At 58.6% G+C, this 69,551-nt stretch overlaps 2 protein-coding genes across 5 annotated transcripts; one reads left to right on the forward strand and one right to left on the reverse strand.

The window, feature by feature from the left end:
- The first annotated feature begins 21,658 nt into the window (after nucleotides 1-21,658).
- On the forward strand, nucleotides 21,659-31,707 carry C21H14orf180 (chromosome 21 C14orf180 homolog). Of its 4 annotated transcripts, XM_027521264.1 has the most exons (6): nucleotides 21,686-22,087; nucleotides 23,328-23,608; nucleotides 27,358-27,484; nucleotides 27,785-27,911; nucleotides 29,442-29,477; nucleotides 29,864-31,707. In XM_027521264.1, exons 3-6 carry the CDS (start codon nucleotides 27,374-27,376, stop codon nucleotides 30,067-30,069), a joined length of 480 nt encoding a protein of 159 aa, XP_027377065.1. In that variant the 5' UTR covers nucleotides 21,686-22,087; nucleotides 23,328-23,608; nucleotides 27,358-27,373; the 3' UTR covers nucleotides 30,070-31,707. The 4 variants fall into 4 exon arrangements, with proteins under 4 accessions (XP_027377062.1, XP_027377065.1, XP_027377063.1 ...); XM_027521262.1 differs by lacking the exon at nucleotides 23,328-23,608 and having other exon boundaries at nucleotides 21,690-22,087; XM_027521265.1 differs by lacking the exons at nucleotides 21,686-22,087; nucleotides 23,328-23,608 and adding an exon at nucleotides 27,144-27,235.
- Nucleotides 31,634-43,361, reverse strand: TMEM179 (transmembrane protein 179). Its single transcript, XM_027521260.1, has 4 exons — nucleotides 42,928-43,361; nucleotides 36,916-37,053; nucleotides 35,235-35,313; nucleotides 31,634-33,856 (listed from the first exon to the last, which is right to left on the reverse strand). Exons 1-4 carry the CDS (start codon nucleotides 43,230-43,232, stop codon nucleotides 33,680-33,682), a joined length of 699 nt encoding a protein of 232 aa, XP_027377061.1. The 5' UTR covers nucleotides 43,233-43,361; the 3' UTR covers nucleotides 31,634-33,679.
- Nucleotides 43,362-69,551: the final 26,190 nt, after the last annotated feature.

Raw genomic sequence — 69,551 nt, forward strand, 5'->3', positions numbered from 1 at the left:
GGGTGTGGCCTGGAGGCTGACATGGGCCGTGTAAACCCCACCTCGCTGAGCCCTCGGCAGCCACTGCTCCAGACCCGCGTCCTGACAAGCCCCTGGTACCTGGCGGGCAGGCTCCCAGCCCCACAGAGCCGGGGCGTCGGTGCGTCCACACCACCCCGTCTCTGTGCCGCCATCTGGCCCACGGAAGCCGTGGCGGCGTCACCGTAACCCAGACGAGGGGCGCAGGTCGTGGGCGCCTTGCCTGCGGAGGCGGGGACATGCGGACCCGACGACCTAGGACTGGCAGGGTGCCCCTTTTTGTCCTGGATGCTAAAGAGGAGGCACGGGGCTCGAGCACCTCTGTGGGGGTGAGGGACAGGCTCCCAAGTGGAGTTCCCCCAGCTCCGAGCAGGGTTGAAGTAAGAGCAAACTGTACCCGTCCCTAAGGACCAGGGGGCTGCCCGTGCCCACAGGGGGCAGGGAGGAATTCCCTGCATGTTGCCTATAGGAGCCCCGGTGTGTGTGCAGGAGGTGGGGACAGGGTGGGTAGAATCCATCGGAGGACCCTGGGCAGTAAGCGGGTAACCGTGTTCACTTTGACAAACAGCTCCTGGCTTGGGCCAGGTGGGCGGCAGACACCGGAGTGGGACCCCAGGCCGCCCAGCGTGAGTGGACGTGGTCGGACCGCCGTGCCACAGGCTGGGCGAAGCCCACGCTGTCCCATCGCCAGGTGGGCGTGGTGTGTCTCCTCGGGGTCAGCACGGCACCTGTGGCTTCACCCCCTGGCTCCCGAGCTGGCTGGGGCAGGGGCCACCAGTGGGCAGAGGCTCTGACACCCCCAGGGCCCTGACTACCCAGGGGAGTAGTCAGGGGAGGCGCTACCCGGGGTTTTTCCCATCGTGGGGGGACAGTCGTTCTGTCTCCAGCCCCTCCCCCATCGTGGACTTTCCAAACGTCGTGTTGCCCATCAGGGTCTCTGCAGTGGCTGAGTTCAGTGCCGACTTGCCTGGCCTGGGGAGGCGGGCACGCCTGGTCAGACATTCCTCCGGGTGTGGGAGGCGGTTGTCAGTTGGCTGAGCCCATGAATCCGATGGCGGCTGAGGTGCAGGCAGCCTTGTCCTGGAGGCCTGCGTGGGGCCCAAGCAGAGGGGGCGGTTCCCCCACCGCCACCTCACTGCAGGGCTGTGGCCTCCTGCCCGCAGGCCTCCTGTTCTCTGGCCTTCAGACCCTGAAACTGGAATTGAAAGTCACTCAGTCGTGTCTGACTCTTTGTGACCCCATGGACTGTACAGTCCATGGAATTCTCCAGGCCAGAACACTGGAGTGGGCAGCCGTTCCCTTCTCCAGGGGATCTTCCCAACTCAGGGATCGAACCCAGGTCTCCGGCATTGCAGGTGGATTCTTTAGCAGCTGAGCCACCAGGGAGGCCCAGACTGGGGTTTAAGGCCAGGTCTGCAGCTCTCAGAGCTCAGGACTTCTACCCTACTCCCCGGCTCCTGGTCCCCAGCCTGCAGACAGCCAAGGCAGGGGCCTCTCCGCCTGCACACCACAGGAGCCCACCCCTCACAGTGAACCTCTTCCTAGAAAGTCACCCCCGGTGGGCCGTTCCCCTGAAGAACCCTGACCAACCACGTCCCACACACACCGCTCCTGACCCGCACTCACTCCGAAAGGAAAGCTGGTGTCTTATCCTGAATGCATCCCACCACAGGCCCCAGTCGGAGACAAAGTTGTGGAGATGCCGAAAGGGTCCCAGCGTTCCTCACCCACCACGTGGCAGTCCCACCCCACACTCACAGTCGTGGACACTGAGGGCCCCAGCCCCGCCCCTCAGCACCGGCCTCCCCCCAGCAGGGCTGGCTCCCCGAGTCCTGCTCCCTGGTGGGGACCCAGGCCGGTTGCATTTCCCCAAGAGCCCTGAGGGGTCCACCCCAGGCTCAGACCCCCTGCCCATCTGTTTCTGGTCAGCCCCTCCCACACCTCGTGTATCCTCCTGGACTTGGGGCCCTAAGAGGCTCCGAGGCACCAGGTGACACTGTCAGATGCCCTCTTAAAGTGCACGGTGATCACTTCCAGAGGGTTGCATAGTCCCCCAGGAGTCGGCTCGCCACGCCCCGCCGTCCAGGAAGGCCGTATTTCACCACCAAGGACATGACCCTGGGTATTTACAGACAGTAATGAGACTGTCCACTGCGCGGCGTCACCATAAATAAGCAGCAAAAACTGCTGAGTTTCATGCAATTCCCCCGATTGCCTGCAAGGCGTCATTATTTTAATAAAAAAACTAATCAGCCAGACTCGCCAGCACCTCAGGCTCGGTGTTAATTACACAGAGGCTGGCGGAAGGGGGCCGACTGTCTTGGGGCAGGGTGGGGTGGGGGGTTCTTTACGTCAAAAGGAGTGAATTAAAAGCAAGAGCAGGACTTCCGTCACCGTTCAGCTAGAGATGATATGCAGTGTATTCTTCTGATCCAAGGGGCAGATGCTAAAGCTCACCTTCCCTTCATCCGCCCGGCCTTCTGCAGTCACGACCTGCAGCCCCTCTCCCATCCAAGGCAGCAAGGCTCCCTGAGCCTCACAAATGTTCCTCAGCTCCCCTTGTAGCTGGAGAGGGCCGTGTAGCATAGTTTTCACCAATGTAATGTAAGTAGGAACTCTGAGTGGGCTTCTCAGAAAGCAATAATACAAAAGGGAGAACATGCAGTCACCAGGTTCTTTCCTTTTTCACTCTCTTTTGTCGTCTGTCCTGTCCCCTCTTCCCGCCTGGAAGCCAGATGTGATGCTGGAGGTGGAGCAGCCATCTTGTGACCATGAGGCTATTAGCAGGACAAAATCTACGTTAAACGTGGCTGAACAGAAAGAGCTAAGTCCCTGCCAGCACCATGATGCGTGCGTACTAAGTCGCTTCAGTCGCATCCTGTTCTTTGCTACCCTGTGGACTGTAGCCCTCCAGGCTCTTCTGTCCATGTGATTCCCCAGGCAAGCATACTGGAGTGGCTTGCCATTTCCTTCTCCAGGGGATCTTCCTGACCCACGGATAGAACGTCTCATGTCTCCTGCATCGGCAGGCAGGTTCTTCACCTCTAGCATCATCTGGGAAGCACTGTGGAGACCCCAAATCAGACTCTAGAATCTGTCTGCTTTAGGGGCTGGTCAAGGCTCAGTCACCCATCCTGCTTTGCAGGTGTCAAGGCCTAGGGTCCTCAGCCTCTCACCTGGGAGGCTGCCTCCCAAGGCCATGGAGGATTATAGGGGCTGGCATCAGGAGAGCAGGGGGCTTCACTCCAGGCTACAGCTGGTCTCTCTCAGTCAGGATCAGGGTCAAAATTACAGCCATCCATTCACAATGAGAATAAAAATCCATCCCACTGTCCCTTCCTCCTCAGGAGAACTCATCACACCCTTGCCTTTCCCAATCAGTAGGGAGTCCAGCAGGGGCTCCCACGGGTTCCCATTCAGGGGTCAGGAAGGTCCGCCCATCTGATGGGAAACACCTCTCAGCCCAGGCAGAATCCCCCAGACAAGTCTGCAGGTGGGTGACTCGGAGCCACAGGCTGGCACACGGCTCTGCTTCCCTCCAAGGCACACAAGGCCAAGCCCCTTTCCCAGTTACACCAGGGTCTCTGCCCGCAGCAGGCTCTTTGAAGCCACACGGGGGCCACTCCATGGGGACAGCACTGAATGGCCGTCAAGGGTCCTCAGGCCCCGCAGAGCCCCGAGGTCATCCAGGCTGGCCCCAGCCCAGAGGAGGGCGCACGGCGCCTCCCTGCGAGGTCAGTGCCCTCGGCCTGTCCTGGCGGGTGTCACTAGGCCTGTCACTGCCCAGCGGGTCAGGGTGGGGAGAGGGGCCCTTGAGTCACTGGGCCAGGCACGAGGGCAGACCCCCCATCCCCTGCAATTAGCAGGCCCGGCAGTGACAAGCAGGGCCCTGCCGGAGCCAAGTGGAGCCTTCAGGGGGTCGGCTGATGGAACTTCAGTGAGAAATCTACTTTGTAATAAAACCACTCATAAAGTGAAATGTCGGTTAAAGTCTGTGTCTGCGGGGCAGCAGTTTTTATGGCGTCGCGTGTCTTGGAGAAGCGGGGACCTCTCCGCTTGCTACCCGGGTGGGCTCAGCAGAGTGGGTGGGGCCCCAGGGGCTTCGTGGAGACAGTGGGTCCCACGAAGCTGCAGTTTAGACGGACCCCAAATGGGAGCCATGAGGACCACCCACAGTGGGGCACCAGCAGGATGGGGCCAAGAGCAGGCTGGGACAGGAGGCCGGGGGTGCAGAGGGGCAGAGGGGGCTCCCCCCAATACCCCCCACTCAGCCCAGGCCAGACCCAGGCTGCTCCGTCCGAAGTCGTGCAGAGAGGCAAACGCCGGCATCCGCTTTCCAGAGGCCTCCACAAAGCCACTGGCTGTGGGGTCAGGTGGCCATGTTAGCGGAGAAGCAGGCCTGTGGCCATCTCCTGAGTCGGGAGCTGGATTCGAAGAGGGGCCCAAGGTGCCAGGCGTGCGAAGCGCCCCGGCCCTGCGAGAGGAGGTCCTGGCCCGATCACACAGGGTCTCCTGTGCAGCTGTGTCGACGGTGTCCGAGGCCACCGCCCTGTGGGGCCAGGGCTCTGGTGTGGCTGCCTGTTTGTCACAGCTTGGCAGCCGGGTTCCCAGTGAGTGAGCTGGCTGAAACTCCACGCCTGTACTGCCGAGCCTGGCAAGTCACACAAGGCCACGTCCCCCTGGCTGTTCACCTGGGGCCACCCAGGAAGGTCAGCCCCGGTCCAGGGAGTGGGACGGGCTTGCCGCTCGACGGGGCGGGGCGGGGTGGGCGTGAGCGCCTGGACAGGACTCAGGGAGACAGAGAGGCGCCCCTAGCCGCCAGGGACCCCCAGTTATTAGAGTCCCTGTGGTCGCCGCCCTTGGGTCGCCCTGGACGAAGTCTCAGGCTTCCAGTGACTAGGAGAGAGAGGAGCTGCCACTTCCAAGACTAGGCGATGCCAAGTCTGGCGTCTGGCACTGGGCCTCCTGCCCTCCTGCCTCCTGCAGGTCCCCTGCAGGGGCCAGCAGCCCCGACGCAGGGCTGGACCTTCTGGGGACTCCCAACCCAGCCCACCCCGAAGGCCAAGGCCCCTCAGCCCTGGGACCTGGTTCCCTCACTGCTGTGACTGTGAGTGGCAGCGAGGTGACACAGCTCCGAGCCTGTCACCCCGGCCCCCAGGCCTCTCCAGTCCCTAAACAACAGTCTCGGCAGGACTCCCGCTGAGAATCCTCTGCCCCAGGGCAGGTGGTGTCAGTGGGCAGTGTCCCTGCTGCGGGACAAGATGTGACTGTGGGTGGCGCCTCCCGGGGAGGGGACGCAGAAAGGTGGCCACTGCCTTTCAAGGGGAGGGAGGGCACGACCTGGAGCCACGAGTGGTGGGCGGTGGCAGAGCAGGGTCCCGCCGCAGCTCTGCATCTGCTCGCCCCGCCCCCAGCCCCTGGCTTGCACTGCACCCCTCAGTCCAGGTCAGCACGCCTGGGGGGCCAGACTCAGCTTCTGTCTAAAACGGGGACTGGGGGGTAGCAGGCAGAAGCCTCAGGCCTGACCCACGCCCCACGCACCACCCCAAGAGCTGGGTTCCCTGCTACCCAGCTCTTTCCTCAAAGGGGAAAAGTCTCTGCAAGGAGGTGGCCCAGCACAGGCACCTGTGGGCAGGTGAGCCAGGGGCTGACACGTCCCGGGACCCTGGCCCGCCGCAGCCCACCTGAGTCTCTGGGGCCGGGGTTCCCACAGTGGACAGAGAACCAGACCCTCTCGGGCTGCCATGTGCCACCCGGCCCGTCTCCCTCTCAGGACGCTTTCCTGCCTGGCTCATCCATCCCAGGGCTCCCGGACCTCACTCCGATTCCCCAGGCAGCCGGAGCACAGGGTATTTTTAACAAGAATTAGGTCCAAGCGGATACAGGGGATTAATGGCCGCAAGATGATTTTATAGTCCTCCGTACACAGCGGCTTGCGGAGACAATCAGAGCAGAGTCATTTCAGGCAGATAAAATGGGGCATTTATTTTTAATGGAGAGAGAATTTCAGGACTCGCCCAGCCGTGGAGCAGACGCTGAGGCCTCGCTGTGGGAAGAAGAGGAGGAAAAGGCATGCCGGCCTCGGCCCAGCAACCCCCTCAGGGTGTGGGAGAGACCCCAGGCTTGAGAGACCCAGGGCTTGCCAGGGCTGGGACAGTGAGGGGGTGGGGTGGGGACGGGGGAGGGGCGTCACCAGGTGAGGACTCCCCCGAGCCGCAATTTCCCACCTGAACAGGTGTGTGGATGAGTTCTTGGGAACCGCAGATGCGCCCAAGGCCCAGGGACCGACATCACCAAGTGTGGCCCCCGTGGCCTCTGCCCCTTTGCATGGGGGCAACGTTAATTGAGCACCTACTTTGTCCCCTGAAATCACAGCTGTGCCTTCAGTTCAACCCAAGCCCCACTGGCAGCACGGTCCTGGGCCGGCCTCGGCCAGGTGGGTCTGGCCCACGCTCGGGCCTGGGGGTGGGGGGCCCGCCCTCGCAGCCCCACCCTCACACCCCCACCCCTACCTCCAGGACCATCAGGCTGCTTCAAACCAGCTCAGAGCTGGGAAAATGCACCAGCAGGGGAGCGGGAACCCAGGGCCACAGCAGCTGAGAGCCCGGGGCAGCTGAGAGCCCTGGGCAGCTGCAGGGTGGGAGAGGGCCTGCGGGGAGGATGGGGCACGGCTCTGGAGACGTCCGGGGCCCTGGGCGACGGGAGGGTGAGGCGACACCCCATGCGCACCAGGTCCACGCTGAGCTCTGGCCCCAGAGCTCCAGGGGGCCACCCACCCTGCCCAAGCTGCAGCCCGATGCAAGGAGATGAGGAGATGGCGGACACACTGGCCTTCCTGGCCCCAAGGCCTCCACCCAACGACCCTCTCTACCCACCGCCTGGCTGTCCACACAGCTCTGCTGAGCGAGGACCTCCTGTCCACCCAATGGGGGCACGAACGCACGGGCCGAGCCTGACCCCAACCCCGCAGCTGCCGCCTGAGGGGCCCGTGACCCGGACTCCACGGGGCTCAGTGCCAGCAGGGTGGCCCCACGGATCCCCCGGAACTCACAGGGGTCCCAAGACCCAGGGCTGGAAACGGGGGGCTCCTCCTGTGGGGACCCGAGGGACCCCTAAGTCACGGCTCACCGTGAGGCGTCTAGTCCTTAAATCACAGGTGGTCAGCCAACCTCAGAGTTCAGCCAAGGACAGTGCCAGGGACGGTCCCACGTCTCCAGGCCTCCCAGACAGGCTTGCCTGCCATCAGCCCCAGAGGGTGCTGTTAGGACCACCTCTGAGGACATGGGTGCCACTCAGCCTCCAAACCAGTGAGGTCACATCACCCTCCTCACCTGGGAACAGGGGCCTCTGGGTCCTGTGCACCGGATCCCAGCGGCCACAGGGGCTCTGTGAACAAACACGCTGATCAACTGATCGATTTTGATCAATCGACAAACACACAACACACCTCGGAGCCCGCGCCGAGCCAGAACCAAGAGACGGCTGTGAAGTTCCCACTTTCTAAATCACACAAATTAATTTAGAAATCAGACCGGCTCCCGCAGCTAGTCTGCAGATTTCAAAACAGCTTAACAAATTACCAAACCCCCTTTAAGAAGACAAATTATTCCGGCTTCTCCGTGCCTGCCTGGTTAATTATGCATGCGCTTTTGTTAGGCCTTGTTAAATATTCACAAGCTGCGGGTGTGCACTTGTGACCCGCAGCCGCACTCCGCCCGGCACCCCTGCAGTTGCGCCCCCGCCATCCAGGCCACTGGGCACCTCGGGCCTCAGGACCACCCTGCAAGTTCCTGCCTCAGCACCCAGCAGGCGCCCCACCAGACTGGCCGTGGGCCCGTCACGTCCAGCCTCTCCCTCAGGGTCCCCGAGTGTCCCCACGACACATTGGGCACTCCTGCCTGGGCAGAGGGGCAGACACCTCCCAGCAGCCCTCGTTTGGATCTGGGAGGGTGTTGTGCAAACCAAGAGAAGCATCTCCCCTTCCTGCCCCAGACTCGGAAGCCGGGGGGGTTGGTGTGCGCATGACAGAGAGCACAGGCCACCCCCGAGGCCCACCTTGGCCGCCCCTTTCCCTCCTGACCGCCCAGTGCCCACTGATTCCTTCTTTTTGCATGCTGACCACGCACCCACCTCACCAGACCCCATTCAGGGCTCACATCGCTCAGCCCCTGAGCCCAGGCATCCACCCCAGAGGGGACACTCGGCCCGTGCAGTGCCAGGCTAGCATGGCTGGTGTCCATGAAGCAGATGACGCCAAGCGACCAGGCACAGGGAGGCCCGGCCAGCCGGGGCCCTGGCAGCCAGGCAGCTCAGAAGGATGGCCCTTCTCTGCTGGGGTGGGGCCTCAGGTCCAGCGCCCCCTTCCTGAGAATCTCGGAATCATGGAACCTCAGAGCCAGAGCAGCTCTCAGCTGCCACCAGACCAGCCCGCCCTTGATGGAAGGGGAGAAGGGGAGCCCCAAGGACCCACCAGGTGCCAGGGCACAGGGCCACCTGCTGCAGCCCCAGGCAGCCCCCAGCCCAGCCCCACCAGCACCCGCTCTGCCTCCCCCATCCTGCCACAGGGGCTCCCCTGGTTTCGGCAGGGCTGGAGGTCAAACGAAGGTCTGTCACAGACGTGCCGCCCGGTTTAGTCCACACTGGAAGGACCGAAGCACAGGGCAGCTGCTGTGAACCGCTGGGCCCTACACGTCCCCGCTGGACTGGGGAGACGCGCCAGAGGGCCCGGCGTGTACGTGCCCGCACACCTGTGTGCACACACCCCCTACACCTGCAGAAGCGCCACGTACACAGGCACACTCACGACACGCATGTGCACAGGGCCACACGGAAGCCTGCGTACACAGGCACACTCACGACACGCATGTGCACAGGGCCACACGGAAGCCCTGGAAGCTGCTGGCAGGGACGCCTCCTGGGGTGGGGGCGGGAACCTGACTGGTGGGGTCCACCCCTCAGGGAGGAGCCCAGGGCCTCACACTGGACTCGCAGCCCTCCCCTCCCCTCAGCTATCTGTCCTTGCCCGAGTCCTCGGCCGCGCTCGGAGGCAGGCCGAGAAAACCTCACCCGAGCCTCCCTCCCCATCCCACCGCCCTGGCCCTTCAGCCTGCGGGGAACCGTGGAGTCGCACCCTGCTCCCAACCCCTCCTGGGGCCTCCACAGCCCACCCTACGCAGGCCACATGCCTCCGAGGCCCCCCAGCCCCTCCCAGAGCAGCCTGCGGTCAGACAGGGCGCCCTGGGCTCTCCCCGCGAGGGTGTTCCTGGAGGAGGCGCTGGGCCGCGTGGGGGCTCCAGGAGGACGCGGAGAAGTCACCCCTCCGAGCAGAGCCGCCCGCCTGTGCCTTTGTGCTCACTTTGGAAACTGTCAGTTCAGCAGTCTGGCTAACTACCTGCTCGGCGGTGGCCTTAAAACTGTCCACACTCATAAATCACCCTGGGATTTAAATAAGCGCAGGTGGCAGGTAATTTTTCAGCACTCCCCCACACTCGCGCAGGGAGCGTGGTCATGTAGGACCACGGGTGGGGTGCGGAGAAAACGAATGGAGACAGGCTTGGGGGCCGGCCCCCCATCACCCGGGCAGGCTGATGGAGGGGTGGGCCGCCGAGCATGGCCAGCCAGCCAGCCAGGGGCAGGGGCTCCCAGGGTAGCGGAGAGACCGCATCTCCTGAGACCCCACCCACCGACGCCCACCGCACAGAGCCGCTCTTGTGGGGTTTGGACCTGCAGTGAGGAGGTCTCCTCCCTCTGGGTCTGCCTGACCACCAGGGCAGGCGTCCCGCAGGGAAGCGAGTGTGTCCGCAGAGTCAGGCCCGAGCAAAGAAGGGCCACAGGAAGCTGGGTCAGGGCCCCCCAGAGGGCGTCTCCTTGTCCCACACGGGCCACGGGACATCTGCCGACGAGCACAGCTGGGAAGAGCGGGAGACCATGAAAGGCCACCTCAGGACATTTTCCAAAACCTCTCCCACCCCGGCCAGAGGCAACATGGCCCCCCGGGGCCTGCCCACTGCCCACACACACAGGCACCCAGATCCCTGTCCAGGGAGAGATCAGGGCCCCGCCCACTCCCCCAGCCCTGAGCCTGTTCTCAGAGCGGCCCCCGGGACACTCCCCACCTCCCTGTTTCTCCTGTTCAGGCAGGAACCCCCGTCACTGCTCACGCTGACTAGGGGCCCCATTGTGGTCTGTGACCCCATGACCCAGCTCCCACCATGCGGCCCAGCCACTCCCAGGACACCGTGTGGCTCCCACACGGCAAGGAGAGGGGGCGTGGGTGTGCCCCCCGAGTGCCGGTGGCCAGGCCCCTGAAGGCTGGGAACCCTTCCCCTGAGCCCGCATGCAGCTCATCCCTCCGGGCACAGCGTGAGCAGGGGGCTCCTGCAGTCCACAGAGTGGGCCCACCAATGGGCGGGCTGTCCTGAGAGGATGTGCCCCCCTCCCAGGCTATGACTCCCCGGGGTGCCCGAGACCCGGGCACACTGTCGGGGCCTGTGAATGTGGGGCGCCCTCACCCGACCAGAAGCTGCACCGCCGGCCAGGCCTGCCCTTGGGAAGCCCTCTGCCCTCGACGCCCCGGCCGGGGCGGGGTGAAGGGGCCCAGGCCTGAGAACCTGATCTCACCCCACCCTTGGCCCGGGCGGCCTGGCCTCCCAGCGGGTCCTCCCCCGCCACCTGCTGGCCCGTCGGCCCAGCCCAGGGCCACGGCCCGCCCGCACCTGCCCTGCCTCACCTGCCGGAGGCTGGCCTCCTGGGCTTACTGGGCCGGACGACACGTCCAGGCATCTCCAGCCCCAGTCCTGGCTGGGGAGAGATACCCTCCATCTTGAAAAGGAGTCTGGCTCATCGGAAGGAGCTCCTTGGTCCCCCCAGGGAAAGACAATAAAAAGAACATAAATGCATGAAATTAGAGCCGCCCCAGGCGGAGAGGAGAGCCCAGCCTGATTGCTAATCAAATTCCCATTCCCGAGGATCTTTAAAACCCTTCCTGTGCCATGTTATTGTCTCGAAAGAGCTGTTATTACTCACGTAAAAAATAACTTGTAAAAAAATTCTAATCAGCTTGGGTCTTAGACCTCGGCGCCTGGCGCCCAGCACCGCAGCCACAGGAGGGCCGTTTACGAGCCGTTTCACGCCTGCCAGCCTCCCCTCAGCCTCCCTGCTTCCGTCACCCATCAACATGATAAAGGTGGGGTTTTGTGACTCCAAAGTTATTTATTAGCGCCTGGTACTTCCCGCACAGCCCCTGGGGCGGCAAAGGCGGGCGCCGTGGGCCTTGGGAAGCCCATCGTCCGAGTGTACGGCTGCGCCCAGGCCAGACCGGCCCCCACGGCCCCCACGCTGCCATTTCCTCCCGCTTCACCCGGGTAGCACACGGCTGCACCTGCCCGGCCAGCTCAGGGGCCCTTCGCAGGCCCGGCTCTGTGGCTCCAAGCAGCTGGCTTCAGGCCCTCCGGCAGGCCCCTCGCAAAGAAGCCAGACAGCCACCATGCCCCCTCCCCCGCCAGGCAGGGCCCCACCCCTCAGGCCAGGACCACAGCGAGCGTGCCGAGCTTGAGACCTGGGGCAGTGTCACCCCATGAGAGCTGCAGTCACACTGTCTCAAGGCTCAGGTCCCACGTCGGGGGCCCTGGAATTGTCAGGGGACTGGGCCAGGGGACACAGGCCAGCCCTGCACCCGAGTGTGACCTGAGTGTTTGCCCAGGGCCCTGGGCTCCCCAGGCAGCGCTCGTGGTCAAGAACCCGCCTGTCAATTCAGGAGATGTAAGAGATGCAGGATCTATCCCTGGATCAGGAAGATCCCCAGAGAAGGGAATGGCAACTCACTCTGGTATTCTTCCTGGAACATCCCATGGACGGAGGAGCCTGGCAGGCTTCAGCCTAAGGGTTCACAGAGCCCGACACGACTTAGCACACTCCTGTACCCAAAGCTGAAGCTGCAAGAGCTGGGCAGGGGGCAGCCCTCTGTGGGGCACCCAAGTCATCGCAGCTGCCTAGTCACAGCTTCCCACGCTGGGGGTTCCCCTGGTGGGGGCCACCTCGCGCCCCACGTGTCAGGAGAATCCTGTCCCCAGGAGGTGCCAGTCAGCTTGCGCAGAGAGAGGAGGGGTTGTCATCACACAATGCAGGGCATAGGGGACCCGGCCCTCTGTGCCTCTCCCAGCTGGAGTCCTGGGACACGCAGAAGACACCTGTGTCCCAGGGGGCGCTTGCCTTTCTGCACCCCACCACTCAGGCCTCAGGCTCTGCCTGGGGTCCACATGATGTCCCTGACCAGCTTCCCCGAGGGCAGAGGCAAGCGTGACGGCCCCGCAGGGCGCCCCTCAGGGCCAGCAGGCGCTAGCAGAAGCACCACCATCTCCTCCCCGAGACGGCAAAGACGCTCTTCTATGTTGATCCTACAGGTGAGGTGGGTGGGGAGGCCAGGCAGGCAGGACCCCCAGACACACAGCCCGACCACGCCGGCCCCTGGCTGACTCACGGCACTGACTTTGCAGCCCTGCCTCCCTCCCCGGCCCGGGGCCCCCGCCCTCAGAGGGATCCGTGTGACAGTGAATGTGGCGCCTGCAACAGGCGTCCCGGCTGGTGTGGGGAGTGTGAGAGCACGTGTGCACAGGTGGGCGTCGCCCGCGGCCCTAGGGGTTCCCGCAGGGGCACCCACATTCTCGCCCTCTGGGTCATCTGTGAACCCCCAGCCTGGGCAGAAGGACCCTGTCCACATGGCCATCTCTGGGAGCCCACCCGTCCACCTAGGATCCCTGAGCAGGCCCGCCCTTCAGTGTGGGCTGGAGGCAGGTCTGGGAGCCGGCGAGCTTCCTGAGTCCGAGGCAGCGATGAGCCAGGGCGACCCTGGGCCCCCTTTTTTGACTGGGGGCCTGCTCGCCTTCTCGTGTTTGCTGGGGTGTGGGGGCGGCCCTCGGAAGCGGGGCCAGGCAGCAGGGAGAAACCTGGGGCTAACTGAGCAGCGGGCCTGCCCTCCTCCGCTGCCTTCTCCTCAGCTCGGGCCGCGGCTCCCGCGCTTGTCCACCCGGCCCGACAGCAGCCCACACGCACGCAGACCTCCTCGGAGCCGCAGGGCGGGGGCGCAGACACAGGCGGAGGGCCTTGAGCCCTGGAGACCCGCCAAGCAAGCTCCTAAGAGGGGCCAGAGCCCCCCAGGGGTCCCACCCAGGCCCTTGGGGCCAGAGCTGGGGGTGGGGGCGCTGAGCCGGGAGTTAGAAGCGGGAAAGGCTGGAAGGTAGGCTTCAGAGTGAGCAGCCGGGGCACCAGGCCATGGTGCTGGGGAGGGCCCCCCACCTACCCTGAGGATGCAGGGCACGGAGGGGCCTCGGGGGCTGAGGAGGGAACGGGGTGGGCAGTGCCCCCGAGTCCAGGGAGGGGCACGAGGCCTCGCTGCCCACCCCAGCTGTCTCCAGCATGCTCCCCAAGTCGCATGGGGTCCAAATATTCCCACTTTTAGGGCTCCTCCCGGCCAGCCGGACGGCAGGGGTGCAGGACAGGGGGCTGAGGGAAACCCCTTGGATGAGGCCCACGGGCTTACAGACACCGTCTGGGAGATCCATCACGCCGGCTCCTAAATCCTCTGCCCAGATTAAAACCACCATCCTTTGATTTGGGGCTGGGGGGCAGTGTGGCCAGTCCCCCTCGGAGCAGAAAAGTAACCACAACTCAGCCGGCAGACTGCAGGTCTCCCCAGATAAACACCAAGAAGCATCGGAGTGCCGACACCCTGGAACAGCGAGAGAGAGGGTTCTGGAGTCCCCCTGGACCCCAGGTTGGGCCCTGGGCCCTAACAGGCACTCAGGTCCTGTGGGTGGGGCCCTGCCTCACTGTGTCCAGGGGCCTCACTGTGTCCAGGGGCCTCACTGTGTCCAGGGGCCTCACTGTGTCCAGGGGCCTTTACAGCTTCAGGAGGAGGGGCCGGCCAGAGTCAGGGCTCGTCAAGCTCCACACTCCGGGGATGGATAGGACCGCAGGACCCCAACCCCAGGAACCCCAGGGCCGTGGCAGTGGGGCTGGGGGATGGAGCGCTGTAGCCCGCAGGCCCCGCGTAGCAGCCCCAGCGGTCAGCGGCTTGACCAGCGGTCTGGCCGGAGAGTCCACCTGGCCCAGCAGCACCAGCATCACCGCAAACATCCCGGAAATGCGGACCTGGGCCTGCCTAGATGGTAGGAATCGGAACTCTGTTCCCCGAGATTTCCAGCCAAATTTCCGGGGCTGCGTGCAGCCACAGGAGCATCTCCTCTGCCTCCAGGCTGGGTCCCCCCGCTTGTGGGATGGGGTCCAATTCCTTGGAAGCTGACAACTGGGCCCCTTCCTGGGGGGGCCCTGGGGCAGGCCTCTGTCATGGCCATGCACACAGCTGCCGCGGTCCACTCCAGAGGTCACAGTCGGGGTGCTGCCGTGGGAGCCCAGGGGACTGTCTGGCAGCCTCTCCCAGGCTGTCACCCCCACCCCGAGTCTCCCCAGCCCTTCCCGCCCTGTGGCTCCCACCCTGGCCCCTCTCAGCACAGGCGGTCCTGATCTCTCACCCCTCCCAGCATTGGCCACCCCCACTTGTGGCCTCTGCCAACCTCAGACGCAGCCCCAGCTCCCCATCACCCCCCACAACCCCCGCCCGGCCGCCACCCCCCCCTACTTTAGCAGGGAGGACCCCTGCCATCTCCCAGCCCCTGTCTCAGCTCCTGGGACCCTGCCTGGGCTCCCTGAGCCGTCCATCCAGGGCCTGGCACAGGGTCAGCACCGGGCACAAAGGTGCCGAGCAGACAGGCAGACAGGCGAGTGCAAAGAGGAGGCCGGGTCCCCGCCCTCAGCTCCCAGCCCTCGGCACGCCGACGCCTCCAGCGGGAAACTGCCTGTGGTCTGGGGGCGCCCCACTCCCTCCCACCCCCACACCCCACTCGGTGAGGGTGGATCGCACCACTGCAGACAGTGAAGCCGTCAACGCGAGCTCCAAACAAGCCCCCTAAAGGACTGCTTTACCACGGAATCAATTCACCTCTAATGCTCTGCAAAGGTATTTGATCGTAACAACTCCATTATTCCACCAGATGGTGGGTAATACCCCACCTCCCAGCTTCGCAGCCTGGCTCTTCCCTGGCGAGTGCAGGGCTCCCGCTGTTTGTAGCCAACCCTGCGTGGCCAGAGCATTCGGGCCTCCTTCAGAGTGACAGTCTGGAAGGGTCCACCGGTCCAGGGAGCAGAGAGGCCAACCCTGAATTAGCCCCACTCCGCGCCTCCGGCTGCCACGGGGTGGCCACGTGTCTGCAGCTCAGACAGAGCACCAGCCGGCTGCCCTCGTCCCCCAGGGACAGAGCACAAGCCTTGCAGAGCCTGGGAGGCAGAGCTCGGGGTCAGCCCGGCTCCTCGCCTCCTGCCGGCCTCGCAGACTCCCTGGCCTCATGCCCTGGGGACAAGAGCACCTCCTTCCCGGGTGCGTTTTGGTAGCACATGGAAGAATCATCTTTGTAATTGCTTTTGGGCTTCCCTGGCGGCTCAGCTGGTAAGGAATCTGCCTGCAATGCGGGAGACCTGGGTTCGACCCCTGGGTTAGGAAGATCCCCTGGAGAAGGGAAAGGCTACCCACTCCAGTATTCTGGCCTGGAGAATTCCACGGACTGTATAGTCCATGGGGTTGTGAAGAGTTGGACACGACTGAGCGACTTTCACTTCACTTGACTTGCATTGAGAAGGTCAAGGGCACGACCCCAGCAGTCCTTTCCAGTCTCACAAGGGCCCCACCCTTCCGCCCAGACCTTAGCTGCGTGGACACCGCCAAGGTCTTTCTCCTTGCGTGACCCTCCCACCTGCTCCTGGATCTGACCCCGTGTCTCCCAGGCTGCTCCTCCAGCATCTACCCGCGTCCCGCCGTACAACCTGGGAGCCTCTGGAAGGGTTGTGGGCCCCTCCAGACAGAAGCTGCCACAGCTCTTGCTGCCCAAGTGCCACCACTGCCCTGCCCCCACCCCGGCCCCAGCCTGCCCCACCCTGCCCCTGCCCTGTGTGGGTCCTGCACGTTCTCCCATGACCCGGTCACCAGTGTCCCCACTTGAGCCTGGCTCCTCCCTGTGATCGTCCACAGGGCAGTCACTTTCTCACCGAAACTTTGTAGCTGGTTTTACTGAGTAAATCAGAAAAGCCCAAGCAGCCCCAGAAGATGTCTTTGAAATGCAGATACCTCCCTGGCGGTCCAGTGGCTGAGACTGTGAGCTCCCAGTGCAGGAGGCCTAGACCGCAGGTGCTACAGCTAAAAGACCCTGCGCGTCGCAACTAAAACAGAACAAAGATTCCGCGTGCGGAAACTAAGACTGCACACAGTCAGATAAACAAACAGCACATGGGAACAGGGTGAGCCAGGAAATGCAGGATGTTGGCCTTCTCAGGGTCTGGGCTCCAGAGTGAGCCAGTGCTGTGGACCCGTCGTGACCAAGCCTGGGACTCCCGGATGTGGGACATGGTCAGTCAGTGCCAGTCTGGTTGCCCCAGGGTCGGGGGCACCTCCCCAAGGGCTCAGCCCGTGCCTGCCCACCCAGCTGGCCCTGCTCTGAGCGAGCTCGGAACCCAGCATCAGAGCAGGAAGAGGGGTGGAGAGGGGGGCAGCTCCCGAGACCACGTAGCCCAGGATGGGGTGGTTCCCCCGAGCCCTGCACTCAATGCGAGGACAGGCCAGGGCTGACGCTGGGAGGCGTCACAGATTCAAAGCCCCCTCCCCATCCCCCGTGACCTGCGTCAGCCCCCCGCCAGCCCACCTCCTCAACTCAGACCCCCACGGAGGGTTCCCACCCCACTGTTCCCCCGAACCCTGGTCCCCAGCCTCCCTCTGCCCCTCCCGGACCCTGACCAGCCCTCCCTGACATTTCCATCATCAGAAAACTCTGGCCACCTCTCCCACCCAAGGGGCATCAGCCCTGGGCACTGGAAGCTTCCCCAGCCCCGTCGTTAACCGCCCCCACCACCGGGGGACAGCAGAATGTCAGCCAGTAGCTTCACCTCACAGTGACGTCCTCAGCCGGCTCCCGGGACCCAGGCTGGAGTTTTCCACCTTCATTAGCGAAGCACAGAGATGTGCCCCCCTCCCCCCCTCCCCTCGAGACCGTCCGTGAGAGTTGAAAAAACAAGGTGTTGGTGTGGACCGGCTGCGCCTCCAGGCCTGGTCAGTGCAACAGGCTGGACATGGCAAAGACAGGGGATTGTCTGCAGACCGGGGGTCCGGGTGGGCTGCATGGGAGCAGGAGAGCGAGACAGTCGGCAGAACCTGGAAGCAAGACCGTGCGTCCTGCTGTCCTGCCCGGGGTGAGACTGTGAGTCCGACAGCAAGCAAGGACGCACCGCCCAAACCAGCAGCTCAGCACCTGCGGAGGAGGGGCCCACGCCAATCCACGGGCACCCCGGGCAGGGCAGCTGGGGCCACACGTGGCTGAGGGGGAGACGGCGGGGCCCCCAGCCCTGTACACCTGGAGTCTTCGGGGACGGCTCTGATAGCTGTCAACCACTTGTGGGGTGTGGAATGACCTTCTTGGGTGGGCAGTTTCAGGAGCGTCCGCTTGCTTCTTTGGCTGGCTGGGTTTGGTCTTTCTTAGCCCTGTGGATTCCCGCACCCCCCAGGTGAGGGGACCCATGAGAGCACTCTGCAGCCGCTGAGGTCACACGGCCCACAGGGCTGGTGTGGGCCGGGCCAAAGTGGAGGGCCTGTCTGCACGTCGCGGGGCCCACTGCGAGGGGCTCAAGCTCCTTCCATCTGCCTCCTGGCCTCTGGGAACCCTCACGCGAATCCTGAGGGGCCTGGGTCCCCGACACCCACGCCCGCCCAGACGCCCTGTCCACCAGCAGGTCTGGCTCTGGCTCCTCCCGGCACAGTGTTTCTCTGGAGGCCTGTGGACGGGCTCCTCCTGCCTCGTCGGGCCAGACGTTCGGGAAGGACCGTCTCCACTGGGGGTGATGAGGACCGTCTGAAGGACCAGCGCTCCCCGTCCTGGGCCCGCGGCTTCGGGCAGAGCCCGGACCAGCACCCCGTGCCCGCAAGTCTGGGCCGTGCAGACCACCCACCTCTGGGCCCACACCACTGTGGACCAGGGCCCTGCGCCTGCCTGCCATCTGCAGAGCGTGGCCCTCGGATCCCCCTGGAACCTAGACCACCCCGTGGGCAGCCTTCCTGTTAGCCGGCGTCCACTGCTCTCAATGGGCAGACTCTGGCCCAGGGTCGTGCAGTCAGGGACAGGGGGGCGGGGGGCCTGCCCACTGAATCCAGCACCAAGTTCTTCCTCCTGTTACCGTGTAGATCCAGACAGCCATGCCAGAGGTGGCAGGACACCCCATGGCCCTGCTTCAAACCCCGGCTCTGAGCTGCCCCCTCGGGGCCCTGTGCGGGGCCCCTCCGCACATCCCCGCGGAGACCATGTCCTGGTTGGGCCAACACTAGGCCTACCCCGGGGGTCCATCCACCAGGGGCCTGAGAGGCTCGGAGCCGTGCCCGGGGCTCACACACGTCCTCGCCCAGCAAACACCCTTCCCTTCACTTTTGAGGACGGAGCACAGGCCTTTGCTTGTGTGTGTGTGTGTGTGTGTGTGTGTGTGTGTGTGTGTGTGTGGAGGTGGGGGTAACGCACAATCCTGGTGTGTGATGGGTGTGTACACTCAACCCTGGGACCAGCTGGAGCCAGGTCCCAGAGACCAAGAAGAGGAGAACGCAGGAGTCGCTCAGTCGTGTCCAACTCTTTGTGATCCTGTAGACTGGAGCCCACCAGGCTCCTCTGTCCACGAGATTCTCCAGGCAAGAACGCTGGAGTGGGTTGCCATTTCCTTCTCCAGGGGTATCTTTCCGACCCAGGGATCGAACCCACGTCTCCCACATTGCGGGCAGATGCTTTACTGACTGAGCCACCAGGGAAGCCCAAGGAAGGAAGTGACGCAAAAGGGGAGACCGCCCCCCACCGATGTCTGACCAGGGGCCCAGGCCGGAGTCACCCGATGGCCCCGTTAAAGCCCAAACGGACCCGCATCGCAGCTCAGGCCACCAGCCCGAGCTCCCCTCTCCCACCACCGCCCCCCACCGCTCCGCCGCCCAGGCCCTGCCAGGAAAAACAGCTGTGACAGGCAGCTTTCCGCGGCCCCTCTGTCGGTTATGGCTTATGTACGGCCCCCCAGGCAGCTGGCCCTTGGGAGGGACGGGCTTTATAAATAAAATTTATCATTGTAATTACGGCTCCTGTAGAGAGCGGAGGACTTTTACGGCCTCCTGGAGGTCATGAATAATTTAGGAGAAGGGAGAAGGGGCCTCTCTGTTAGCGAACAATGGGGCCCAGAGGTTCCCATTACCGCAGCTGCGAGGACGCCAGGACCCGGCCCAGGGACCAGGGCCCGCCAGGCTCCGCAGGGACACCGCCCGGCCACCCCATCTTGTGAATGGCGGTCCTGGCCGGTGAGCAGATGCGGCCCCAACCGCCAGAGGCTGAGGATGACAGGCTGTGGGCTCCCATGAAGGGCGTCGATGGGGCGGGTCCAGGCCGCGACCTCGGGTGGACCCTCAACCTGCACCCACACCAGAAGAGCAGCTCCTCTCCTGGGCGCCCACAGGAGCCAGACCCCAGCCCGCCTGACCTCCAGCTCTCCCTCTCTCTGCACACACGCCCACCGCCCACACTATCCTGGAGAGGCCCCGAAGGCAGGAATCCCCCCTTGCTTGCCTCCAGTCACAGGAGACTCACCACCTTACTGTTGGCTATTCCTTCCTGGTAGAAATTCTCCCTCACCTGCACCTGTGAACCCCACCCCAGGCTCCTCTCCCAGACCCTCCCACACTGTGCATCAGCCCCTCCAACCCAGAGCCCGCATTCCCCTCCTCACTGCCCTGCCCCCCAGTCCTGAGTCCCCCACCCTCAGCCTTCATGCTCACCACCCCCCATGTCCACCTGCGACCTCCTCACAGCCGGCCTGGGGTGAATCTCCGCTCCTCGATCCTCCTGGCCTGGCGGTGGTCCTGAAAGCACCCCCTTTCTTCCTGCCCCCCACCCCACAGGCCCCCCAGCTGCACCTCCCTACCCAGCTTCTGCCCACCATGCCAACCTGACCTCATCACACGGCAGCGCTCAGGGCTTGTGCTCAGAGCCCCCCAGGGTCGTTCCCCCAGCCCCGTGGCTTTCTGTACCACCTCTGAGTTGACTGGTTCATTGGCCGTAGCGGTTATAACAAACTGCCACAAACCCTTCGACTTAAGCAACAGAAACTGATTCTCTCAGGGTTCGGAGGGGTCCTAAATCAAGCTTTTGGCAGGATCACGCGACCTCTGGGGGCTCGAGGGGAAGGCCCCGCCCGCCCCTCTCAGCTTCTGGGTGGCTGTGAGAGTTCTGGGCTCCTGGCCCTCTTCCTCCAAACTCTGCATCTGTGATCACATCACTGCTTCCTTTTCTGTGTTAAATGCCCCCCGTGATGGGGACACATGTGGTGGCCCCAAGTTTGTTGACATTCACAGGCTTCAGACCAGTGATACAGCTGTGTTTTGGGGGACCATTTTTCAAGGTACCAAGAGGGTTACCCTAAATTCACATCTCCTGCTAGAGTCACCTTGAGCCAGACACGTACATCCAACTCTCCCACCCCAGGAAACCTCTACGCATCTCAAATTAACTGGCTCTCATCTCATAATCCCACAGCACCCCCAAAACCTGCACCCCTGCCATCTGCTGAGGGTCAGAATAACGCCCGCAAAGATGTCCACGTGCAAAGCCCCTAAATCTGTCATGTGATAGGTCGCACAGCCAGAGGGAATTAGGCTGAGGACAGAGTTAAAATTGCATGACTTTAAAATGGGGAGATGATCCTGGATTGAGGGGGCGCGGCAATGTAGTCACAGGTCTTTACTGTTGAAAGGGGGTTGGTGGGGGGTTGGAGCGGCTCGAGTGGGGGCTCTGAAGATGGCTGGGGCCACGAACTGGGAAATGTGGGTTGTGTCAAGGCAAGTTGTGTGCAGACATGTGTGTGACAGCAGCCACTAGCCACACCTATACCATCCTCCCAGCAGCTGGGTCCCTCCACGCCTCTGAGACCTCGTTCCGTAGGGGCTGCCACATGAGCTAGCACATCAGGAGCTGGTCTGGATTGGGGGCCGGGGGACGGGGGCACCAAGACTGGGCCAGGCAGGCCCCTCAAGGCTGTGTGACTTCGGGCAAGTCACCTTCCCCCTCTGACCTGCTCTTTCCTCATCCACAGGTCTGGGGCGGCTCAGCCCCTGCCAGGCAATGGGATACAGTAGAGAGCTGAACCCCCAGCTCCCAGCCCAGGACAGACCATGAGAATGCTGGGCCCTCAGCCCCGTGGCCCCTCTACCCCGGGGCAATCCTGGGCCTCAGATGTGGTGCCCTGATCCTGCAGCCTGGGATCTGTGCTCTGTCCTTTCCTCCGGAGACTCCCAAGGCAGGATGTGTGGGGTGCAGGAGCAGGGGGCAGGGCGGGCCCCTGTCCATTCTGGGGCTCCATTCTGGGCCGGGTCAGTCAGCGGCTGGTCACTGTGATCAACCCACCCAGCCCCCACGTCAGGCCCCCATCTCCTCCCTGCAACACTATGCCTCTGACGCTGCCCTTGGGTTTTCCAAGAACTGCTTGTCTCCAGAACCGGCCTGGGAGGTCACACGTAGGCCTGAAGGGCAGTGAGAGGGCACTGACCCCTCGTCTTGTCTGCAGGCCCGGCCTATGCTCTCAGGGCCTGGGAAACGGCCACCCCCTCCCCGCTCTGGGGCCAGCGGCCTGTCCTCGGGGTCGCTGCTATTTCTGCCAAAGAGAAGAGTAATTATAGCTCAGCCTTTGCCAGCTGACCGAGCTCTGCAACCCGGCAGAGGGGCCTGGGGCGGGAACGTAGACTGGCCAGAAATCAGCCCTGCGAGCAGGCAGGCAGCAGCTCCGGACCGGAGCCGTGGGAGGCCAGGCAGGCGTGGCCCCGTTCACCCGAGCAACCCAGCGCCCACCTCCCCGGGGCACAGGAGGGGCACTGCCAGCCGGGCCAAGAGCGTGCTGGACGACCGCTGCTGGGGCCGCCGCGGAGCCGGCCGCACCACCCCTCGCAGAGCCGGGAGGGAGCCAGGTGAGAGCCGCTCCAGGGAGCAGGGGATGCTCATTCCTGTTTAGGAGTGAGGCTCAGGGCGGAGAGGCCCCAGGACGGATGCAGGTGGGGACCCTGCTGCAGGCGGGCGGGCGGGCGGACGGAGCTCACACTGGGGGCCGCCCGTCTCCTTCGCCGGGGCTGGGGGCTTGCAGGGCTCACCTGGGCACCGTCCCAGGCGAGCCAGGCGCTCGTAGTGCCAGGAGCCCCGGCCCCTCTGGACCTCATGCTTGGTCTGCCCAGCGAGGGTGGTGAGTGCCCTCAGTGACGTCCCGGCCCCCGGTGCTCTGAGCGTCTCTCCAGGGGCCAGGCCTGAGCCGAGGGCCCTGCTGGCCCTCCATCCAAGCTCCTGCCCGAGGCCAGGCCATGCATGGGCAAAGCCACCATGCGGGGCCCTCCACACGCCGCCCACACCCTGGCTCAGGCCTTCTGAGGCACAGGACGGCTCCGGGCATTTGGCGGGGACCGCAGCCTGGATTGCAGGGTGGGATCCTGACCCCTGCCAGCCCTCTGGCCTCAGGGGACTTGCGGAGGACCGAGCTCGGAGGGAACAGACACGTTCCTGGGGTCACTGGAGCCCAGGCCACAGCTTTCGGGTGTCCCCAGGGACACGGCTCTTTTCTGAGTTGACTCAATCAGAGGGAATCCCCATCCCTCCCACCATGCGCGTGGGGAGCTCAGGACGCACCACTTATTTGGCACCTGCTGTGTGCAGGCACCCAGGGAGCATTAGCTCTCCAACCTGATGTTAGCACTCTGGAGTGGGCAGAACCCAGGAGTGGAGCTCGGGGTGAGCGTGGTCAGGGTCTGGACCGGGGTCCACAGGCCCCATCACCTGGGGCACTCAAGGCCGAGGTTGGCTGCCCCCTGCTTCGGTCACACAGATGTCACCAGGGCCTGCTGCCACCCCACGTCCTAAATGCACCCCAGAAATGTGCGGGCTGAGCGTCCCAGTGTGGAGGGACCTCGGGGACCCCCGGCCAGCTCCCGCTCCCCGACTCCCCATTCTAGGCAGGGCCAGAGGCAGCGGGCAGCTCCAGCGTGTGAGACCAGCCCATGGGGCTCCCCCGAGTCCTCCCCTGGCTCAGTTCGGAAATGGTGCTATCTGGGGAGCTGCCAGGCTGAGAGCTGCCAGGGCTGCTGGCCGGCCAGCCTCCCTACTCCCACCCGCCCGCAGCGAGCCGGCATGGGGGTGTCCACAGCCTTCTATCTCCTCCCGCAGCTCAGAAAAGGCACAGTCCATGGGGTCAGTGCCCTGAATTCAGCCTGCCACTCTGGGCGGGAGTCAAACGCCACCAGGCCACCAGCCCCACAGCGATGGCCTCCTCCAGCAGGGCCGTCCAGAGGGCCGCTGAAGCCGCCGCCCCGTAGTGTAAGAGAAGCTTCTCGGCCGCCCGCGAGCTGCCCCGGCTCCGGTTCCCTCTTTGCCAGAGGCTCTGATCACCAGTGAACCGCGGGTGCAGGTGGGCAAGCTCGCCTCGGGTGTGGCAGCCAGGAGCCCAGGTGAGCCAGGCAGCAGGCGAGAGTGCGTGCGTGTCAGCGAGTGTGGAGACACGTGTGTGACGTGTGTGTGCTGTGTGCTACGTGTATATGTGTGGTGTACATACATGTGTGTACAAATGGGTATGGTGTGTGTGGTGTGTGTGAGTGTGTGTGAGTGTGTGTGTGTATGTGGTATGTACGGAGTGAGAATGGAGGTGTGTGTGTGTGTGTGTGTGTGGAGTATGTGTGCGTGAGTGTCTAGGTATGTGTGTGTACATGTATGTACATGTGTATGTATATATGTGTGTGGTGTGTACATGTGTGTGGCATATATGAGTGTGTCTGATGTGTGTATGTGTATATAGTGTGTGAGTGTGGAGGTATGTATGTGTACATGTGTGTGGTGTGTGTGAGTTGTGTGGTGTGTACGTGTACACAACGTGTGAGTGTGTAGGTGTGTGTGTGTGTGTGTGTGGACACATGTACGGTGTGTGTGTGAGCTGTGTGGTGTGTGTGTGTGTACATAGTGTGTGGGTGTAGGTGTGTGTGTGTGTGTGGTGTGTACATGTGTGTGGTATGTGTGTGACTGGTGTGGTGTGTATACATGTACAATGTGTGAGTTGGGGGATGCGTGAGCTCAGCCTCCAGGGTGGGGTCCTGGCTGGCTTGGCTCTCCCGCCTCTGCCAGCTGGACGCCTCTGGAGGTGATGTCCCGAGGGACAGGACAGCGGGAAGGCCGGCCGAGTCGCTGCTGGCTTGGGCTCAGGGCCCCTGAGGGCTGCAGGACCTGCCCAGCTTGGCCATCGCCTGAGTCTAGGGCCCTGCAGGCAGCCAGGCACAGGGAGGCTTGGAGGGTGATGGGGCAATGGTGGGGTCAGAGCTGAGGAAGGGCCCCCGATGAGGACAGAGTCCGGCGGGCCAGGGGCAGGGTGGGGGGCGGACACAGGGTGCAGACCGCCTGGCCTGCAGGAGTCAGGAGCCCGGTGGGGCCGGGGCAGACGGCAGAGGGCCGGGGCCCAGGGCTCGGCGTTGTCCAAGGCCTTGAACCAGGAGAGAGCCGGCCGGCCAAGCCCACCCTGCACCCCCGGAGGCCGGGGAACAGGCAGGTCGGGGGACTGCTGTGGATTCCGTCACCGGCTCCCAAAGGTGTCAGGTCACGGAGGGAGGGTGCTAGGCCAGAGCCCACAGGCCATCGGGGGGCGGGGGTCCTGGGGGTGCAGCCCTGGCCAGACCCCTTCTCCTGGGAAGCAAGCAGAACCTTGAGGAGCCCCGCTTGGCCCCCTCAGGGCCCCCAGGACTGGACCAGGAGCTCTGGGGGAGCCCAGAGCAGGTCCCCAGCCCAGGGAAGGACAGGGTCCCCCCCAGGCAGTGGCCTAACAGGCTGTGCCTGCCACGACAGGGGGCGGGGCAGCGGGTGACACTCTGCAGGCCCAGACCTATTTTCCACCCTTATCGCCCATCTGTCACAAGGCGGCCTCGGAGAAGGACACTCATGTTACACGCTGTCCCTGCCGGAGGCCCCAAGGCCTGCCCACCCCCACACAGGGTGTCTACCCCTGGGCAGAGAGGGGCCTGCGGGCAGGTGGGAGGCAGGGCCCAGAGCAGCCTCACTCGCTGGGCAGACCAGAGCCACGCCTTCCTCCAAGTTCCTGGGGGGGAAACTGAGGCCCAGCCCCTTGGCTTGACCGAGGCCACTGAGCCTAAGAAGGGCGGAGCCCAGCACTCAGGCCAGTTCTGGGGGTCAAGAGGCCCCAGTTCCACTGGGGAGGGGCCGGGCGTGCCCTTTAACAGAAGCTGGAGCCTGGGCGAGGCTGTGGGTGCGGCAGAAGGCCGATGGGAACAAGAGAGGCCGGGACTCCTGAGAGACAGTGGGCAGGGGACCCCGCGGGGAGCTCCCCCATGCACATGGGCTCCGTGCTGGGCACGGTCGCTCCCTCTCCCTGAGAGCTGACCCAGGCTGACTGGCTGTGAGCCCAGGCGGGTCCCGGTCACCCCTGAGCCCTGCCAGAAGCTGCCACGCTCACCCCGACCAGAGCTGCGGGGCATTTCCCGCTGAGGAAACAAAGGCTCCGAGAGGTTAAGGGGCTTGCCAAGGTCACACAAGGTCACAGGCGGCGCAGGATGGGGCTGAGTGAGGCTGCCCCCCCCGGAGGCTCGGAGCTGCCAGGGACACTCACCGCTTGCCCGTTCACAGCCAGTCACGGGCGCATGCACGTGCACAGGCACACTCACACACTCACACATGCACACTGGCACACGTGTGCACAGACAGAAGGCATGTACGCTGACACTCATCCTCACACATGCTCCGCATACACGTGTGCACTCGCACACACAGGTAAACACGGTCACGCACAGCTGTGCACACACTCTTGCCCAACATATGCAGGTACACCTGTGCACCCACATACGCACACGTGTGCACACAGCACTTACACATGTGTGCACACGTGTACATCTATGGGCATCCAACGTGCACACTCACCAAAGTGCTCACACGGGTGTGCACACATTCACACGTTGTCCCACCACCCCCTGGCCTGGGGCGGGGCCCTGGGAACCCCAGTAGGGGTTCAACCGCTGAGCCGCTGGCAGAGCTCTGGCCCCCCAGGGCCTCCGCAAGAGCAGGCCTCCCTCCCCACCCCTCCACCCCCGTGACCCTGTTTGCAATAAAAAGCCTGATGCTGAGACAGGAGAAAATTGCTCCTTTTTGAAATAACTGAATGGCCAGGCTGTTATCTCCCAGATGGAGAGAGCCCTCCCCCAAACCAGGCCCCCCCTGGCACTCCTCCCCGACCCGGCAGCTCCCACCTCATTCAGCCCCACCTCCATCCTTGGGGGCGGGGTCTTTGGAGGATGGATGGAAGCCAGGACACCCCTCATAAAGCACAAACATCTGCCCCCATAGAGAGGGAGCAGGAAGGCCCGCCCAGGACCCCAGAGCAGGACCCTGGCAGAGCCTGGGGCTGGGGAGGAGAGGGGAGGAGCGCCCACGCCACCCCGCTCTTGTTGTCCACGCACAGAGGGCCTGGCCACACCCCCGGCGCCCACTTTGCTGCACAGGCTCAAAGCAGGCCTGGGGCTGCCTGGCTTCACCCGCACAGGATGGGGGAGGCCTCAAAAGTCAAGGACCCTTCAATAGACCTGAAAGAAAATTCACACCAGACAGGCCGCACTCAGAGGCTCCCGGAGGGGACAGTACCACCTTACACCTAGTCCACAAGCAATCTAAACACCAGGGGGAGAGAGAGGGAGGAACACGACGACAGAGGGAGAGGCAGAGAGTCTGGGCGGGCCTGGGGGGTGGGCCCAGCAGCTGCAGCCCCCGTGAGCCCCAGAGAAGCCTTTCCCAGCCCCCACAAAGCCCTGCTGAAGCCCAGCCCTGGATGCTGGCTTTCAGCCTGGAGCACCCCCAGGAAGGAGGCAGCAGTGATGTTCACCGCGGTCTTCTCTGCGGCCTCAAAAAATCGCAGGTGGCTACGGCAAAAGGCAAACCTCCCGAGCCTCCCGCTAATGATGGGGCCTTAAGTCGCAGGCCAGCCCCGCGGAGCACACGCGCCATTAAAGCTGACGATTCGGAAGGTGGCAGCAGGGAGGCCGCTGACCACGCCGTTCTCAGCAAGCAGGGTTCCTCCGCGCCGGGAGCAGGTCGAAGGGAGTCTGAGGGGCGGGGGGATGCCAGCTCAGCTTCCTGGAAAGGATCTCTCCCCCTTTTATTTTATTCCTGCGCATGTTCCCTGGGTAATAAATAATGCCTGTGCTTATCTCAGGACCATGTCCCAGTAAATGAAGACTGCGGCGCACGCCTTGAGCCCCGACTCCCGGCCAGAGACTCAACATCAGACCAGGAAGAATGAGGAGGCGGCTCCAGGCTCACCGACGCCCCGGGCGGGGAGGGTACGGCAGGGCCCTGGGCGGGCGCTGGTCTCCGGGGGCCCACGGCCCCGTGCACAGGCCCGAGAGCTGGGCCTCCGCGGGAGGCGGAGAAAGGAAGCAGGGCTGGGTCTCTGCCCCAGGAACCCCAGTGGGAGAGGGCTGGGTTGGGAGACCCAGGAGGCCTAGCCCCCCGCCCGCCTGGGGGTCCCCCTGCCAAAGCCCAGAGGAGGCAGCAGGCGCGCTGACGAGGCTGCCTGTCCTCTCCAGCCTCCGGGAGGCCAGACGGGAGGGACTCACTTGCCTCTACTTCCCACCCCACAGGAGGGCAGAAAGGGCCCCGCCTCAATCCTGAGACGAAGCCCGCAGGAGCGCTGCGGCCGTGGGGACGAGCCACGGAGGACCACGAGACACGTGCGGTTCCGAGAGCCCCTGGAGGTGGCCGTCCACTGTAAGAGAGGAGGCAAGCGGGCCGCGGCCGGGCGGGCGGGGGGCCATCGCCGGGATCTCGTGGAGGGCCGTCTGCAGGGACCGCAGTCACGACCCTGTCCTCACAGCAAAACCCGGGCCCGTGGGGTCGGTCAGGACTGAGTGGCAGTCGGGAAAACAACAACAGACAGGAACCTAGAAGCAGAGCCGCCCGGGCCACCCCGTCTCCTTGAGGAAAGGCCAGAGGGCAGGGCTCCCACGCCTGCCCGCTCTCCCCTCCCGCGCCCTGAAGCTCCTCCCTGCCCCCAGCCTTCACTGCCCGCCTCCCCAGTCCTCCCCACCCCTCCCAGGGCCCCGGGGCCGCCCCAGAGCCCACTCCGTAGCCCTGCCCCCTCCACCCCTGCCCAGCTCACTCCTACTCCAGCCCTGCCCATGGGTCACAGCCCTGTATCAGCTAGCGATGCCTCATGATGAATACCACAGACTTAGCCGTTTCAGCAACCCTCGCTGATTGTCTCAGCGGCCCTGGGGGTTGGGGCCCTGGGCACAGCCACGCCAGCCCTCCCTCGGGGAGGTGGCCATCAGGGAGTCTGCCAGCACCGGGCCTCACCCGGGGCCCAGGGCCCTAGTGCAAGCACACGGGGGTTATTACAGAATTCACGTCCTCCAAGCTGCACCTCCAAGGCCAGCAGCGGAGCCCCTCCCTGACCTCCAGACCCTCTGCCTGGAGAGCTCGTCCGAGACCCCGTCTCTTGACTCGGTGCCCCGTGGGGATTCCCATCGGAGCTGCGGGACCCTGGCCCCTCTGCCATGTCCTGCTGGTGGAAGCGCGTCACAGGCCCCCACATTAAGCAGGGGGGACCACACAAAGGCAGGGACCGGGAGGGGCTGGGGGCATCTTAGATTCTGCTGCCACGGCCCCTAAGGACGGGGCTCCGAGTCCTGCCGAGCTGTGAGTGCAGCTCACCGCCCTGACACATGTCAGCGTCTCCTGTGAAGGCTGGTGGTAACCAGCGGGAGAGGCCTCCAGCAGGGCCCCTGCTCCGACACTCAGCTGCCCCTCCCTCGCAGATTGGCCCCACCCCCAGGAGCTCCCAAAACCCGAAAGCAGAGACCCTCAGACGGGGAGTCAGGGCCCTGTCAGCACTGGCCTGGGGCCTCCAGTGAGCCGAGCAGGATGGACAGGAGGCCAGGCGTCTGGCCGCCCTCGCCCCAGAACCCCTGCAGATGCCACATACACCCCTCCCCCAGGACCCCCAAGAGGCGCCCAGCATCTGGAAGCTGAAACCTGAAGCCTAAGAGGCTGGGCGGGACCCCAGGGAGCGCTGGGAGAGTGGCCAGCCAGGGGGTGGACCACCTGGCCGGGTCAGGACCTGCAGGAGCTTGTCTCCATCAGCAAAGCGGGGAGCTCTGTCTGACCTGGTCAGACTCAGGGTCCTCAGGAGGGCGGCTGACAGGGGAGTCCCTCGGGGAGCCTGGCTGGTGGAGTGGGCACACCTTCCGAGAAGGAAGGCCCCTCCCCGCCCAAGCTCACTCTCACTCTCCTCCCCAGACATCGCCTGCAGGGAGCCCACCACTGCTGTCCAGGGTAAGTTCAGTGTCTTCACCCCACCCCCCCACCCCCATGGCTCCAGCACCCCCAACCCTGGCAGGGCCCCGCCTTCAGCTGGGGTTCCTGACGGACGCGGGTGGGCAGCAGCTCCCCAGGGCTGCCCTCTGCCTCTCACTGCCCTCCACGGGAGGGCGCAGGGCGGGGTGCCTGCAGCAGGCCCCCGTTGCAAGGAACCCACTGGCCAGAGAGGGACAGGGAGACCCAGGCCCCCCGGGGACCTTGGGGGTCACTGAGGTGCCAGCCCCTGGGGGAGCCCCACAGTGTCTGCACCCGCCCCTGCAGGGAGGAGGGCGCCCACGGGGTCCCTGCCAGGGCCAGGGTCAGGACTGCCGGCCGTGCTAACCTGCCCCCTTGGCCCCCAGCGCCCAGCCGGCCACGACCCCGCGGCGGCTCCCTGCTCCTCCGGCTGACGGCCTGCATCCTGCTGGCACTGGCGCTGGGCATGTGCTGTGGCCAGGCCGGGCCCATGGCCAGGGCCCTGGAGGACTTCCGGGCCCGGCTCCTTGCCGCCCTCCTGCGCCTGCGGCTGGCGGCCCTGGACTGCTGGCGCTGCCTGCTGCAGCTCTGAAGGCAACGCCCGTCCCCTGGGGGCCCAGGGGCGTCCCCTGGGAGGTCTTCTTCGAACAAGAATGTCACCACTGAAACCCGGGCACCCACGGGTTCCAGCCCTTGGGGCTACCCTTCAGGCGCCCCCTCACCCTGGCAGGAACTCTCGGTGACCTTGAGCTGGGCCTGGAGGTGTCTGCGTGTAGCCCCTGGAGCCGGGGCACCCTCCCTCTTTCCGGGGCACCCAGAGAAGGAAAGGAAACTGGACTTTGCTGCTTGGGGACCCACAGCCCAGACCCCAAAACCGCACCGGGAGAGGTGGCTGGGGGCACGCTCTCTCCTGCGGTCACGTGCGGGGCCCAGCACCCCAGCTTACCTGCCACCAGCACTGGGTCCCTGGCCTAGGGAGCCCTGCTTGTCCGGGGCATGTGTGCCACCTGGCATCTCTAAAGCCGCCGGCCTGGGGGCAGCAGAGAGGGGACGGGAGGGCTGAGAGGCAGGGTCGCCACCCTCAGGAGGCGGCGTCTGGGCTTGGGTCCCAACGGCCCCGCTTGGGCTGTGTGGAGCCCAGGAGCCCCGTGACCGTGTAGCCCACACAGCCAGACCGAGGGGGCCCTGCGGAGACAGACCCTGGGTCCCCTCAGACGCAGGGAGGGAGAGGGGCCTGAGCAAAGCAGGGAGGCCCTACCGGGGGAGAAGCCCCCCACAGCCTGAAGACAGCCATCCGCACGCCACCTGGGCTCCTGCCGTCTGCCCCCATGGGTTAAGTGGGGAGACGCCGGTTTTCTGTTGAAACACTGCCACCTCTTTCCTCCCGGAGACATTGGCCCCAAGGAGGGAAGTCGGGACCGACTTGCTATGGATTCGCTTCGGCAGCCGCTGCAGAGGTCGGAGTGTTGTGCGAGCCAGCCCCCCAGGGCTTCAGGGGCCGGGGCACCCGTCTCCAGGGTCCCTTTGGGCTTCAGAACTCAGGGAGCCCTGAGCCGGGAGCCCAGAGGACAGAGGCCCACCTCCAGGGTCAGCGGCCCTTGGGGACCCTCCAGCGTCACAGCTGCCTCCCTCACGGACACCCGCCACCCCCTGCGCCCACCCACCCCCTGAAGAGGACGGGCAGGCTAAGTGGCAGACCCGAACCCACGGGGCTCAGCCCCACCAGCCCTGAGCCCGTCGTGAGGGGGGCACTCGGAGGCGCCCAGCTTCCCCGACACCCCTCCTCACGGCCCACCGCTCTCAGCTCAGGGCTTCTGCAAAGATCCGCTCAGCTCCGGAGGGTCTGCAAGACCTGGAACCCCGCTGCTTTGGGGAAAATATGGCTCAAGGTGCATCTGAGAACGCTGAGAATTCTGAAACACGAAATCCATCCTCACACCCGAGAAGTGACGGGAAGCAGAACGGAACCCACGAGGAAACGTGCAGATGGAGACTGCAGCCGCCGGGGCGGGGGGACTCCCGGTTCCTAGTAAGTCTGGGAAACTCCAGGAGCAAACACAGAAGGCAGTGTTTTCAGTCTTAAATTGAAAGCAGACAGAACAACAGAAACAAAGGCAAACTGAAGATGCAGAAAAGATGGATCAAGAGACACCTAATCGCTCGCCCGCATTAGAGGCTCAGGTATTTTTGTTTTTATTTTGACTTGAGAAATAAATACATTTGCGTTGAAGACCTTTCACTTTCAGTTAAGCTGGAGTAGAATTAAAATAGGATGTCCATTATCAAACAGCAGTGGGGAGAAGCAGGCATTGAGGAAGCAGGGCAGACCCTCCTCAGGGGCCCCGGGGCACGGCCGGCCTCTCCTGTCCAGCCCCAGGGGGCCCTCCCAGCCCACTTCTAGGCCACCGGCTCCTGTCCCAGGGCACCCTCCCCGAGGCCAGCAGTGCCCTTCCCAGGAGCCCCCAGGATGGGAAGTCTGGGGGTGCCAGTGCAGCTGGCCCACGACAGCCTGTGTGTCAGCGACCATTCTGCTCTGCAGGTGGCCCTGTACGTGGATACAGGTCTCTGCTGGTCTGACCGAAGGGCTGCCCAGACGCTCCAGGCCACCCACAAGTGCCCCGGCACAGCCACACCTGCAGCAGAGCCTCCAGTCTGGAAGCCCACATCCAGGGCCTGCTCCGCTCTCCAGGGCCCAGATGGCTGCCGCCTGCTGGGGCACAAGGCAGAGCCACCCCCTTCTGTGGGGAACAGACCAGGAGCTCTCAGGGACCAGTGGACTGGGCAGGCAGATCCCCTTGGGGGCCTCAGGTTCTGTCAAAACCCCTCCCCAAGGTCCCTGATCCTCTGGCCAGAACCCCCAGCCAGGCCAAGGGCCAGAGCATCTAAGATGCCAGGAGCCTCTATCACCTCCACCCCGAGCCCCTCCGGAAAGGTACCAGCCGAGCACATCAAGACAAGTGACCTGCACTGCGTTCCCCAGGGCCAGGCCGCCTGCCACACGGGTCCCCAGACCCAGGCCCCTCCTTTCAGGGAGATGGAGCCACTGCAAATGATCACACAGGCCAGGCCTGCCTCCTGAGCTGGGAGCCCTGAGCGGCGTCCACAGCCAGGCAGCCCCAGGCGGCTCAGCACCGAATCCCAGGCCCCAGGTCCTCCCCCAGGTCCTCCACCTGCTGCCACGGGGGTGGGACTGCGCCCTTCGGGCCCCCTGAGATGGGAAAGAGGCCCCTCCTCTGGGGTATGGGGGGCCCTGGGGATGGGGGTGCAGATAGCTGCCCGCTCCAGTCTCTACCCACAGACGCACACTCGCACACACACTTGTGCACGGGCACACTCATGCGTACACACAATACATTCACACACGCTCACACCTCGCCGTGCAAGCTCACGTGCACACTCACGCATGTTCGCACATGCTGTGACCACGTGCACGCACATCATACACACGTCCACACCCTCACACGCCTCACATGCACTCATACACCCGCCGTGGCACCTGGCCCCTCTCCCCTGCAAGAGTCACCCCCACATGCGGAGCCCATGTCTCCACCCCACAAGCGCAGGCCCAGCCCACAGCGGGGCCCTGGGGCCTCCCCAGGCCAGGCCCCCAGGAAGTCTGCACCACCGCTGCGGCCTGACTCCAGGCCAACCCACCACCCTGTGCTTTCCCAGGGGCTCTGGAGCAGGCGCAGAGGGGCTCTCAGCCCTGGGGGCCACCGGGGCGAGGGGCTCCTTCCCACACGCAGCACTTGGCCCGCAGGTGGCGGGCTCCTCATCCCCCGCACGGTTCAGGAGTGGGTCACGAGAGTGACGTGTGGCCATCGTGGGCCACTGGGGTCACCCTGGGGCCACAGGCTGCTGCCACGGGACCTGGCAGGTCACACAGATGGCATCCAGCCGAGGCCCACAGGGAGGCGTGACCACAGCACACCCACTGGCCGGGGGCCTCCCCGAGGCTCACCCCTGGGACGGGCGGAGGCCCCTGCATGGAGCCTGGAGGCGCCCCCGGCCCAGGGCTGAGGGTGGCCCCAGCCCCGCCAGCTGCCAGGCCGGTTTGGGGTGGGAACCGGGTGCCCGGTGAGGGGGTCGCTCAGCACTGCACACAGAGCCGAGGGGAGGCATGCAAGGCGTGGGGGCTGGGCAGAACCGGGGCCGCGGCCCAGGGCAGCACGTGCCCCCAGCCCAGGTGGGGGCCAGTCGGCCTAGATGACGGCACTCTTCTCCTGGAAGGCGGCGCGGGGGGCGGGCCGGGCCAGCAGCAGCTCCTTCTCATGGACCAGGCTGTCCAGCAGGTCCTCCTGGCGGTAGTTGTGGTAGACTTTCAGGAAGGCCAAGACGGTGATGGCCAGCCAGGCCAGCCATGAGGCCCAGAGGCCGAACTGCAGGAGCGGAGAGCACGTCAGGGGGTGGCCAGGTCCAGGGGCCACTGCCGGGGGCGCCCGCCCGCCCCCCAGGGCCAGATAGGATGGGGGCGTCACCCCCCAGCATCTGGTAGCCCTCTTGGCCCCAAGCCGCGCCCCTGCCTCAGGAATACTGCCCACCCTCACCCAGGTGGGGCCCCCAGGGCGGGGGGCGGTACTGGGCCCACTCGGCTCCAAGCAGAGCTCGTTTCATCTGTAAGGGAGCCTCTTCCAATCGCTGGAACAAATTGACCTTTATCTGCTGTTTCCAAACAGTTGGAGGGGAAACAATTTAATCAGAACCAGGCTCGAGGTGCAATTAAACTGGCTCAGTGGAAGGTGTTTGTCATCACTCAGCCCGTACCTTCCTTATCTACCGCGCACAAACGCGGGTGGGAGCGTTTCCCACTAAATCTACATGAAGGTGTCTCTGACAGGCTCGGCTCATCTCAGCTGGACCCACCAACGTCCAGCCCCCCAACCCCCACCCCAGAGGGCTCCTCACTATGGAAAGGATCCTCAGGCCGGCCACTGGCCAATGCAGGACCAGAAGTTAACCTGGAGGCTGGCGGGACCTGCCCGGAGCCGAAAGAACCCGCCTGCCCAGGCACCCCGCCACCCCTGCCGTCAGGGTCATCGTCAGGGTCAGGCGCAGATGTTGAGGGACAGGCCCTCTCTGACCGCATGTCCCGACACACTTGTGTCCAGCAGACGGGGTCCCTGGCCTGACCCATGGTCTCCTGGAGGGCAGGGGACAAAGCTGATCCAGGGGCAGGACTGGCAGAGCAGAGTCCCCCAGACAGTGGCTAGGGGCTCCTCCAAATGGGAAAGCCGGATCCCCTCTAGGGATCCCCTCCCTCAGACCCTGCCCCAGCCGCTCCAGCTGGGGCCTCGCCGTGGGCCCTCAAGCATCTATCTGAGGGCCCACGTGGCACCAGAACCAGGATCCAGACCCCGGGCCCCAGCCTGAAGTCTCAGATGAGCAGCACAGAGCCCCCCCTCAGCCCCCAGGCCTCCCGCCTCTGCCCTTAGTTCAGGCTGTTCCCTCCTCCGAGGATGCTCCATGTCCCACTCCTCCCCACCCACACAATTCCTCTGCCTCCAAAATCCAGCCCTCCTACAGGAAGCCTTCCTGACTGCTCCCCCAGCACTGCGCTCACTGTGCCTCCTCTACCAAGACACCATCCTTAACCAAGAGTGTTTCCTCCTGGATGGGGTGGGGCTGTGCGCTCAGTGAATGCTCAGCAGAGAATGGTCCCCTCCCTGGTACCCGGGAAGCCCCGCCCACCCGGACAGCCCTGCCTACCCAAGAAGCCCCGCCCCTGAGCAGACCCGCCCACCAAGGCACCCCGCCTACCTGGGCAATCGCAAACTGATCATAGAAAGCAGAGTTGTCCACGTTCAGCTCCAAGTCGATGCCCTGGAGCTCTTCACAGCTAAAACGGCAAGACGAGGGGGTGGACGGTGACCGCTGGGGGGACCAAGCAGGGGGGCAGCAGAGCATCACCCCCAGATGAGGAGGCACTGTCCCCAAGGTGGGGCAGACAGGGAGCTGCTGGGCCCCATCTGTGGGGCAGGGACCCTGCAGATCTGACCCCATCTGACCCTGAACGGTGGGGGATACCAGCCCTGGCCATCACTCCCCTGAAGCCCCCGGCCCTGCCCCCCGTGGCCCCATGGCACTGCAGGGCCAGGGGCTACAGAAGGTGTGGGCTGCAGCTTCTGGCCCCTCAGTCCCCAGACTGAGCTGCACGGCAGCCCTGCTTGAGTTTCATGGGCATCCGGGGGCACCCCTTTAACCGCCTGGGGCTGGCAGCACAGGCCAGCAAACCCAGCGGCAACCAGCAGGACACCCCTCAGAGTCCTAATGACCTGCACAAGCTCCTTGTATGTGGACAGGCTGGTCCGGGCTGGGCCTCCGAAGCCTGGAATGGACGAGGCCTGGGCTCAGGGACCTGTAGCCTCTCAAACGTCAGGACACAGGAATGGGAGCCTGGTGCCCAGAGAGAGGGAGGCCCAGAGGCCCAGGCACGCACTGGAAGGAGCTGTGGGATGAGGCTGAAGGGCTGGAAATGGAGTTCGTGAGGGTAAAGAAACGCTGGGTGCCTTTCCAGAGGAGCCCAAGGCCATCCCAGGGGCCCGCCCGCCCTCTGAGGGCTCGGGACGGGGGCAGGGGTGGTGAGGAGTCACGTGGCTGGGGGCTCAGCGGGGAGAGCCCATACAGCTCAGCATGGGTAAGACCCCCACACACAGAGGGGCTGCCCTGCTGTGGGCCCTGAGGGAGTCACCCACCCTGGGTGCTTTAACCTTCCTCTGTTATGCGCCCGAGGCTTCTGCAGAGGCACTGGGGACCCCCAGGGCAAAGGCGCAGGGTAGCAAGTAGGTGCCCCCAGCCCTGCCTCTCACTTCAGCTCTTTCATTGATTTATATGTTCAAGTTCCAGATCAGATTTTTCTTAGAGAAAGAATCTGGAGCCTCTGGAAGCGGTGACCCGAGTGTCCCTGCCTTTCCAGAGCCCTGTCCTGGGGCACTGGGTACTGCCCTGAGGCTGGGCAGTGGGCAGCCCTCGGCCAGGGTCCGGCAGTCACCATGCTCCACGTGGGGCTGCCCCCAAGCCAGAGACAGCCCCTCACTCAGGGCCCAGAGCATCCTTCCCGGCCCGAGGCCTCTGTCCCCAACCCCCTCTGACCAGAAACTCCCAGTCCTGCCCCTCGGGACCCCGCTCACTCCATCTTCATCTTCCTCCTAGGACCTGGAGCCCACCCCGAGGGGTCCCGTCATCCAACCACGTGCTGGCGATGATGGGGAAGCTGGAACCTCTGACCTCCGGGACCTCCACCCCCACCCCAACCCACCCCCAGGGTCCTTGGGGGACCGGCTCTGGTGTGAAGCTGCTGCAGGCTCCCTGAACTGGGAAGGGGGCGCGGACCAGCGGAGAGGCCAGCCAGGTGTGCGCAGGCCATGGGGGCACCATGGGGGGCACGGGAGGGTCCGTGCAGGAAGAGGTTGGTGGGGAGTCAGGGGGGCCCAGGGCGCACCTGTGGGGCACGGTGCCCTTCTCGGTGATGGCGTCACACCACATGGTGAAGCCCACGCTCACGATGGTGCTGGCGATGAAGACCAGGAAGACCACGAAGGCGCTGACCAGCAGGTTCAGGAAGGCGTAGAGGAAGGAGCTGCGAGGGAAGGAGGGGCGGTCACCGTGCCTGCCTGGGCCCCCAGCGCCGCTGCAGGGCCAGGCAGCGGGGGAGGGCAGCCCCCGGCCCTCAGGTTCCCAGCTGGGCTGTGGGCCCCAGAGGACGGGGTGGGGCCGAGCAGGGTCCCTGCCCTTCCCGGAGCGTCCCTCATCCCACAACCCCGCTGCCCAGCCCATCCTCCCAAAGCCCAGGAGTGGGGACCATCTTACAGCAGAGATGGGGCCTCTGTTTAAACACAAGTCCACCTGGTCCCAAAGCGTCGAGGCCAGCAGGCATGCTGGCGGCCAGACTACCTTTCGTGGCGGCTCACCCTCGCGGGCACCCCCAAGGCCGTTTACCCACACGGCCATCAGCGCAGCTGAGCGGCACCTGCATTGGGGGCCACGTGACCCTGCTCTGATTTCCCCACTGGAACCTGAAAGGCCAAGGCGAGCCCAGGGGCAAGGCCGAGAGAGCAGAGCTCACTCAGGGCGGCTGCACTGCCCGGGGGCCAGGGCCTCCCAGGGTGCACATGGGCAGGTCCCCACTGGGATGCTCTCAGACGGCGCCAGTATTTGCCCTCCCTTGGGGCAAGCGAGGGGGCATGGTGGGACCACCCACCCTCCAGACTCTCCTAGCCACCCATGAGCATCCTGTCTTCTCCAAACCACCCCCTGGAGACCCAGAGTCCTGCAGGAGAGCAGGTAGCCCAGCTGAGGCTGCAGGGGGCAGGGGACAGGGCTGTCCCCCCGAGAAGGGCCAGGGGGCAGAGGGAACTCCCTCAGGTGGGACGGCAGCCCGGGCCCACCTCCCACCTGCCACAGGTTTCACGTGAACATCAGTGCTTTCAGGACATCAAATCTGAGTGGAATGATTGGCCAAATATGGCTTCACAGAGAACATTCATCAAACAAGGTATCGGCTGGGACCTCAGCCAAGAAAACATCAAAGTTACTGTCCCTGAGTGTGGTGACTGTTGGCTGAGGCCAAGGGGCGATGGACATGATCCATCCATTATCCACTCCCCACAATCTGTACTCAAGCCCAGGCGGGCGCCTCACCCTCCGTGCAGACAGACACCTTCAGGGAACCCCTGGACAGCGGGCCTGAGACACAGCCGGCCTATCCAAAAGCTGCCCCTTCCCACCTCTGAGGGTGACTTACAACAGTCTCTGAGAGACAGAAGCCCCAGCCACTCCAGGCGCATCCCTGTTAAAGGGACGCAGTTTGGGGCTCTCCATCCCACAGGCCGGGTTTCCCTTATGTCTCAGCTGGTAAAGAATACTCCTGAAATGCAGGAGACCTGGGTTCAATCCCTGGGTTGGGAAGATCCCCTGGAGAAGGGAATGGCTACCTGCTCCAGTATCCTGGCCTGGAGAATCCCATGGACTGTAGAGTCCATGGGGCCGCAAAGAGTCAGACAGGACTGAGCGACTTTTTTACTTTTCATCCCACAAGACAGGGAAGGACCCGTGCTGGGGTCCCGCCGGCCGACAGCCGCCTCCGACTCTTCCCTCACTTTTTGCCTCTTTCCTCGGCATCTGTCCCAGGCTTTACAGACTTTTGAAGAATTGGGTGTCTGGGAGCCTCACCCAGCCCCACAGAGTTCCCAGTACAGGAATGGGAGCCTGGCACTCACAGGGTTAACTCCGCCTTCCTCCTGCCACCTCCCAGGGTGCCCTGCCTGGATGTGCCGTCTCCATAGTGACAGCTATCCTGGGAAGCTCTGGGAGCGATGTGCAGGCTGAGGGACACGTGTGGGCAGGCAGATGGGTTGTGTTAACCCAGCACTCCCCAGCCGTCAATCACAAACCACAGCCACCTGGACACACAAGGCTGCCCCAGGCCCCCGGGCCTGAGACTAACCCTCAGCTCAGCCAGGGGCCTGACACAGCAATGCCCCAGGAAGACACAGGCGCCATGGATCCACAGACCCCTCCCTCCAGGCAGCAACCAGGGTGACTCCCCCTGTACAAAAGCAGCCTTCACCCCAACCCTTCACACCCCCCGGGCACAAGTCGGGGCACCCACTTTGCAGACGCACTCTGCACGAGGGGGGAGCTGGCACCACGGACATGGTGTCGAGACCGTGAGCGCGAGACCCAACCACGAGCCCCTCACACAGAGCGAAGGCGTCCTCAGTGTCTCTGAAGTTGGTCTAAGAGATTCAGGTGCACGCTAAACCCTAAGCAGGTAGGACCCTCTAAAAACCCGAGTCTGACCAGGGCAGTGGGTCCTCCGTGCGCTGGACTCCAGGGGCCACCAACGCCCCTGAGAGCCTTGTCCATCACACGCTCTCTCTACTGCCCCTCCCAGCCTCCTGGCTCTCCCTGACCCACCCCAGACCTGCTCCCCTGGTCTGTACAGCTTGACCAACTGCGCCAGAACTGGCTGCCCGCATCTGACCATTCTGCCCATGGCAGGTCCAGACACAGTGATCCCAGAGGGCTGATCCCTTGGCCAGACCATGAATCTTCAAAGGCGTCTGGGGCCAGGAGTGGCGTGAAGCAGCGGAAGTCAAGAGGAAGCAACCTTTCTGTCATTCACTCCACAGTCACTAATTTCGTGCCTCCTGGGCAATGCTCAATGCTCATGCCCAATACTCAGCCCTGAGCACACAGAGGTGAACAAGGCATGTGCCCCCCATGGGTACAGCCATCCCAGGCTCCCCTCGGATGGACAGCTGTGACCTGGGTCCATGAGAGCTTTGGCCGGGGCCTGCAACCAGAGCTAAGATGGAAGAATGACACTCGAGACAGATGGCATCACAGCTGACCGACTGCCAACCGAGTCCTGTGATGGACAGGGGGGGGCAGGTGGACACAGGTGGATCACCACGCGGCCGTGATTCCTGATGGCCGAGAAGGACATTCCGCAACAGATGTGCCTGGAGAAGAGAAGGCTGGCTCAGCCCTGGCTGCCAGGGTCGAGCCCACTGGTGGCAGGACAGGTGAGCCCCTGGAACTGATGCAAAGCGACAGAGGACCCAAGATGTTCCTCCAACCAGGACAACTCAAAGGAGAGCAGGCTCCCTCTGTCCTCAGGGGACGGGCGCAAGGAAGGAGTGCAGGGAGGCACGCACACTGCCGAGCTCAGTTTTCTGTCTTTAAAACAGGGACGGTAAAAAATCTAAAAAAGAAAAAGAAGGGATATATGCGTGTGACTGATTCAGTCCCCTGGTGGCTCAGACGGTAAAGAATCTGCCTGCAATTTAGGAGACCCAGATTCAATCCCTGGGTGGGGAAGATCCCCTGGAGGAGGAGATGGCTACCCGCTCCAGTATTCTTGCCTGGAGAATTCCATTGGCAGAGAAGCCTAGCAGGCTACAGCCCATGTGGTCCCAAAGAGTCAGACACAACTAAGCGACTTTCACACACGTATACCTGATTCACTTTGCTGTACAGCAGAAACTAACACACCATTGTAAAGAAACCATACTCCCAGAAAAATTAATTTGAAAAAGAAAATGAGGATGCTCATGGTTTCACAGAGCTGATGGACGCCTTCTATGAGACAATGAAGGGTAGAAGCTGACCCAGTTCCTGCCCAGCTTGTGTGAAGTGGGCGGCGTGCACGACCAGGACTCCTTTCTTGCAGGCTCTGGGCTCTCTGCACCCCGCCTGCTCCTAGCCTCGAGTGTGTGTGTGTGTGTGTGTGTGTGTGTGTGTGTGTGTGTGTTAGTTGCTCAGTCATTTTCTGACTCTTTTGCAACCCTATGGACGGTAGCCCGCGAGGCCCCTCTGTGCATGGACTTCTCCAGGCAAGAATACTGGAGTGGACTCTGTAGCCCGCGAGGCCCCTCTGTCCATGGACTTCTCCAGGCAAGAATACTGGAGTGGACTGCCCTTCCCTTCTCCACCAGCCCCTGGTGGTCCTTCTGGAATCTCACATCGCTCAGAGCCACAGGGGCTGAGCCCCACCTAGAGAGCCACTTACATGTCCTCACCGGGTAGACGCTGAACACCTTGAGGCCACTTATCTTGTAGAAACGAGCAGGAACCATGGGCGTGAGCTGATGGTCAAGCCACGGCCCCCACCTGGCTGGTGCCCTCTGCCCTCAGCTGCGCAGACTGAAGGGACCTCCGCCTGCCCACCTGCTGGCCACCCGTCCTCTTCCTCAGACCCCGTCTCATAATCAAGCTGCCCCTCCAGCCCCAACCTGGCCCAGGGGCACTGACCGGCTGGCACCGCACTCGGCAATGCAGGCGCAGGTGGCGCCTCACACGTCTCCTCAGGACACAGCGTCCTGAAGGCTGGGGGCGGGGTGAGCAGGGCAGGTGCCCTCCAGGACTGGCCTGGGCTCACCCCAGAGAGCCCCCAGCCCGCAGCATGCAGACAGCCCCCCAGCCGACACGTGGCTCCTGCAGACCCCAGAGCCTGAGTCCACTGGGTTGAACCACATCTTCTGCAACACCGGCCTGCATCGGCACCGCAGTAACCGAGTGAGACCTCGCTGGGGAGTAGGGTCTTTGTGGGCATCACTAAGCTCAAGATCTCAGGATGAGGTCATCCTGGATTTAGAGTGGGCCCTAGGTCCAGTGACTAGGGTCCTCCTAAGAAGAAGGAAGGAGACAGAGAGGAGGCCCTGCGGAGGGGGGGACAGAGCCTGGAGTCGCGAAGGCCCGAGCCAAGGGGCGTCAGGGTGGCAGGCGGCCACTGGGCGCCAGGAAGAGGCCTGGAAAGGGTTCTCTCCCCGGATGGAACCAACTCTGCCAACTCCTTAATTCTGGGCTTTTGGCCTCGGGGACTGTGAGAGGATAAATCGTGTTAAGCCCCCGGTTTGCGGTGCTTTGTTACAGCAGCCCCAGAAGCTCATGCGCGTGGGCTCCTGGGATTTCACACCTTCCCGGGTTGGGACCCCCAGCCTCAGCTGCCCCTACCCTTTTCAGCTTGCAGCCTCCCGTTATCTCTCCACCACTCTCTCCACCCCAAAGCCAAAACTGAGAGCTCTCAGGGGCCTCTACTCATCTCCTACTTCCCCCTAAAAGAAGTGAAAAGCCACTCAGAACTGCCAGAAGATGATGGATGGGGTGAGTGGGGCAGAGTCTGGGAGAAGGCTTCCACGTGGATGTGAGGGCTGACAACAGGCAGGACTGACCTCCTGTGCAGGAGCTCTGGCCACTCCAGGGCGTGGTGATCCACACCCTGGGCTTAGGGGGAGGGGGCACAGCGAGTCCCACAGGGGTGGAGGCCCGGGGAGTGTTACTGACTGAGGACCCCCCACCCCACGGAGCCACATCCCCCTCTCTCACAGAATAGAGCCAAGACAGGGAAAGATGAAGAGGAAGATGGAGGCCAGGAGCGAGCAGGGGCCTCACTCGCCAGCCGCTCCCTCTCCCACATCCCCCAGCCAAGGTGTGAGTGCCGGCGGTGGGCCTCGAGGGGCTTCCCTCCAGCTTCCCTCCACTGCTGCCCTTCCCAGGAGGATGGGGACGCGGGGAGGGTCCCCTGTTCGTCTGGTGGGCCTTCTGCCTGCCCAGTTCTTCCCCAACGACCCAACCCCACAGGGAGCTGTCCGCGGTGCTGACGGGTGTGGGCCCCGCAGAGCCAGCGAAGGAGGCCCAAGTCCGTTCAGAGATGACGATGCAACATTTGGGCCCCCGGGGACGAGGATGGTGACGCGCACTTGTCCGGTGAAGCACTGGCCTTGTGCGGAGACGGCCATGGCCCCTGGGTTCTGCGTGGAGACAAAGGGCAGTTTCCCTGGAAGTGATGAGCCATGACTGATATTTTAAGGCCTCTGGAACCGTGGGGAGATGGAGGGGCTCGGGCTCCTCCTTGGGGAGCTGTGGGCACAGAAAGGGCGCCGTGCCAGGGGTTAGGGTTGTGTCTGTCGGTGAAGGGCAGCCGTGAGACACCCACACACACACTTACCCCTCGTGTCCCTTGCAGAGGAAGAAGAGCGTGCGCCAGGCGTGAGCGGCGGCAAGCAGCAGAGAAAGCAGGCTGGCGAGCAGGCTGAAGCGGCAGGCGGCAGGCGGCCCCCACTCCTGCACGGTGAAGCGCTCGCGCTCCTGCACCGTCAGGTTGGCGCTCAGCCACATGCCCTCGGTGAAGAGCAGGCAGCGGCCGCGGAAGTCGTGGCCGTTCTCAGACAGCGGCACCACCACCACGAAGCTGAACAGAAAGGCCAGGAAGTAGCAGACGCACTGCGCGAAGAGGAAATTGTTGAGCGCCATGGCGAGGCCGGGCGGGCCGAGGAAGCGGCCGGAGGACACGGCGAGGCCGGCTGGGGACGCGGGGCGAGGGGCGCCGGCCGGGACCCGGGGCCGCCTGAGTCTCCCGGCGCCGCGCGCAGGCCCGGCCGGAGCCGCGCGGGAGGCTGCGCAGTGGCTGCGCCGGCGGGCCCTGAGCGCCCCGCCCGGGACGCGTGCGCAGCGGCCGAGCGCGGGCCGCGCCTGTGGTCAGCACCGCGGACAGCTGCCGGCGGAAAGGCCGCAAAGCTGGACAGCGGGCGTGGGAGGGCCACGCCGGGGAACCTGGGCGCCGACGCGGAAGCGGAACGAGAATCAGGAAGCAGGAGGGCCGCTATGTCGGCTTACGGAGACCCGACTCTGGGACCAGGAGTTACGTGTGCTGGCTTCACATGGAACGGTTCCCTGGTCCCCAGCACCCACATCAGCGTTAAGGGGCGAAGGCCGGGAGAGAGGCGCTCAGAGGGACGAGTCCGAGATGCCCACAGGGAGTGGTGGGAGTGAGGTTTGCGGTCCAGGCTGGAACGACTCTCTTTCGGGACTCCAGGCTTGCACCAAGTACAGGGGACATGAGACAGAGAGAGGGGAGGAGCTGGGGTCATGAAAACGACACACAGGCCATCCACAGAGCCGGGAACCTGGAACCAGGAGCGGGTCTGTGAGCTCCTTTGCTTCTCCGCCACGGCCCCCTCGGAAGGGCCATCTCTCACACGGCCTGACAAGCCGAGCTCTGTGCTGGTGCTGGTGAGATAAACAATGGATGCCCCAGCACCTCATTAAGACAGCCTTTGCTGAGATGGAATCTGCTGGTGCATTAATTAATAGAATTAACGCCTTTTCTAGTTCCTTTTGAGACCAAGGCACGTTTAGTACAATTCCCAGAGCAGAGAAAGCCTCCTCCTAAAAGAAACTGCCAAGTGGTTTAAAATTACATCAGCGTTTTTGTTGCAAGCATGAAAAAATCTTTTTGTTTTATTGCCAAAGTAATATATGCTCATTTTAAAAGTCAAGCCACATAGAAACGTATAAAATAAGAAGACAGTGTCTCCTTCTTGCCTCCCCCACCCCCACCCTGCCACACTACTAAGAAGATGACCACTCTTCACAGTCCGGCTTCTACTTTTCTCGGCATTCTGCTAAGCACACAAGCACACAGGCCCACAAATTACACATATGCTTTACACTATACACACCATTCTGCAGGTTGATTCTTTAATTCAGCAACATGTCATGGACATTATTCCCTGCCCACATATAGAGATTTACTTCATTCTTCTTAATAACTGTGTAACAGTCGATAATTATGATGATTCCACAATTTGCATAACTGTTCCTCTTTGGGTAACTGATTAATGCCTTTCCTTTTTGCTGTTTCGCATGCTGTTGAGTGAGTTTCCTCGCACACATATGCTTGTGCACTGCTACAAGTATTTCCTAGAAGAGAAACTCTTAGAAGAGGCATTGCTGGGTCATGGGTTTGCATGTTTTGAGGGTTGGCAGAAATTAGCAAACTGCTCTCTTAAAATGTCATACAAATTTACCTTTATATCCATATTTCAGACAGCCTCTCACTCAGTCATGTCTGACTCTTCGCAACCCCATTGACTGTAGCCTAACCAGGCTCATCCATCCATGGGATTTTCCAGGCAAGAACACTGGAGTGGGTTGCCATTTCCTTCTCCAGGGGATCTTCCCGACCCAGGGATTGAACCTGGGTCTCCTACATTGCAGACAGACGCTTTACCGTCTGAGCCATGACAGAAGCCCATTATACAGTGGATTGGCTAATTTAAACACCTCAGGGGACTATCCTGGTGGTCCAGTGAATAAGAATCTGCCTGCCAATGCAGGGGACGTGGGTTCAATCCCTCCTGGTCCAGGAAGATCCCGCATATTGCAGAGCCACAAAGCCCCTGCGTCACAGCCACTGAGCCTGCGCTCTGGAGCCCCAGCTCCCCGACGAGTGAAGGCACCACAACTGGAGGGTGGCCCCCGCTCGCTGCAACCAGAGAAAAGCCACACACAGCAACGAAGACCCAGCACAGCCAACGCAAGTACATACATTTCTTAAAGTTTAAAAAGAGAGAGACATCTCTGGAATAACACATCTGTTTTTAAAAAACACATGTGAAGAGGTTTACACTTTACAAGCTTGGCCAAAACAAAAAAGACCACAGCAACAGACAGGCAAGTGACCCAAGGGGAGATCTGCAGAATAAATGAAAAGATTATGGAATATCTGCCGTCTTTAAAGTCTTTATCGAATTTGTTATAACATTGCTTCTGTTTGATGCTTTGGTTTTTTGGCCGAGAGGCACGTGGGATCTGAGCTCCCCAACCAGGGGTCAAACCTGCGTCCCCTGCACTGGAAGCCAGAGGATTAACCCCTGGACCACCAGGGGAGTCCGGTATCTGCCACTGTAAAAGGTGCCAGACTCCAGCATTTTTAGAGATGGTTCCATTTACCCCTCAAAAGTCATGGAATTCCCTCGTCATTAAAGTGATTTCAATCTATAGAAAGTGTGGAAAACTCCAAAATTCATGTTTTAAAAGTCAGTGTTACACTAATGCCAGAATCCTCTTAGAATAGTGAAGGAAAGAAAGTAACGGGAAATTGCATTTACAAATATTGATATAAAGAATTTCAAAGAAAATGTTGGCATCTTGAATACAATCCAATGTAATAAGAAAATGTGATCAAGCAGAAGTTATTAAAAATGTAAGAACAGGTTAGCTTTAGGTAATTTATCAATAATTTATTACATCAACAAGCAAAGGAGAAAATTGCAAATTTTTTATGCAGGGATACCCAAAGTCATTCATATAACTGAATACCCATTCCTTTTTTTAAAGTCTGTGTAATAAGAAGAAAAGTACCTGAATATGATTTAAAAAAAAAAAAAAACTACCTTAAAACAACATCAAGGGACGTCTCTGGTGCTTCAGTAGTTAAGAATCCACCTTGCAATGCAGAGTGTGCGTGTTCAATCCCTGATCGGGGCACTAAGATCCCACGTGCCTCGGAGCAACTGCCCAGGCATCGCAACCAAGACCCAACACAACCTAATCAATCAATTAACTAATTTTTAGAAACAGTGTATATAAAAAAGCAACATCAAAAATCTGCACCCATTCAAACCAGAAACAAGACGGGAAGTTGCACTCTCACACCTACTACAATTTGTTTGGCAAGTCTACCCAATTAAACAAGTCAGAGAAAAGAATGAGCTAGATATCTATGGAAACAGACAAAATTATATTCATTGGAGAATATGACCATACGAGGCTTCCCAGGTGGCACTAGTGGGAAAGAGCCCCCCTCCCAGGGCAGGAGACCCAAGAGACCCAGGTTCCATCCCTGGTGAAGAAGATCCCCGGGAGGAGGGCATGGCAACCCACTCCAGGATTCTTGTGTGGAGAATCCCATGGACACACAAAAGCCTGGCAGGCTACAGTCCATGGGGTCACAAAAGAGTCAGACACGACTGAAGCGAGTTAGCATGCCTGCACACATGACTGGATACCTACAACACTCCAGATACTCTGCTAAGAGAACACTAGAATTTACAAGAGAATTTTGTGAGATGAATGGACAGACAGGAGACAAACATACAAAACTCAATAGCCACCATCCTCTAAAGCAGAAGCTTAGGTCTGCTTCCCTGGGAAACAGACGCTGAAGACTGAAACCCACACGAGGCGGCATGCGTGAAGAAGTGAGGCGGCAGAACTGGGCAGAGCGGCTGTCAGCCTGGGAGCAGCCACAGCGAGGCCTTGGCCAGTCCCTCGGGAGGCTCTGAGCGTCGGTGGACATGTCCCAAGCTGAGGCCCGGGGGCCACGCCAAGGGATGTGGCAGCACGAATTGTCTCAGGCGAGGCAGCTTCCCGAGGCAGAGGGCAATTTCTAGAGAGAGTCCCTTAGGCTGTGGTCCCTTAGCAGGTCCGCCTGTCCTGAAGCGGGTGTGCACCCCAGACCACAGCATGCGCCTGGTCCCCACCTTGAGCAGCCCCTACCCAAGTGCTGCACAGCAACCCCGGGCTTCTCGAAAGCTCTAACCCGCTGCGGAGTTTTCCCTTCTCTCGTGGCCAGGCCCGGACTCACAGGCGGAGAGTGTTTGGGCCACACACCCTCCTCTCCTGAGTTTTCCCACGTAGATGCCAACAGAACCCCGCCCATACAGCTCACCTGTGACTTTCACTGCAACCCCTCCCAATTGAAGTGAGCTGCTTCTATGTTCCAGAGAAGGAAATGGCACCCCACTCCAGCGTTCTTGCCTGGAGAATCCCAGGGATGGCGGAGCCTGGCGGGCTGCGGTCTATGGGGTCGCACGGAGTCGGACACGACTGAAGCGACTCAGCAGCAGCAGCAGCACTTCCATGTTCAGGCGGACTGCCGCTGACCTTGTGAGGCAGCCCGTGCGGGGCGGGCCTGGCCACGTGGTCAGCTGAGGCCCCGTGTCAGGCCCTCTGTCTCCACCAGGGCCAGTGGCTGGTCCGGAGCTGTTGCATAAACAGTGATCAGCTCGCCCATTTGGATGGCAGGCCCTTGTTCCAAACCTGAGCGTCTGCACTGGTGACCCCACGCAGCATCCATTCCCACATAAATACCTCTGACACGAGGCACGACACCAGCCCTTTAGTATGGCCCGAGCACAGGGCTGCCCACATCCCAGCTCAGAATTTCTGTGGGCTCTCTCCTGCTCTGGGAGCAGCCAAAGCTGGCAGCCTTCCTTCCACAGGACTCAGTAAATGAGTCGGAACAGGGCCCCCATGTGTGAGCTTCAGGTTCAAAGAGGCCTCTGAGCCTAGTCCTTCCTCCTCTTCAGTGGCAGCAGGTGCTGGACTGGGTGGTCTGTTCTGGACTCACAGAGGGCGCCCCGGCATGCCGTAGACCACCGGACCCTACACGCATGCCAGTGTGGCAGGCCCTGAGTCCTGCACGGCTCCGGCACCTCCCCGAGGCCTTGCACGCCCACCCCACCAGCTCCTTCCATTGGATGATCACAGTCACAGTGGACCTCGCGAGCATGTGAAGTCTGTCCAGACGGTTCAGGCCCTTCGGCGATGCGATGACAGAAGACAGGAGAGCTAACACAGCCCTGGGGCAAGACCCTAACGAGCACTGCTGTTCCTCCCACGCAAAGGCGAGCTGTCGCCGTGAGGTGGAAAGGAACATATCGGCCACACGAGTGGCTGGGTGCCGGGGGCCGCGGGTCCGTTACTCTGCTCCAGCAGAGACGCCACATCCAGGCGGAGCTGAGGTTCAGATTTCTACGTGGTCGTGTTTGTGGAAGTCTGCTGTCATCCTCCGTGGGCCCCGGGGCTCAAGAGAACCGGGGGAACCAGGGCTCCCGAGTGTTTGTCCCAGGAGGCTCCCCGGGAAGCAGACCCTGGGGGACGGGGAAGGGCTCGGTGACCCACAGGGGGAAGGTCAGGACAGACCAGGATGGGCTCCCAGGGTGGCCTCAGCTGCCCCTGGGGCCCGGGCCTCCCCTGGCCACCAGGACTGACCAGTCACAGGGAGCAGCGGTCCCGGGCAGAGGTGACCCCTCGCCAGGCACAGGGAGAGGGCAGTGCTCAGGGCAGCCGGGGGACTGAGCCCAGCTTCTGAAGCAGCTCCGCCAGAGAGCTCGGGGGCCTCGGGGCAGGCCTGCCGAAGTCAAGCACCCCGCCTCCTTGAAGCCAAGCCCTGGGTCTGGTCCCCCACAGTTTCCGCCCTCATCACGGACTCTCATGCTGGCCTTCGGCCGGACCGCAGGTGGCTCAGCTGCTGGTCAGCCTTCTCCTGTGGCGGCAGCAGCCGTCTGATCCCGCGGTGCTGCTGTGACCCCGTTCCTGCCACCAAGCGCCCAGCATGGGGCACAGCAACCACGGCGCCCCGGCCAGTGTCGCACCCAGGCACCGGGGCTGCGGCGTCCCAGCACGACCTCGCCACCAGCAGCGGCGCCGAGGCCTCCGGTCCCACCTCCATCCCGTGTCTGCAACTGACTCCTGGGACCTCATGGGCGGGAAATAGACGCGGGGCTTTGTGCTTTGTGGAGCGGGCGAGGGGCCTCCTGGGAAAGCAGCCGTGAGTGAACAGGAGCAGCAGGACGAGGCCTGGAGAAGTCACTCAGTGACTCAGAGGCAACGCGAGCCGGCTGACCCCACCGCGGCGGCCCCCCGAGAAGGGTCCCAGACTGGAGCCGGGGCTGGACCTTTCACCCCCAGACTGGCCGGTCACTGGACATGGACTCCACCCCGGGAGGCACTGGAGGAGCTGGCCCCCGTCTTCAGCTGCCCCAAACTGGCGTACAGGGAGGCGGCTGGTGGTCACAGGCAGGTGACCTTGGTCCTGCGGGGCCTCCGTGTGGCCCATCCCAGCCCCCCAGGAACCAGCCGATGGCTGGGAATGGAACACCGGCCACAAAGTCCCCGACCACGAGGAGACTGGAGGGGGCACATGGCTGAGACAAAGGGACATCCGCGCCACGGAAGGACAGAAAGCGAGGCTGGAGGCCCCGAGGGAAGCACCAAGCTTTGGGTGAGCCATCCTCCCGCCACTGAAGGCCAGTCCTTCCCAGAGAAACCTGCAGGGTGTTGCCACTCCAACCCAACTCCTATTTTTTTACTTTAAAGTTTAGTTATAAAGAACGGATTTTCCGTGATTGTCAGAACGTTCTGCAAAGTGTTAAGTATTGCCATGAAACAGGTGTAGAACCACCCAGGGGAATGAGCTAGAGGGCCAGACACGGTCCAAGCGCAGGAACCCGCAGAGGAAAGACTGGCCCATCCATCCAGTGGGGCCGGCGGGGGGCGGGGCCCACTGCACAGCGGGGTTGCCATAGCCCATCAGAGGTGGGGAGGAAAGCACGCTGAACCCTTGCCTCATCCCAATACAAGGATAAACTTAGTCTGTTTTAAAGGACCAGAATGCAAAACTAAAAAAAAACATCCAATAAGAAAAAAATATAAGACTATTTGCATAATTCCAGGTAAGGGTGACACCTTCAGCCAAGACAGGAAGTCCAGTCACAAAAAAGAGGACGGTTCAGCCATTAGACAAATGTTAAATCCTCTGTGGCAAAGTACAATACATTAGCAATTTTTTAAATACTACATTAGTGTGTGTGTGTGTGTTAGTTGCCCCAGTCGTGTCTGACTCTGTATGACCCCATGGACTGTAGCCCACCAGGCTCCTCTGTCCATGGGATTCTGCTTCACAAGCAGATTCTTTACTGTCTGGTACAAGGAAGCCTATTACATGAGTATATTACATATTAAATATAAAAATGTTACATTTGTGTGTTTAAAATATATAAGTGCTGAGTCTAAAGACAAACACCGGGGCCTGTAACTTGCACAGCTGTCTCTCCATTTGCAACAGAAAACGCGCACAGCCCATGTAATCAGGAGGTTTAATTCCCCGCCTGTACAAAGAGCTCCCGCAGACTGAGGAGATGAAGGATAAACGGAGGGTTCATGCAAGTGGAAACATAAGCCTGGATACAGAACGGTGCCTGCACTCGGGCAGTGAGGAGACGCAAAGCAAAACGGAAGTCATTCCAAATGAAAAGGTCAGTAGTGGGCGCGGGGGGCAGGTGTGTCCAGACCAGGAGGCGGGGTTCCGGCTGCAGAGGGAGAGCGGCTAGGGCTGGGGGCTGGGGGCACATCTGAGAAGCTGCCTCTGCTCCGTCCTCTCAGAACCACCCCCCCGGCTCTTCCTCTTGTAAGGACATATGTCCATGAATGTTTATCACAACGCTCTGTGCCTCCCAAACGCAGAAACAAGCAGAATGTTTACTAACAAGGGCCAGGCTGAATACACTCCCGTGCCTCCTCTCGATGGAAAAATGTACACACGAGACAGAAGGAGCCAGGGCTCTGGGCTTCGGCTTGAAGGATGAACCATCACAGAGCAAAATTTGAAAAGCAAATTGCAAAGTAATGTGTGCACTGTTGTGCCTTCTGCACAGCAGAGTCTGGCTGTTTATCTGGCGCACACGTGAGACGGGTGTGCCCAGAGCAGGAGGCAGCAGGCCAGCCCGCAGCCTCGGGGGGGACGGAGCCTGCAGGCGGCCCGGGCCCACGTCTGTCTGCCCCTTCTGGCCCACAGGCACCTGGTGCTGCTGGGGTCTGAAGGAACACTGCAACTTCAAGGCAGTCACCCCGGAGTCAGATGCGGAGGCTGCTCTCAGGGTCTGCTGGTGGCTGGCAGCTCCCCCAGCGTCCTTGAGGCAAGACTGTCTGCGGAGCGGAGTGGAGAGGAGTGCCCGGCCTCCTCCTGGCCTCCTCCCAGGCCTGTGGCCAATCGGCTGCAAACCTTGCCTCCCTGAACCTTTGCGTCTTTATCTACAGGCTGGGCTAATACCTCACACCACAGGCCAGGCGTGTGCGGGGACAGGGCCACGACCCAGAGCTGTTCTCAGGACGACATCCGTGAGCTGTTCTCCAAGGACTGTGTCTGGGCACCTGCTCCATACTGGCCCTGAGTCAAGCACCGGTTCCCCCTCCGGAGCCCCCAGGCACGGAGGATGGGGGACTGACTTCTACCTCTGTGAGACGCAGGTAGCACAGGTGCTCAAGCCGTCGGCCACGCCGAGCCAGAGGAAGAGGCTGACCTGACGAGGGCCCAGAAGGATCCAGGAGATCTGGGAGGGGCCTGAGGGAGAGAGGCAGAGACACTGCGAGCTCTTCAGCGTCAGAGACTCACAGATGGAAGGCTCCGGAAGGAACGCCCCATCAGGCCTCACCACCTCCTCTGGCCTGGGGGAACAGGGGTGGGGGGCTGGTGGTGGGAGGGGGACACGCAGCTGGAGAGGAAGGCCTCCCACCAGGATTCTGGGTTTACAAATTCCTTTTTGCTTTGTACATGTCTCACTGTACTGCAGTTTATGGCTTTCCTGTGTTCTTTGTGAGCTTTTCTACTTGCCAATTAGAAATGCCCTCCTTTGTCCCTCTTAAATATTTTGCCCTGAATTTTATTTTCTATAATATATACTGCATTACTTACATTTTTTGGTATTTTTGATAGGGTTTTTTTTTTTCAGCCTTTTTTGTTATTTGTTCTAATTTCACCTGAAAGTCCTAATCTTTTAACACATGTACTTAACCCATTGACATTTATTGTGATTTGTGATAAAATAAAATCTTACTTCATATTTTCTATTTTATTTGCTTTCCCCCTTTCTTATCTTATTTTACAGAAAAAGTTTTTCTCATTCCATTGTTTCCGTAACTGCTTTGAAATATTTACATTCCATTTCCAATCTTCTCCTGATTGCCTGTAGACTTAAACTTACGCTTTTCTGGCAGCGGCCTGGGCCTAGATGCCCTCAGAACAAGGCAAGGCTCGCAGTGGACCTGTATCTGTCTCCATGTCTCACATCTCCCCCAAGCCTCCCCTGTTGACCCCACACGAAATTTTAGCTTCAGATTGTTAACATGGCACCCCACTCCAGTACTCTTGCCTGAAAAACCCCATGGACGGAGGAGCCTGGTGGGCTACAGTCCATGGGGTCTCGAAGAGTCGGACACGACTGAGCGACTTCACTTCACTTACAGGTGATACCTATTTATTTGAGCTTCACAATGTACTGCCTTTTTTTTTAATTGCAACTTCATCCTCACCTGTGAAATGTGAACAGCAGCACCTGACCCACAGCCTCACCCCGAGGCTCAAATTAGGTCATCCGTGGGCAGCACTTGGCAGAACTCCAACAATAACCATCGCCAGCACCCTCGTTTCCTTTCTTCCTGCTGAAACACATCTCCCAGCAGTTCTTTCAGAAAGGTGGGTGCTGGGAGCCAAATGTCTTTCTTACACATAAATAATGGACTATCCAGGCATTTCCTCTCAGAACAGGAAAGACTTTTCTGTCTTGTCACTTCCAACATGGAGAAGCCAGGTGTCAGTCTGATCCCTGCTCTTTTTCAGTAACATCCCCTGCCTCCTCCTCACCCAACTTGGAAGACTTTAGGATCTTCTCTGTATCATCGTTTTGCACTGCGGATTTGGTGTGTGTGGGGTGGGGGAGTTGTCTGCATTGATCCTGCTCAGCACCTGGTGGTCTCTCCTGGCGAGGTTAGTTTACCCCCGACTGTCTCTCGGAACCCCAGAAGATGGATGCCGGGGCTCTCAGATCTGCAGGCCCCGTCTCAGCTCGTCCTGGGTGCTCTGTCCCTTCGCCTCCATTTTAGTAGAAGCTTCAGCTCCCGCCCCAGCCCCCTGGCTGCCCCACGGCATCTCCAGTCTTCACGCAGCCCAGCCACAGACACGTTTGGTTTGTTCCTAATGACTATTTAAATCCCAGGCCTCTCAGTTTCTCCGACACACCCTCCGTCTCACTTCCCAGGACTCCAGTCCTGCGTTTCAGACCCTCTCCGCTGGCTCCACTGACTTTTGTTCTCGTGGAGGCTCACATCCCTTGGAAACTGGGCAATGTTTGACGGTGAGCTCACCTTAGCTGCGGCTTCTCCCATGAGGCCCCTGCTGGGTCACCTGCCACACCGTTGGGGGCGACTCAGCCTCTCGCGACCGAACCTCAGTCACCTCTGCGCACTCTTCACAAATCAGCCTGTCCTTGGCTGGCTGAGCCCAGCTCATCAAGAATCCACCTCCCCCAGGACTTCCCTGGTGGCGCAGTGGCTAAGACTTTGCGCTCCCAATGCAGAGGGCCCAGGTCCCACGTCTGGTCAGGGAACTAGACCCCACATGCCAGAACTAAGACCCAGCACAGCCAAACCCAATGGGCGTGAATCGGAACACACTCCGGGAGATGGTGAAGGACAGGGAAGCCTGGCATGCTACAGTCCATGGTGTTGCAGAGAGTGGGACACAGCATGGTGACCAAACAACAGCCAAGCAAACAAATAAAAAGAATCCCCAACTCCCAATACCCAGCCGAGCTCCACGTCTCCCACCTGGGATACGTGCCGCGTCCCTCTAACCTTCCATCCGTTCCCTCACCCTGCCCGCCTGTCCCTGTGTTTTCAGAGTTGAGCCCAGTCTCTCTCTTCTATTGCAATAGTCTTGAATAAAGTCTTCCTTGTCCAGGTTATTTTTTTTTCTCTTTTACAAAAGGAAGGCTAAAGGCTGAGTCTTCAGTCTCCAGTAAAAGTGGAAGGGCAGGTCATGCCTGGTGGAGGTTATTGGGTCCAGACCGGGCTTGAGTGCTCCATACACCTCCCAGAGCCACCAGACACCCGGACATGCCCTGTATTTTAAAAGCAAGATCCCAGTCGCTGATCCTAGTTTAGACAGACCCGTGATCACTGAGGTTGACCCCAGGTTGGGGGGGCGGAGCAGGGGGCAAGTGCAGCCAATCAGTGCCCAGGTGAGAAAGCTTCATTTACACACAAGCATCCCCTTTTGGGCATCCCCTTCATAAGACATCAAGGAAACAGCTTGCGTAGGGTGGGGGCAAGCCCTTATGGAACTGAGGGCCCTTTCCGTGCCCTGAGCAAAAGCATGTCTGATTTCTAGGTTGTCCCACACCCAGGGACGGCTTTGTCTGCCACCCACAGAGCAGATGTCCCCACTCACTGTTGTGAGAAGGCTGCGGCCACAGACAGAACGTGGAAACAGTCTCCAGGTGGAGAACATCCGGGGGTTGGGGGGATGAGACAGGGTGCAGGAGAGGGTAAAGGGACCAGTGCAGGGAGCACAAGTTTGGAGAACTTCCGCCCTTTATTTGGCACTTCCTTTTTAAAAAGAAAATGTTTATAGCCCAGGAAACCAAGAGAAGAACCAAACATAAAAAACTGCCAGGCCCCACAATCAAAGGCCAATTGCAATGCATCGAATTTGTGCACAGAAGCAAAGAAATTGTTCCTGAAAAAAAAGTGCAAATTGCTGGTTCGCTGCATGTAAATGAACCGTTAATTGCTTTTTGCAAACAATATTTATGCAAATAGTCTCCCACTCTGCAAGGCTGTGCAGATAATGCCCTCACATCCCCATTTGTCACCACTCCAGCCGGACCCCCACCGTACACTCTCCTGTCTTCTTCCTCCGCAGTCCGTGGGCCCCTCTCTGCCGCCTCCTTCCCCTTCCTCCTCAGCACTCTGCCCCCGGATCCTCCTCCCTGAATCCTGCCTCCTTCCTCCATACACGCAGGTCCTGCTCTCAAACCTCCTATCCCCAAGTGAAAGTCAAGGCCTAACAGCTCGCCCTGCACTCAGCGCTGCCAACATCTCTCCATCAGCAAAATCAACAGGAAACCTAAGAACCTGGGGGAAGTCATGCAGACATGTCACACTGCTCCGAATACATAAAGACCTTCTGAAAGCCAGTAAGAGAAGGCCCACAAGCCAGCAGAAAGAAAGTTTCAAACAAGACAAAACATTAGAAAATAAAACCCACTGAGTCTTAAGCACATGAATGGGATCTTTAAATCACTCACATAAGAAATGTGCCCTAAAGCTCCCGGAATAGGACTTGGGGAACCAAAGAGGATGGAAGCGGCCTGGGTCTGCATCCCCTGCAGAGCCGCCAGAAACAGCGAAGAGCAAGAACGAACACGACCGGACGGAAACCGCGCCCTCGGCACGACTGGAAGACGAGACTGCCTCGACTTCAAAACAACTGTAAGTGCAAAAGAAAGGAGAGAGGACGAGACGCCAGCAGGCAGGCTGCCCCTGCTCTGCAGCAGTGAGAGCAGTCCAGGACGACGGGGGGCAGGCGGGTGCAGACGAGGGCTGGCCGAACAGCTGGCGCAGAACAGAACCCCCGGCAACAGGGCAGCGGGCGGCCCCACGTGCCTGCACAACAACAGGCATGCCACGCATCAGGGCACTGACTTCGGAGACGCCCGTGTCAAGTGGGATCTTTGAGAAGCAACGCGTCAGGAGAAGCAAAACAGAAGGAAGACCTGCCCTGTAGGAGTCACGTGGCAAAGGCAGAAAGGAGTACAACACGGAGGTTCCAGGTCCCCTTGGAAAGGCTGAAGCGAAGTTCAGGGGACCTGTCCCCCTCCCACCACCACCAGAAATAAATCTGTTCAGGAACCCGGACTTCGCTGTTTGCTGCACAGATGCAAGAGGGGCCACTGAACCAGAAATCTTGTCAACACTCCCACTCCAAATCCACAAAATGAACAGATCAAAATTATCTCTATTCTGAGGTGAAAGTGAAAGTGTTAGTCACTCAGTCGTGTCCGACTCTTTGTCACCCCATGGACTGTAGCCTGCCAGGCTCCTCTGTCCATGGAATTCTCCAGTCAAGAGTACTGAAGTGGGTAGCCATTTCCTTCTCCAGCAGATCTTCCAGACCCAGGGATCGAACACAGGTCTCCTGCGTTGCAGGCAGATTCTTTACCATCTGAGCCACCTTATTACAAAAATCATACCATGAACATTGACACAATTTGGCTGATTCAAACAAAAAAATAAAAACTTCCTGGGAAAAAACATGAAGCATTAAAATACTGTGAGGCAATACTCCAAACTGAATCGCATGCATGCTTAGTCGCTCAGTCGTGTCCAACTCTCTGCAACCCCATGGACTGTAGCCCACCAGGCTCCTCCGTCCATGGGGATTCTCCAGGCAAGAATACTGGAGTGGGTTGCTACTTCCTCCTCCAGGGGATCTTCCCGACTCAGAGAGCAAGCTCCAGTATCTTGCTTCTCCTGTAAGAAGCAGGGTTCTTTACTTCAGTTCAGTCGCTCAGTCGTGTCCGACTCTTTGCGACCCCATGAATCGCAGCACGCCAGTCCATCACCAACTCCCAGAATTCACTCAGACTCATGTCCATCGAGTCAGTGATGCCATCCAGCCATCTCATCCTCTGTCGTCCCCTTCTCCTCCTGCCCCCAATCCCTCCCAGCATCAGAGTCTTTTCCAATGAGTCAACTCTTCACATGAGGTGGCCAAAGTACTGGAGTTTCAGCTTTAGCATCATTCCTTCCAAAGAATACCCAGGGCTGATCTCCTTTAGAATGGACCGGTTGGATCTCCTTGCAGTCCAAGGGACTCTCAAGAGTCTTCTCCAACACCACAGTTCAAAAGCATCAATTCTTTTACACTCAGCTTTCTTCACAGTCCAACTCTCACATCCATACATGACCACTGGAAAAACCATAGCCTTGACTAGACGGACCTTTCTTGGCAAAGTAATGTCTCTGCTTTTGAATATGCTATCTAGGTTGGTCATAACTTTCCTTCCAAGGAGTAAGAGTCTTTTTAATTTCATGGCTGCAGTCACCATCTGCAGTGATTTTGGAGCCCAGAAAAATAAAGTCTGACACTGTTTCCACTGTTTCCCCATCTATTTCCCATGAAGTGATGGGACCGGATGCCATGATCTTCGTTTTCTGAATGTTGAGCTTTAAGCCAACTTTTTTACTCTCCACTTTCACTTTCATCAAGAGGCTTTTTAGTTCCTCTTCACTTTCTGCCATAAGGGTGGTGTCATCTGCATATGTGAGGTTATTGATATTTCTCCCAGCAATCTTGATTCCAGCTTGTTCTTCTTCCAGTCCATGATGGAAGATTCTCATGATGTACTCTGCATATAAGTTAAATAAGCAGGGTGACAATATACAGCCTTGACGAACTCCTTTTCCTATTTGGAACCAGTCTGTTGTTCCATGTCCAGTTCTAACTGTTGCTTCCTGACCTGCATACAGATTTCTCAAGAGGCAGATCAGGTGCTCTGGTATGCCCATCTCTTTCAGAATTTTCCACAGTTTATTGTGATCCACACAGTCAAAGGCTTTGGCATAGTCAATAAAGCAGAAATACATGTTTTTCTGGAACTCTCTTGCTTTTTCCATGATCCAGCGGATGTTGGCAATTTGATCTCTGGTTCCTCTGCCTTTTCTAAAACCAGCTTGAACATCAGGAAGTTCATAGGTCACAAATTGCTGAAGCCTGGCTTGGAGAATTTTGAGCATTACTTTAGTAGTGTGTGAGATGAGTGCAATTGTGCGGTTGTTTGAGCATTCTTTGGCATTGCCTTTCTTTGGGATTGGAATGAAAACTGCCCTTTTCCAGTCCTGTGGCCACTGCTGAGTTTTCCAAATTTGCTGACATATTGAGTACAGCACTTTCACAGCATCATCTTTCAGGATTTGAAATAGCTCAACTGGAATTCCATCACCTCCACTAGCTTTGTTTGTAGTGATGCTTTTTAAGGCCCACTTGACTTCACATTCCAGGATGTCTGGCTCTAGGTCAGTGATCACATCATCATGATTATCTGGGTCGTGAAGATCTTTTTTGTACAGTTCTTCTGTGTATTCTTGCCACCTCTTCTTAATATCTTCTGCCTCTCTTAGGTCCATACCATTTCTGTCCTTTATTGAGCCCATCTTTGCATGAAATGTTCTCTTGGTATCTCTGATTTTCTTGAAGAGATCTCTAGTCTTTCCCATTCTGTTGTTTTCCTCTATTTCTTTGCACTGATTGCTGAGGAAGGCTTTCTTATCTCTTCTTGCTATTCTTTGGAACTCTGCATTCAGATGCTTGTATCTTTCCTTTTCTCCTTTGCTTTTCGCTTCTCTTCTTTTCACAGCTATTTGTAAGGCCTCCTCAGACAGCCATTTTGCTTTTTTGCATTTCTTTTCTATGGGAATGGTCTTGATCCCTGTCTCCTGTACAATGTCACGAACCTCATACTCAAAAAAGCATTGAGGGATACAGAAACCATCTTGAGTCAGAAATTCAAACTCTAAAAACACAGATAAAAAATAAATAAATAAAAATAAAAAATAAAAACACAGATAGACAAAAGTGGGAAGAAGTGAAAAGGTTGAAAAAAAAAAAAAAGAAGTGAAAAGGTTGGTGGAGATCAGAAGAGAAAAAGAAGGAACAGGGAAAATCATCCATGAAGTAAAGATCAAAGTCAAGACACTCAAGAAAGAGCAGACTGAATAAAGGCATCAGGGAAAGGGGGCAGGCAACCAGGAGCCTGAAAACTAGATCATGCAGGAAGTGAAAGGATGCCAGGGAGAAAGAGGGGGTGAGAAGCACCAGCAAAGAAGGGATTCCAAGGCGCAAGTGCAGCCTCTAAGGACGGAGACGGGCAGGAACAGTATTCACGGTCACAGCCCAGGAAAGGGCCAGAAGTAGAGCCCAGAGTCACACGGTGAAAGCCCATCCCGAGGATACTGGGGAGGACTGGCCTGCAATGATCGACTCTGAGACGCTTCCTGAAGGTGAAAGCCCATCCCCGAGGATACTGGGGAGGACTGGCCTGCAATGATCGACTCTGAGACGCTTCCTGAAGGTGAAAGCCCACCCCGAGGATACTGGGGAGGACTGGCCTGCAATGATCGACTCTGAGACGCTTCCTGAAGAAACACCCACACTTCCGGGAACAACCCAAGACGACTCAGAAGAGCGAAAGAGCTCTCCTGGCATCAGAAGTAACAGCAAGGCAGCAGTGGGGCAATCTTCCCAAAACACCCAAGTCTGAACCAAGGAGTCTGCATCTGTAGAGAAAACACTTCTTGTTTCTGCAACGCTGTGGGTTTCTGAGCCGAAAGTGTGGGTGACTTGGGTTACATGCTGCCAGGGGGGCAGACCAGCCTTGAAGGTTCAGACGGTGACGTACCCGGGGGAGAGGATCCAGGTCTCTCTCCCTTTGCCACGTCTTTACACTTCAAAATGGGATAAAACTGAGAGCTATCCCATTACATCCCCAAGGTGGTAAACGAGGGCCGGTCCCTTCTGTTCTCTGCATTAGAAAGAGAAGCTTCTTCTCCCGGGCTCCTGGGGAGGTGAGCACCGGGCTGGGGAGCGAGTAATCTGTATAGTGGTTCATATATGAGCCGCAGGATTCATAATTTTGGGTCCGTCTCCAGCGGGCAAATCTCCTTCTGCATGACAGGGTCCATGCTACTCTCGTCTGCTGCCCCTAGTGGGGACCCGTGACTGGGAGCAGATGCGGAGATATTCTGCAAGCAAACCCAAGGCCTTCCTCTAACCCAGAGATCTCATGCTTAGCTGTTCAGGATCCCACGCCTACTTACGCTCAGCATGAGATAAATAAGTTTAGATACAAAAGTGTATCCATATCCAGTCAAGGTGTCCTTCAAGTATCAAGGCCATAGGAAACGGTTTCAAACATATTAGAACTTAGGAAATGCTGAACCAGGAGCCCTTTTTGAGGAAACTTCCAGATGATTAACTTCATCCAACCCAAAGGATGACTCAGAAGACTTCAGCTGGACCAATGTGGTGGAGGGGAGGGGGGTGGAACATTAGTTCAGTAATACTACGTGTGTGTCATGATAGGAATAAGGCCACGCTTCGAAGCAGGACTTCGTAGGAGAGAGGAAAAGAGAAGGTGTTCGTCTGCGCTGCACAGACAGCAAGGGGCGGGAGTTATCACCAGAAACTGACAAGCCAGCAGTGAGGGCGTAAATAAGAAAACAGGAAACCACAGGCACTCAGCAAGTACGAGCCGGAGGGCATCACGGCAACGAAAGACAAAGCCACACAAAAACAACAGCAAAAGGAGCAGAGAACCCACATCAAATGCAAACATGATGATACGCACACAGTTACAGACCGCGACGGCCAGCACCAAACTCGCAAGCCACAGCAATAAGCGTTAACGGGTTCCGGGCATCCATTAAAGAAAAACACTCAATTAGGCTTACGAGCCTGCTCAATACGCTACAGGAGGGACCCACCTAAAAAGGTGCGATGGACACACGGACGCTGTGAGGAAAGAGGCAGACAAAGTGCGCGTCAGAGCAGAAAGCATTACACGTGACGAAGGCCTCTAACGCAAGCAGACGCAGCTCCAAACAAGCCGGGACCGTCACGCAGGAAGTAACAGCACAGCCAGCTGACTGAAGGAGAAACTCAGGGAGCCAAGGGGTCGTGCAGACACAAGGAGGACTCGACCTCACGCATCCTCGCAGGACCAGATGGACACGAGGACAAGGAAAGAAGAACACGTGACTCTAACCAGGAGATACACCGAGGCACACAGAGACACACATATGCACACACTCCTCCACAGGAGACAGACGGCTTCACATCCGCCCCACAGGGCAGGGCTTGTGGACAGGTCTCACATCCACACACACGCACATGCACACATGAACACACAGAGACACATGCAGACCCAGACACACACATACACACATGCACACACATACACATGCAGATACATACACACAGGCAGACACACACCTGTGCACACATACATACACATAGACACACACATAAACACACATGCAGATATACAGACACACACTCACTCACACTCACATGCACACACATGCACACACATACCTGCACATACATACATACACACGCACACATATACAGACACGCATAAACACATGCCATATATGGACACACGTACATGCATATACACATACATACACATATACATGCACATACATGCACACACATACACACACAGGCACACACACACCTGCCATAGGCCTAGGGAGACCCTTCTCAGGCACTCATGGAGCAGTCACAGAAACTGGTCCTAGATGGGGTCATAAAACATCAGTAAGCTCCATAAAGTAGAGGTATTACAATAAAAAATCAGCTCATAACATGAAACTGGAATTTAACAACAACGTGAGGGGGGTAAAGGCCCTTCCTCTGGGACATTTTCTCTTTGGAACCAAACAATTCTTAAATGAAAGTAGAAATACACATTGAGATTGTGTACTTTATTTTAAAAATAACAATAGGGAAAATGCCACATATAGGGTTCCCAGGGGTATATTTAAAGTGGTGATCAAGGGGAAAATTCATAGCTCCAAACACTTTTATCAATAAACATGAAAGAAAGAAGGAACAAAATTGCCAGCTCAAATATCTAGAAAAAAGAACCACAGACTAAACCAAAAAAAGCTCAAGGAATGAAATAATGAAGATAAAAGTTCAAATTAATGAGTTAGAGAACAGAAAAACACTGGCAGATTAATAAATCAAAACCCTGATTTTTTAAAATTAACAAAATAGGCAACTACTAACTAATTTGAACATAAAAAAGGGAAAAGATCAAATACAAAATAAGAAATGACAAGAAGAAATTAACCATTGGAGCAAAAGAAACTAACCATTGGAGCATAAGAAATGTTTAAAATCATGGGACCACTTTGTAGACATCCATGCAAATAAAATTTAAAACCCCGATGTTTCAGGTTAAATTGTGTCCCTGTCTAAAAAAGCACACAGCACGCATGCATTCACCTAAACAATTGCCTGTTACCAAAATTGACCTAACCAGAGATAGAAAAATAAACAGAATAATTTTCAGAGAAGAAACTGAGAAAGTTGTCAAGGAACTTCCCCATTAAAAAAACCATCAGGGCCAGACTGCTGGGGTCCAGCCCCGGCTGATCCAGGGTATTTGAAGCGGGGACGGCGTCGGCGAGGATCAGGATACAATAGCTTCAATTAGATATTAATTAAAGATGTAAAGAGTAATAGAATGAGGATAGCTCAGTAGGAAAATTCAGTGGAGAAAAGAGGCTGAGTAGCTTGGTTTACGCGGGAGACCAATAAAACTTCAAGACAAGAAGCTTGCACCACTTACATAGGCCGCAGGCGTCCTTCCGTTCTCCCGAAGGAGAGGAGACACTGAGGCCTCCCCGGTCGGATCTTAGAAGCCAGCAAAATTAGTAAGCATGGTGGGTTCCTCGCTCCAGATGGAGACTCAGCCAGAGTTTGAGAGAGAGAGAGACATGGGGAGACCAGTCTTTCGAGGAACTGATCCCAATTCTTTATTTTCCATGGTCTACTTTTATACACTGAGATGTTATGCAAAAGTCACACGGAGTCAGCAGTCCTGACTTTTATCAAAGTCAGGTGCTTCATACAAATGTATACAGAGGTCTTAGGGGTGTTACATCATCTTCTGGCCAGGGGGCCTGCTGACAATTTATGACCCTCTCCTTGTGACAGCGGTCAGTCAACCAGGACACTTATTTCTCCAGGGGTGATTACTCTTAAAACAGATGCCACCCAAATAAAGTTACATTCCTATAGGGTGAGGGTGTAGTGGGTTTTAATTAAGGAAAGAATTTACTTAGCCTAAGGTCTAACGTGATTTATATCAAAGGTTAATGTTTATTTCTTCTATATATTCATTAATGTGGTAAGGGCAGGGGATGTGGAGACTTGGCAGTAAACATTGGCTCAACAAATGAAAAACCCTTCACCAATACAATTTCTAATCAGCCCACTACACTTATACTAATGGTTTTCTAACTTTTCTAAGGAACCTGTTTTTAGAAGGTTTAAAGCATCTCGTGCCTCTCACGGTTGGGAGGCTGTGAGCAATCACATGTGGCCGGACAAGCCTGTCAGGCAGGCCAGAGAACCTTCAGAGGAGTTTGTAGGTTAAAACACTCTTGTCATGCTCAGGAGTTTTTATTAACTGGAGCTCTAGGTTAACTCCTTCTCCGAAAGAGGTGGTGGGGGACAGCCCCCCGTAAAGTCAGAGGTGTAGGTGAGAGCACAAAGTAGTAAAGCAGGCAGGCTCTGGTTATGGGGGTAGATGCTCGAGGATTTCCAGGGGGACTCCTGAGGCTCGATCCCGCCTTTGCGTATGTCGAGCCTCCTTCCTCATGACCTTTGCCACGGGTGGAGTGCCTCCCGCCGGCTCCCCGCACCCAGACGGTTTCACAGGGAATTTCTACCAAATTTTCAAAGACCAAATAGTTCTAATGTTTCATAAATTTTTCAGATCGTTGAAAAAGAAGGCAGATGTATAAATCCCTTTAGTGATGCACTGAAATCTTATAAATACAGTACAAAAAAGAAAATGACAAACCAGTATCACCTATAATAGTGATGCAAAAGCACTAGGTGAAGCTGCAGCAAACAGAATCCAACATACAGAAAACAACGCTCCACAACTGAGTGAGATTTATTTCAGGAATACAGACTTGGTTCAATATTAAGAAGACTTGCCTCTAAGATTAGGAATAAAGCAAGGATGTCTAGTGTCTCTGCCCCTATTAAATGTTGTTCTAGAGGTATTAGCCAATGCAATTAGATAAGAGAAATTAAACAGAAGCATGTGAAAGTGAAAGTGTCAGTCACTCAGTCATGTCCGACTCTTTGCAGCCCCGTGGACTGCAGCTTGCCAGGCTCCCCTATCCATGGGATTCTCCAGGCAAGAATACTGGAGTCAGTAGCATTCCCTTCTCTACGGGAATCTTCCTAATTCAAGGATTGAATCCAGGTCTCCTGCATTGCAGGCAGATTCTTTAACATCTGACAGAAAAGAATTTAAACTATATTTATAAATGATAGGCTCATATTTCTAGAACACTCATAAGGAACCAGTGATAAAACTAACTCAAATAATTAAATATTTCAGCAAGGTAGCAGAATGTAGAGTTAACATATGGAAACCAATAGCCTTCATAGCCTTTGAGTGTGTGGATCACAGCCAACTGCAGAACATTCTGAAAGAGATGGGAATACCAGACCACCTTACCTGCCTCCTGAGAAATCTATATGCAGGTCAAGAAGCAACAGTTAGAACAAAACATGGAACAACAGACTGGTTCCAAATTGGGAAAGGAGTACATCAAGACTGTATATTGGCACCCTGCTTATTTAACTTCTATGCAGAGTACATCTTGCAAAATGCCAGGCTGGATGAAGCACAAGCTGGAATCAAGATTGCTTGGAAAAATATCAATGACCTCAGATATGCAGATGACATCACCCTTATGGCAGAAATCAAAAAGGAACTAAAGAGCCTCTTGATGAAGCAAAAGAGGAGAGTGAAAAGGCTGGCTTAAAACTCAACATTCAAAAACTAAGATAATGGCATCCAGTCCCATCACTTCATGGCAAATAGATGAGGAAACAATGGAAACAGTGACAGACTTTATTTTCTTGGGCTCCAAAATCACTGCAGATGGTGACTGCAGACATGAAATTAAAAGATGCTTGCTCTTTGAAAGAAAAGCTATGACAAACCTAGACAGCATATTAAAAAGCAGAGACATTACTTTGCCAGCAAAGGTCTGTGTAGTCAAAGCTACGGTTTTCCAGTAGTCATGTATGGATGTGAGAGTTTGACCATAAAGAAAGCTGAGTGCCAAAGAACTGGTGTTTTTGAGCTGTGGTGTTGGAGAAAACTCTTAAGAGTCCCTTGGACTGCAAGAAGATCAAACCAGTCAATCCTAGAAGAAATCAGTCCTGAATATTCATTGGAAGAACTGATGCTGAAGCTGAGACTCCAATACTTTGGCCACCTGATGCTAAAACTGACTCATTGGAAAAGACCCTGACGCTGGGAAAGATTGAAGGCAGAAGAAGAGGATGACAGAGGATGAGATGGTTGGATGGCATCACCAACTCGATGGACGCGAGTTTGAGCAAGCTCCAGGAATTGGTGGTGGACAAGGAAGCCTGGCGTGCTGCAGTCCATTAGGTCACAAAGAGTCAGACACGACTGAGCGACTGAACTGAACTGAAACCTGAAACACTAACAGATGAAACCCGCGTCCCCCACGTTGCAGGCAGATTCTTCATCCTCTGAGCCACCAGGGGAGCCTAGTTAGAGGATGTAATGGTACAGAAAACACCAGTTACAGTAGCAACAAAGATTAAGTATTAATTCTTGGGGAAAAAACCAACAAAAAGTGCAAAACCTTTATGAAGAAAACTTTAAAATGTTTTCTTTAAAGCTGAAGGACTTAAGCTAGTGGAAAGGCTTCCCTGTTTTTTGTTTTCTGTTTTAGTTTTTGGCCACACTGTACAGCGTGCATGATCTGAGTTCCCCAACCAGGGATCTGATCCGCACTCCCCATTAGAAGGACCACAGTCACAGCCAGTGCTCCACCACGGAAGTCCCAGACATCCCCTGCTCTTGAATAAAATGAGTCAACATAAAGATTTAAGTTCCCTCTCAGTGAATTTATAATGTAAACTTAATGGTATCTCAATAAAATGCCAACAAGGCTTCTTACGGAGCTAGACAAGTTGAAGTTTGTATGGGAAAAAAGGGACATATACAAATAGATCCAGGAAAATATTTGAGAGGGATAAAGAAAGCGATAAGGCAGCACTCTCTACCAGATCTTAAAACATACCGTAAAGCTGCTGTAGCCGGGCACTGGAGCAACAGCAGATGAACAGACTTGGGGAATGGAGTAGAAAGTCCAGAAACAAGCATATGCATACAGGAGAACTTAGTATATGGTAAAGACAGCATCTCAAATCATAGGAGCAAAGATGGGCTCTGACTATATGTTATGTGTGTTTTTAAATATGTTATTTTAAAATAATTATAGACACAAGAATTTGCAAAGAAATGTCCAGGGAGGCCCCAAGTAGCCACACCCCATCTCTGCCAAGGTTGGCATCTTACATGACTGCAGTGTGTCCACACTATGAAACTGGCATTGGTAGAATCCGCGAGGCCCATCTAGACTGCCCCAGTTACACATGTGTGATGTGTGTGTGAGAGAGAGAGGTCTATGCACCTCCTAACGTGTCACACGCGCTTCCTAATGCATCACATGCCCTTGTCCACCCACCACCACAATCACGCTGCAGAGGGCTCCACAGGGCGGCCTCGACTACCTTTCTAGAGCCCCCCAGCCTCCCCGCCCCAAACCCGACCTCCTGACGCCCACTCATCTGCCCTCCACCTCTGACGGCATCACCCTGTGAGAGCGCTATTGTAAGTGGAGCCGCACCGCAGGCAGCCTCAGACACTGGCCCTTTGGCAGGGCCCCGCCCAGCTGCCGCGGGCCCCGCCCAGCTGCCGCGGGCCCCGCCCAGCTGCCGCGGGCCCCGCCCAGCTGCCGCGGGCCCCGCCCAGCGCGTCGGTAGTCTGCCCCTTTCTCTTGCCGCTCTGTGCTTGCCAGGTCATTTCAACACTTGCCCACTGAAGGAGCCTGGAGCTGTTCCTAATTTGGGGACATGATCAATAGAGTTGTTGTGAGTATTCACAGACAGGTTTTTGCATGAACTTAAGTGTATATTTCTCTGATATAAATGCCAAAGAGTAACAATTGTTGGGTCATGAGTACATTTCTAGTTTGAAAAGAAACTGTCCCCAAAGTGGATAAAATGGACCTCATTTTATCCACTTTAGACCTCATCAAAATTTAAATCTTTATCTCTGCAAAACCCTGTTAAGAGAATAAGAAAAATTACAGACCAGAAGTAAATATTGGCAATCCACATATTTGACTAAGGGCTTGTATCTAGAATATATAAAGAACTCTCCAACTAAACAGGAAGAAAATAATAATCCAATTAGAAAACAGGCAGGACATCCCTGGTGGTCCAGTGGCTAGGACTCTGACTTCCAATACAGGGGACACGGGTTCCGTCCCTGGTCCAGGGAAATCCCACATGCTGCAGATTCCACATGCCTTGGGTCACCTAAGCCCCCAGGCCACAGCTACTGAGCCAAGCACCTAGAGCCTGTGCTCTGCAACAAGAGAAGCCACCGCAATGAGAAGCCTGCACACCACAGCCTAGAGAGCGGCGCCTGCTCGCCGCAACTAGAGAAAGCCTGCATGCAGTAACCAAGACCCAGTGCAGCCAAATAAATACGTTTTAGAAAAAAGGAAAAGAGAAAAAGACGTAAGTGGACATCTCACCAAAGAAGATACACAGATGGCAAACAAGCACACAAAAAGATGTTTAATATAATGAATAATTAGGAAAATAAAAATTAAAACCACACATATCAAAATGGCCAAAAATAAATTCATAACACCAAATGCTGCTGATGCCACAGCAGCACTGGGTCGCTCATCCAGACATTGCTGGTGGGAATGCAAAACAGCACAGCCACGCCGGAAGCTTAGTGGCTTCTTTTAAAAGACGCACCTTTTACAAATGGTGCTGGGACAACTCAGAAGCCATTTGGAAAAACGTGAGTTAGATCCACGCCTCACACCATACCAACAGTAAACTCCAACCAGACCAGTGCCGAAGGAACTAGGAGTGAATGCCATTCACTTTGACACAGGGAAAGAATTTCTAACTATGATTCAATATCCAGAGGCAAAAAGAGAAAAGGATTATAAACCTGACTAAACAAAAGCTAAAATTTTGCCGAGAAAAAGGCACTGTAAGCAAAGTCAAAAGATAACTAACTGGGAAACTAAGAAAAAGTATGTATAGCACGTATCATCTCATGGACTGTACAGTCCATGGATTTCTCCAGGCCAGAACACTGGAGTGGGTAGCCTTTCCCTTCTCCAGGGGCTTTTCCCAACCCAGGGATCGAACCCAGGTCTCCCGCATTGCAGGTGGATTCTTTACCAGCTGAGCCACCAAGGAAGTCGAGATAAAAGGGAAATAGTCCTAATTCAGGCTTCCCTGGTGGCTCAGTGTTAGAGAATCCACCTGCCGATGCAGGAGATGTGGGTTTGACCCCTGGGTTGGGAAGATCCACTGGGGGAGGAACGGCAACCCACTCCAGTGTTCTGGCCTGGAGAATCCCGTGGATGGAGGAGACTGATGGGCTACAGTCCACAGGGTCGCAAAAGAGTCAGACACGACTTAGTGACTAAACAACATCAAAAGTTCTTAAATATTGAAGACGGGAGAACAAAAACCCACTGGAAACAAATGGAGGAAAAACATGAACAGAAAATTCCCCCCGAAGATGTAAAAGTGGCCCTTAAACACACGAAATAGTGTTCAACCTCACACACGATGGAAGAATGCAAGTTAAAACCACAATAAGGTATTCAGCCTCAAAAATGAAAAAAATCCTGACACAGGCTTCGACTCGCACAAACCCTGAGGGTATCACACTCGCTGAACTAAGCCAGTCACCAGAGGAGAGAGCTGTCTCACAGGAGGGCCCTAGAGCGTCAGATTCATGGGCCGAGAGCAGACAGCAGGGCCGGGCTGGGGAGGAGGGGTGAGAGGCCAGTGTTTGGCGGGGACAGGGCGCCTATTCAGGGAGATGGAGAGTCCAGGAGGCGAGGGCGGGGCTGGCTCCACAACAATGCCAGCGTGCTCAGCACCACAGAGCTAAAGTGGGCAAGGTGCTTCCCCGGTGGTCCAGTGGAGAAGAGTCCGCCTGCCAACACAGGGGACACAGGTTCGATCCCTGGTCCGGGAAGACCCCACGTGCTGAGGGGCAACTAAGCCCGTGTGCCACAAGTACTGAACGGGCACGCCCTAGAGCCTGTGCCCCGAGACGAGAAGCCGCTGCAACTAGAAGCCCGGAGTGCAACTAGGGGAGAGCCCACGCAGCAACCAAGATCCAGCGCACCCAAAACACAGAAACAAAAACTCACGAGCTTTCTTGTTAATGGTACAAGTGCAGGTGTTATTCTACCACATGCCCCAAAAAACAAAACCCTACACTCAGATGCAACTTCGTATTGATGAGACCAGGAGCG

The sequence above is a fragment of the Bos indicus x Bos taurus genome, chromosome 21 (genome assembly GCF_003369695.1).
Source record: "Bos indicus x Bos taurus breed Angus x Brahman F1 hybrid chromosome 21, Bos_hybrid_MaternalHap_v2.0, whole genome shotgun sequence".
Classification (NCBI taxonomy): domain Eukaryota; kingdom Metazoa; phylum Chordata; class Mammalia; order Artiodactyla; family Bovidae; genus Bos; species Bos indicus x Bos taurus.

Excerpts from the sequence above, each read along its gene's own strand:
- TMEM179 (XM_027521260.1), bottom strand. The coding sequence starts at position 43,232 with ATGGCGCTCAACAATTTCCTCTTCGCGCAGTGCGTCTGCTACTTCCTG. Across the intron at positions 37,054-42,927 it reads CTCTGCAAGGGACACGAGGG|CTCCTTCCTCTACGCCTTCC; the intron begins GTAAGTGTGTGT and ends CTTCCCTCGCAG. Across the intron at positions 33,857-35,234 it reads ATCAGTTTGCGATTGCCCAG|TTCGGCCTCTGGGCCTCATG; the intron begins GTAGGCGGGGTG and ends CCGCTCCTGCAG.
- C21H14orf180 (XM_027521261.1), top strand. The coding sequence starts at position 21,700 with ATGCTCTCAGGGCCTGGGAAACGGCCACCCCCTCCCCGCTCTGGGGCC. Across the intron at positions 22,088-23,327 it reads CAGAGCCGGGAGGGAGCCAG|CTCAGAAAAGGCACAGTCCA; the intron begins GTGAGAGCCGCT and ends CTCCTCCCGCAG.